Below are 72,089 nucleotides of genomic sequence, written 5' to 3'. Positions count from 1 at the left end.
GGCAGCTACCACCGAGCAGTTCTCCGCATTGGCCAGCAGAGGGCGCGGCTTCTCCTGTGTTCCGGCCAGAGTTGCTCCACCTGCAGAACCCTGACTGCTGAGAACCCGGTAGAGTAAACCCTGCAATGTTTTGAATATAAAACGCAGCAAATATAAAACGTAGTAAATGGGCAGGTTCCATCTGCCTTTGACTGTGAGATGTTTAAGTCAAATTATTGATCCCTAGACTAGGGGGCAATGTGACCATGGCTCTGAGACATTCCTGAGAGGAACTGAAATAACAGCTCCTGTTTATTTACTCAGCGTCGCGGTGCCCTAAGCATCTTACGTGCATCCTGTTGTTTAAACCGCAACCGAAGCCACGCTGCAGGAATACACCGTGGCTGCTCTTGCAAATCGGGAGTCTGGATCCGTGGCCGCGTGCCTTCTGTCCTGCAAGTGACATTTCCTTACAAGAGCTAGGAAGAGTTACCTTAGGGCCAAATTCATCTTCTCAACTAAAAACCAGACAACCACCCCCTTTGTTCAGATACCGATTCTCCTACTATCTTTTTATGTCCTGATAGCCTATAGGAATATATATAACACAAGACAGATTAAATAGTAAATAATAATAGTAACAACAAGTACAACAGTAACAGCTAATGTTTACTCAGTCCTTTTGGGGGTGTCAGGTGCTATTCTGAGAAAAGCTTTTAAATCTGACAACACTGTCACGTAAAGTCTTCCTACTCACTTCACCCTTGTGAGAACTGAAGCCCAGAGAGGTTTAGTCACACTTAAAATGTCACCCAGCTTGCAAGCTGCCTTAATTATAGGGCTGGCAACCTCACATCAGTTACCAGTTAATGGCCTTTCTGTTTAACTGCCTGAGTGAGTGGCCTTTGTTTACCCTTTGGATTCATGAAAGTGTCTTCATTAGCCCACGATTGTGCTTGGGAGCGTATTTTTTCCAAGTTCCATTCTCAGCCTCTGTGGATTTTAAAGTGAGTTTTCCTCTGAGCGTATGTGGATGTTGTTACCAAACTAAAAACACAGTCCTGGATGCCTGGTCCAGACTGGTGTTCGACATCTCAGTATAACCCCGTATTTCCCAATTAGAGTGGGGCTCACAAGATGCCCGTCTCCCGGGAGCTGTTCTACATCTTCTCTGATGTCTGTTTGCTCTGCCGTGCAGGTCAAGGGCCACCCTGCTTCCTTCCGGCCTTGCTTGGCAGTGGGTGCACTCAGCATCCCCAAGCTTTGTTGAGAGCTCTGCTTGCTCTTCCTCACCCTCCCTTGCAGCAGCCTCCTTGGCGTGTAGGATGAATTTTCATTAGAAGGTCTGTCTTCAAGCCTGGGGAAAGCTCCTATCTGGTGAACACAGCTGTCTTTTTACAACCCAACCCACAGTGCCTGAGGCCTGATTCGAAATCCTGTTGCCTTTGCAGATGGCACGGTGGCCAGGGTTACCGTCACCCTCCCAGCCTTTGCCAGTGGGCCACGTCCCAGTTCACACGTCCCGGTTCCTAAACTTCTCACTTCCAAGGCTCAGGGGGACCACTTTCCTCCTACCGTGCGCTGTTCTCACAGGTGCCCTCTGGGTGGGGTGCTGCCCTCAGGGCCCGGTGTTAGGGTGACCAGGAGCAGTAGCTGAAGGCTGGAGACCCTGAGTCAGGAAAGGCAAGAGGCCTGCCTTCTGGTCAGCCGGAACTGTCTCAGGAACACCCCCAAAGCATGTTCTACTGGATGCTATGGGGAGTCACATGCATGCATGCACACAAACAGACACACACATGTACACACACACACACACACACACACACACGTGCACACACACCACTACCATCAAGAATCAGCCTGGCTCTCTGGCCACCCAGGTCCTGGAAGCTCTGGCTAAATTGCTTTCTCCTGGAGCCTTAGTATAAAAGGGTTGCCTTGGACTGTTTCCTACATCTTTAGGCCCAGCAGTATCTTCTGACAGATAATTTTGTGGGCCTGCTGGTCTTGGGAATATGGTTTGAAAAACTCTGGCCTTAGGGTTACAAGTTACTGTCAGGGCAGAGAAGTTTCCACCTTTCTATGAGGTAGAGGACTCGGGCTTGGGAGAGGAACACATTACTGGAGGCCTCTGCGATGGGGTGGAGGATGTGGGGTCAGAGCGGGCAGTGTCCACCACCCCTCACTTGTAACTTCCTGGCACGTGGTCCTGGACTCCACACTCCATGAATCTCCCACAGGTCCATGTGTTTACCCTATTTCATTGCCACTTTCTCTAGTGGCAGCATTTGGAGCCTGCCAATTCCCATTTTGAGCATTTTTCTCTTTTGCTGAACTACCAGCGTCTTCCCATGGTCTCTGTTTGGATCCAGATACAGCTGTTGCAATGAGACCAGTCTCTGGCCACTATGGTCTGTGTAGATTCCCAAGCAGGGAAGCCTGGATGCTGTGAAGATGGGGCATCGATGGTAATGAACTTTCCAAGAGGGTGGGAGACACACTCAAGAGATCACTAGGGCTGCATGTTCTCCACTGGGTCCCTCTGTATCTCCCCTCTTGTACCTCTCTGTCCTTGGGTTACTTTAGCTCTAAGGACTAGAAACTTCTTCCCTTGCTACTGATATCTCATGAGAAAAGCAATCCTTTCTTAGCAAAAGTTTAACGTGACTCTTTTTTTTTTTTTTTTTGTACCAGGAATTGGAACTCATTACCTTGGGTTTGCCAGGCAGGCATTATGCCACTGAGCTATATCCCGAATCCCTAAGCTGACACCTTTTTTAGAAATGACAACATTGAGGATCCAGGGAAGTAGGTCTTCACCATCTTGTTCCAGCATCTCAGGATAACAGGTATATCATGGTTACTTTTCTATCTTTTCTGAGACAAAATACCTGCCACCCAAAATTATAGGAGAAAAGGTTTATTTAGCCCACAGTTTGTGGAGGTTTCAGTCCATAATCAGCTGACTCCAAGGCATGGCAGAGGGGCAACAGTTCATGGGTAGTGGGGCAGCAGAAGAGAGCAAAAGCAGCAGGAACAGAAGGGGAAACAAGCCTCTTTCTGCACCTTTTATCTTATTTAGACTGCAAGGATTAGGGCGGTGTCAATCCAATCAGTGGCGTGATCCAGGGATCACTCACCTTCAGTCCCAGAACCCTTCATCCCACCATTGCACTACAATTCAATAAAAAACAACAAAAAAAAAAAACCTCTAGATATAGTTGCATCTGAACCCCTCCCCATGACTGCATGAGGCGTTGGGGGATATCTAGACACAAACATAATGAGGTGCTGTTATTTTATGATTTGTGCCTTTCTCCATCTAAGCTGACTCAGGAACCTTGCAACTGCCCTGCTGTTCCTGTCATCCCGGCCTGTTGTGAATGCAGCCCCGGCTTGGACATGAAGCCACTCCGAGTCCTCCTGTAGGAGGAGGCCTCCAGCATGAGGGCTGTAGCCAAGAAAGAGCTACGGTGGTGGTCTCTGCCCCATAGACTGGGTGCTGGACACACTATTGCTGCTCAGGTTCAGGACTCAGCTGTAGCACCTTGATTCACAGTATCAGGAAACAAACAGAAACCAGAAGTTCAGAACCAATGTGAAGACAAAATGCTAGTCATTATCGTTGACTGAATTCTTCACAAGAGAAAGACAATGGTCAGAGGCTCAGAGGTAGTTATCAGAACAATTGTTAAAATTAGAGAATGCACAGTACATTAGACAAAAATAGCACATCAAGGTCGAATGTCCTGAATGTGGTAACTGTGCTGGGATCATCCAAGGGAACATCTTTCTACTGAAAAATTATGTGATGAATGATTACGGATTTAAGGGGCAGGAAAAGTGCAACATGGTCTCCGATGGCTCATAAATGCTAATACTCGTTATGAGAAATACATTTTCAAAATTAGTGTATCTGCATAACTACATGAGCCATCTATATTTATTTGTTGCACTTTACTGTAAGTTTGACATTATGTCAGAATACTGTCCAGGAGAGAAGTTACTTGAGACAAGATTTTACCTTCAAGTTGGTAAACAAGTCCACACACGCATACTCTCTGTCTAGTTAAATTCTTGTTGCTGAGACAGAATACCAAAGCTAAAGGGTTAGTCAGCTCAGTTTGTAGAAGCTTCAGCTCAAAGTCAGCTTGCTCCAAGGCAGGGTGGCATAACAGAGGGACATCACAGAGGAGAAACATCTCATGGCAAGGCAGGAAGGCAGACGGCACGAGCAGCAAGCTGTTTCCCTCATTCCTTTACATTTCATCAGGCTGTAAACTATGGATGGCACCACCCATACCCAGGCTGAGGCTTCCAGAACCATATCCGTAATCCACATTCACACACCCTAATCCAGCCACCTTTGAAACTCTCTAACTATGACCACACGAGGCTTTGAGGGGACATCTAGATACAAACTGTAACACTCTCAAATCAAAGTGGGTTGCATGTCACAGGATGTCAGGGTGAGGTTGATGCCACAACCTTCTTTACACAGCCTGTTATCTCCAGTCACCTGGACTCCTAGCCCCCTCCCTGCTCATGCAGGACCTTCTGTATTTATCTTGAAAGCTACATTTCTATCCCATGACAGAGTTTTGTCAAGGTGTGCTTGTGAAAAGATACATATTCAATAAAGACAGACAAAAGGCAGAAGGATAAGGATTCTGTCACCTCTCTGACTGTACTCTCTGAAAATCAATCCATAGTGTCAATTGAGAGACAAACAGAGCTTTCCTTTTCTCCTCTAATGGTTTTCCCCAACTCAGATGCTTCTTAGACTCTAAAGGCAAAAGTGTGCTGTGCATATTGGATGGTGGAAAGGTACACACAACAGAGGAAGGTGCGACCGGTCATCCAGCCAAGTCAGTGCCTGCTCTGTATCTGGCACAGGCTGTGCCGCACACAGTCCTTCCACTTGTTGAGTTCTGGCTCATCTCAATCTTTCAGAAGACACAGGGAATATAAGCTGGCTGCTTGCTCAAGGCCTCATGGTTAGCAAGCAATGGAACCTGAACAACTCTCCAGAGAGCTATGACCTCAGAGTCTTTGACCTTAACACACTTTACAATTTTTCTCCCTTTCCCGAAGCCACAGAACTGATGGAAGAAAGACAGGTATGGTCTTCTTGCATCCAAGCTCTCAGGAAGCTGCTTTGCACCGGGTCACCTGTGCCCACTCATATCTGCTAGGAGAGGTCAGGGAGCCTCCTTGCATTACAGTTACCTGCACCAACAATTGTGTGACCAGTTTTAAAGATGAAGCTTTAAAACTAGTCAACTCTTAAGAGTCTAACAGAAGGCATGAACTACCTTTCCCATTCGCATTGTATGTGCCTATCTAATTATTTATTTTGCAGCAGTGGGGGATCGAACTCAGGGCCTCAGGTGTGTGAGGCAAGCATAGTACAACTGGGCAGCACTGGTCTCTCTCTTTCGTCTTGTATAATTGACTATGAAATCCACTGAAAATTTAGTGAATAGGAGGGGTATTTTTCTTTATTTTGTTGACCCTGCCTCACAAGGGGCAGTTTGCCATTCCCAGATCCTACTGAGACAAAGACAAAAATCAAATGGCCCAGAGGCATGTTGATTGACCAAACAAAGCAGACCTAGGAGTTTACTTCTGTAATAGGAAGTACCAAGTGTGGCTTATTTAAAAATTGGAGATGTGGATTGTATATATGCCCTGCTGAGCGCCTTTCAGGGGAGGCACTTGTTGCTTCTCTGTGTAACGGAGTCCCTAGCTCACCCCTGAACATACAGACAGAATTTATGGCCCCGACAGCTACTCATTCATCCTGGGCTTTGCCTCCACAGTCCACGCTTCTCTTAATTTTCTCTCAATTGTGCTCAGGCATTAACTAATACTGACTAGCTGCAACCCAAAATAATTATTGCTATCTGTTCCCTTTGTAAATATAATTCCAGCACGGAGCTAGAAGAATAATGGCATATTTACAGAAGGCAGCTAATTAAACTGTGTTCCAATTGCTTTCTCTTTGCCAGAAGGAGACATTTTCACCACAAACATTGGGTGGATGCTTGCATGCTTACCAGGAACAACTTGAGGTGATATAATTCAGGGTTCCCAAGACAAAAATTCAGTGCAAGTCAAATTTGCACAAGCAATAAAAAGCTCATTAAGGAAGATATGAAGATCTTTTTACTGCAGCCCAACTGTGTGAAGAGGGGTATCACATTGGTGGGCTTATTTAATGAATAGTTTATCTCTCATCATTGTATAATGGATGGAAGTAATTGGAAAGGACTCTTAGACAATCCCTGAAGAACATTCCCATCTTATTTTTGAATCTTTTCCAGTTTATGAAGCTGTGTTACCATCCTCAGCCTTCCAGTTTGTAAACTTGGTAAAGGATCTGAGAACTACTGAGCCCAATACAAAAACCACAGAGATTTGCATATTCATCCTTATTCCTTCTTCTCCTTCTGCCTCCCATTTACTGCAGGACTTTGGTCTTAAGCACCGCTTGACCTTTCATAGACAAACAGAAAGAAATGCACCCATGGAGTTAACTTTTGGGGCTGGGCTGAGCCCATTAGCAGCTGTCCAATGAACTGGAAATTCTGACAGATTTGGGTTGGAAAGCATGGCTAAAGAGAAGCTTCTCTGGGTTATGGGCTGTCTGTACACCTACCACTCTCCTTCCTGAAATGACCAGAAGGAGCCCCACCGCTCCCATAGTGGAGATGCCAGCCCCCTTGTCTGTAAGGAAGAGTGTTTCCCCTGTGCTAGCTTCACCTGAGGAGCCAGAGACGTCTGCGTTCTTAGATCTTGTACTGCTTTCAGGATCCTGCCCATTGCATCCCTTCCCTGGTCCTGGCCGCCCTGCTGAGCTCTCTTCCTGCCTCTGTGTTACTCCTGTATTTATATCTAGATACAGTGGTTGTTTGGCAGGCTCTGGTCCTTTTCCATGTTTAATTAATTCCTCTAATTTTGTGGTAAATGAGAATAATGGGACTTAATTTTGCTATTTATGTAAAATTGATTGGTAATTATGGGAAGCGTAGGAGATTTGGCTTTACAGACAAAAATTAAGTGAATTCATCCTGGTCCCTTGGCAAGCCACATTCATTCACTGGGAAAGGACACCATAGCAGGTGTTGGGGAGCTGCATGTGGGGTTTCAACTACTGCAGAAGGTGAAGAATGGAAGCATGTGTGGAAGTGTGTGGGGTTTGTGGAAAGACCTATGTGAGAGTCAACAAGAATTAACTAAAAGATTGTACCTGTGGGATTGTACCTGTGGACTGGCTTCTGTCCTTCATATTTGGTATGTTTTATTTTTTCACTTCATTCCCATATATTTCCATCTCCGTACCTTGACCAAACAAGTGGTAGGTAGATAGAGGAGAGAGTTTCTTCCTGGACGGATTGCTTTTAGAGAAAGACCTTATAGGAGTGGTCTCAAAACGGATATGTTTTAGAATTATTCTTTCCCTTATGAAATGTTGAGTATCTCTCCAACTGATCTCCAGTTTTTAGCCAATGATACAGTCTACTTAAATTGTAAGAAATGAGAACTAATGCATTATTGGTTAAGACCTAGACCTAAATGTCTGTATCTGTATGACCACAGCTATCTTTTAAGTATATCTTTCTGTGTCTCCTCACCCTTGCTCTTTCTATTTCTCCATCTTGCTGTTTCTCTTTTACTCTCTTTTGTCCTGAAGAATCTTAGCATTTGACCCTAATAATGAAAACTATCATCTGGTGAAACAATCAAGACTTAGTAATTATCATAATGGTGTTTTTTTTCTAAAGAAATAGGCAAAAAATTTTGTTTTGCATCATCGAAACTCAATTCCTTATTGAACAGTGTCAGGTAAGCAGAATTGGGGACATGCACATGGAAGGTGAGACTTCCCATGAACCTGTCGCCTTGATAGCTCCACAGCATGGGCATACCCAGGTGAAACTGAAGAGATCTAATGACCAAATGTCTGGGTCTGCTGGGAGCCACACAGTGCTCTGCAGAGCTAGCCTCAGTATCTTTAGTCGTCAACACTCACCGCACATTATAAATAGTTGATTCTAGAAGCCTGCAAACAATACCTTATCTCATATGAGAAATTATTTCTTGGAAAGAAGTAAGATGCTTTGTCTTTATCTCAGTACTGCCCTCCATGTACTTCTTTGATGTAGCCTGACAATGAATGACAACACTGTCTTTTTAATTTTATTCCAGTAAACTACTTTGCTTTATGCGTGCTTGCAGGTTAGAGAAATACCTCCTCTTAGAAAAGTTCCTGCCCTTGCTGGAAACATAAGCAGAGGACATGGGACACGGACCCTGCCAACAAGGGGTACTCAGATCTGGTCTTCCATCACCTCAGTTTGTGTCAGACCATGAGTAACCAAACTCAGCATTCTAACTACATTACCCCATTCTGTGCTTTGAGGTTTAAGGTGGAAAGTGCAGTTGAGACAACAAAGAGACCCAGGGAATTCCTTGCAAATGTCACCATGTAATGAAAGGCATTTCTTTAATTTTCTTATGGATTCCACACCTGTGGTCTCCCAAAATAAGTTTTGCTAGTATTAAATTTCAGGAACTGACATCCTGTTCCTGAAATGACAATCTCAAGCACGTAGGCAAGAAACTCAAATTCGCTCTTAGATTTGATTTCTTCCTTTTCAAAACCAACTTTTTGTGCAATCCAATCAAATGATCATTTCTGTTTATTACAGCTGTTAATTCAGATGTAGAGAAAGTGGTGGAAACTATGGCAACAAAATATTTAGATCTAACACCTTATAGTATCTTTCTAATCTTCTCATACAGAGGATACATAGCAGAACTGATGGTTTTGGAACAAAATGAGTGACAAGGGACAAGCCAAAGCTCAAAGTGCAAGTTGTGTCCACACCTGTGTGGCAGCACAGAGAGGAAAATGGTGTGTGTGTGTGTGTGTGTGTGTGTGTGTGTGTGTGCGTGTGACAAACTCAAGAACAAGAGAATCCCCAAAGAATCCCCAGGCCCTGTCCTTAATGCCAGGCAGACACTTTAAACATAGCAGCTAAGCTTGGGGCTTGCACTTTGTCCCTAAGGGGGTGTTTGACAAGTCTCTGGGAGTCTTGTTTGGGTGAACCTCAGGGTCCTTCCAGTCAGGACTCTGCAACCAGGAGACTCACAGGAGTGGAACCCAAGTTCACCAGTCTGGGAACAAAAGACACACGAGCAGAGGGAAATCTAGATGAGACAGAAGAGAAAGAAACAGAGAAAGGGAGTCCCCAAAAGGTGGCTACTGTATTTTTAAGATTATCTTATATTGATTGAAAAGAAAGCTCTGCGAAGTTAAAAGACAAACAGTAAAACAACAAAAATACTTCCCAAAAGCAAGCTTTCTTCTAGAAGTTCAAGGAAATTAATGTCACATACCTATAAGAAAAAGAGAAGTGCCTAGGTCAAATTGTACACAAAGTTACTATAACAACCACCAACAAGAGAGGAAATGGGAGTTGTCCTTATATATGATGAAAACAACTCATAAACTCAAAAGAACATCAGACTTGTGGCATTCTATTTTAATATGGTGCAGAAATGCATTAAAAAGTGATAAAAGACACTGAAAAACAGCAAAATTAAAATATAATTGAATTAGGTGACAGAGCTCAAGGAAGAACTAGAAATTTAAGAAGCCAGTTTAGAAAATGACCAAACTAGAAGGAACACGAATTTTTAATATCCAATCAAATCTATTCCAGTAACATAGTATCAGGAGAAACAATGCTTTGTCCCTTTCAGCCTTGCTCGAGATGGTCAAGCCTCAGCATCCAGCTGACACTTGCGGAGGATACCCAGAGCAGAGGAAGGACCTGGGTGAGACCAGTGGCCAACATCCTGATGGCATGAAATGCCACTCACCAAACGCTCAGAGTCCTCAACAACTATGTACTAAGGGAGGAAATGAAACGGTTACAGCAGGAAAATAATCTCCCCAAAGAGGCCCTCTTCACTCTGTGTGTTAAAAGAGTGGAAGTGGAAGCATTTAGGAAATATCTAAATGTGCAGGGAGAGTGTTTCTTCACCCTATGCTCAAATCCCTTTATATCACGTGCTGGGTTTATGTATCACCTATGTGCACTTTCCCGTGTATGGCAAGTCTTCTACGGATTACTTGTAATATGTGAGACAATGTAAATGCTACATAAATAGCTATTTTGGGAGAATAATGACAGAGAAGAAAGTCCATGTGTGCTCATCAGTACAGACGCATTTTCTTTCAAAAGTTTTTTGATGTATGGTTGGTTGAATCTTTAGGTGCAGGTATATATGCATGGCTGACTTTAAAATTTTTGAAATTACTTAAATAGTTGCTTGCATGAGAACAAAATTTAGGGAAGACTTGAGTATCTAACTAATAAGAGTGATAGAAAAAGCCATTAATTTTAAAAAGCCAATTATATACCTCACCCTGCAATAGAAGCTTTTATGTTATATCTGTTATCTTTATAAAATTGTGGAATAGTTAGTAGTACTCTTACTTTATAGACAAGTTAAGTAAATTACACAAGATGCCTAACTAAGTTGATAACTAAGTCAGTGTTCTAACTCAGGCCCACGGGCTTCATAGCTCAAACTTTTCAACTGCATTCTATAAAAAATTATCTTTAAATTTTCTAGTAGGAAGCCTGTGTTTTAACTTTAATATCATTTTTAAGAACGTTATCATTAAGAGGGTTATTTGTGTTTCTACATTTTTTTTTTTTTTACTGTTTTAGCAGAAAACTAGAAAAATGATATGGGCTTACTATTTTAGTATTAAACAAGTAATAATGACACTGAATTATTAGCATATCAGAGAGAATTTATATTTGAGATTAATTTTTGACTCATTTGGAATGCTATGTTTTAGAACTCTTGTCCCATGCTTTGAGAATTGTCAGCTACTGTTTCTAAACATTTTATCACTCTGAATCTTCTTTTGTGGCTCTCATTGTGTGGAGATTTTGTTCAGCTACTTACTTAAAGTCTTGGTTTCTGACAGAATCAAGATGAGAAAATTCTGATGATGGCCCTGAGGTCCAAGTGAGGAACTGTAAACCAGTTATCAGTATTCCCTAGCTGGCCCCACGTACCGTGGAGTGAAGCCTGTGGAGGGAAATCATTTCTAAGATGCTGACCCAACATAACGGGGTTCTCTGCTTAGCATATCCCAGATCTTTCATGCATGGTAAACAGGGAATCATCTCTGAAAATGGCACTGATTTTGTGAAATTTCTCAGTGTGATTGGGAAGCACATAAATCTACAATCCATTTCACTATCTAATATCTTTGTTCAGATGCCACCACGGGAAGTGGCATGGTCTCAGGGCAGCATAAACCACCCCAGAGATTTCTGGAGAGGATTGCAATAATAATATTTCAATTTTCTGTAAGGCCAAGAATTTCATCTGTGGAACCTCTCTCTTTCTTCCTATTTCTTTTCCTGTCCAATTCATTCTCACTCAGCTTAAAGCCCATCTTGAAATGGTGTTAAATCTAATACCACTCTCAGATTTCATCAATCTTTGAACTTGGCCAGGGGTGCATAGAGTAAAAAGGCCAGCAGAAATGGGCTTCTATAAATTAGAGTTTAGAAAGTAGCTATTAGAGCACCTGGATCCTGACAAAACTTTCCCCCAAATGTAAAAGGCCTGAAATTGAACCTGGCTTTCTCCTCTGAAATGTATCAAATAACTTAAAAATCTCCTTTGTTGTGGTTTGTGATTCCTGTGTATCTACTGCTCTATCTCAGTTCCTTAATATTGGTTTTAAAAAATGGATGACCTGTGATGAATTAAAAATTTATCAAGATTCCATAGTTCCCAATCATTTGCATGTGATTGACTTAGCATCTGCCCTGGAGAATGCAGGGCACTACAGAATTTGATGTAAACGTACTCAGTCTCTTGCCAAAGAATACTGAGCAGCATTCACATTGAAGGTCGGTGGATACGATACAGAGAAAAAAGTTTAGCCATGGGTATATTTCTGATCCAGGAAAGATGAAGCCAGAGAGAACCATCTTGTCTGACTTGGAAGACATTTGTGGAGGAAAAGGTTCTTTCAGAGCTGTTCAAGTGATGGATGTCACACGGTTGATTCACAAAGATTCTGTGTTACTGAATACAGTTCCCTCAAATCACTTAGGTATTACGGGAAGAGGTTCTACAAAAAGACATGGCCAGACCTACATTAGAAGTGGTCCTTTAATTTTGTCCACCCATCTGTTTTTTAGATAATTTAATCCTCTCTTCTGAATGCTGGAGTGTGCACATTCGTGCGCTTACTTTGAAGTATCCAATTGTGGTTGACACAGGCAATAAGTTTAAGGATGACATAAAATGAAATCCATAAGATTATTGAAAATGCAATATATTTGCACACTGGAGTGTCATTGGGATTGATTAGGACTGTTTGGCGGGACTTGGTAAAGGTGAAGTGTCACCTTCTTTCAGACAGAAGGGTTCGGTTACCTCAGTGAAAAATTTTTATGGAACATGATCATTTTCTTTTTCACTATAAACTTTCAGACTATAAATTTTTATGTAGCCATCTCCCCTTAGTATATTTTATTTGCGATTCTTGTATTTCCATTTTAATGTTCAAGAGGAACTTAGCTTGCTGAGATATCAAAATCTTGTGATCTTCAGCAAATGCCCTTAATTTTGATGATTTGTTTATAAGGTAAATGTAAGACAAATGGGAACTTCTGACAGATTTAATGGAAGTTCCAACTCTAGATCTAATATTAATTGAGTGACTTATATAAGCTTTCTAACATTTCTAGGGTCAGCCACCCCTTTTCCCCCAAATTCCACGTGTGAATCTTATTTTCCCAGATTCTAGATAGAAGAATGTGTGAGTACATAGTCTGCTCCATGGATGGATACACGGTGTATGGCAGATGTCTGGATGGGTACATAGATAGATGTGGGGTTGAATCTATAGATATATTTGTGGATTACAGGATGACCAAAGCAAAGATGGATGAACATGCAACACAAACTTTCATAAACAATGTAATAAATTAAACAGAAGAAAAATGCACTGAACATAAGTGAGCTGTGCTGGTTAAGTTTAATTATGTCAACTTGATTGTTTTGGGAGCTGCCTAGGAGATTAATAAGGTATACCTTCAAGCATCTCTGGATGGGTCATGAAGCTGTGACCCGGGGGATCTATATCTGGAACCTACAAATTTGTTGTCTGCATATTCACTGTGTTGTTTCAAAAACATCAAAAGCCAATAATAATTTACAAGTCAGTAAGGAGCACTGCTTCAAGTTCACCTGCAGTTTAGTCCATGTCTCACACTGAGAGCTCCAGGAAAACTGTTTTGTGGATGTAAAGGGAGTCTGAGTATAAGCACTCACCAACATTTTAATAAATGACCACAGCGGACAAGAACTTTAAACAGTGCCACCACTGCCTCTAGAAAACCGTGGCAACAGGGACTATACTGAAGTTAAAGTTCCCAATAAAACACTTTTCACATAATTTGAAAAAAATTATCTGTGCTTGATCAGGTTTTATATGTTTTCATTGCTAAGAGGTCTGCGGATTTTATATGGCTGCTACTTCGCAGTGAGGGATTTCCATCTTTTTCAGGGGACTTTTGCAATCTGCAGAAACAACCTCCTACAGTTTATCTCATGATCTGACCACCGGCTGGGTCAGTAAAGGGAGGGGCCAAATGCTAGTCCGAAGGGTCCCTTAGCTCATTAGAGCCTTGCGGTATTCACAAAGCCAACCAGGAGAGCTATTATTGTGTGGAGAGCTATTGTTTTGTGGATTTGTTTCATTAGATTAATGATTCTTCTGTTAATATTTAACCTTTTGTCAAATGGTGATGCATAGGGCTGCACATGTAGATCAATACAAATGAACAATGGGGCAGGCATATTTTTCATCTTATTTCTTTTTTCCCACTAGTGCCCAACACCCTGTTTTATTGACAGGGTGTTTCCAATAGTCCATAATTAATTAAACTTAGAGAATGATGTACCCTTTTGCCACATGAAAAGGAACACCAATGTCCCGCCTTCATCTGCTGTGAGAACTTGGGTTAGTGAAGAAACCCCTTAGGGGTTGAGTTGAGGGGAAGGTGTGATATGCTTCATTCAGTGTTTGTCATTCAGGTGCTGCATAACATGCTCAGAGAAGAAAATCTGAAAGACTTTCCATGGATACGATGTTATGGACAGTGCTGCTGAATAAGAAAAGAAACTGTATCTGGGACTTTTTTTCTGGTAGCATGGTCTAACATTACTAAGTATATTCTTTGCAGAATAGAGAAATAGAATAAACAACAATTTTCCTCCATTGCTAACAGTGTTATTTTGCCAGTTCCTAATTTTAAAAACTTCCTTGTTTATCCACTCTTTCAATAAAGTTGAGACAAGGTTCTCCCTGCAGGTGACACAGTACTAAGAGTAGCCAGTTTCACCACCACGGGGGTCGACAACACTTCCTTTATATCTGTATTTCTCATCATGCTCCCAGCTTCCTGTTTTGTGTCTGTCTCTGTCTCTGTCTCTGTCTCTCTCTCTCTCTCTCTCTCTCTCTCTCTCTCTCTCTAGCTTTCCATGTTCTCTTCACTCCTGCAAATCTGATGTTTTCTCCTCCAGTGTAGTCCTGTCCTGTCAGACTCTATGCTCTCCAAGCTTGCATGGTGCATGCCAACCACATGCTAAGACTGAGGAGAACACTTCGATTTTGAATTCAGAGAATATTTTTGTTCCAACAGACTGCACGGCCAAACATGGCTGTGGGTAATTCACCGCTGGTAGGCGTGAAGAAGAAGTGACTAGGACAAAGGGTACAAAAGCCACAATGTTATTGTGTCTTTGTCATTATAAAAGCTGAGTGCTGTATATTCATTCCAGATCCTTCTAATATCTCTATGGCTGTTCAAGAGCTCAGAAGACAAGTAAGGGCTGTATCAGATTCTAAAATTCCCTGGACTTACCTTCTCCTCATCCTTTGTATCGAAGGTTATTACTGGCTCTTCCTAGTAAAACAGGTAGGTTACATTCAAAACAGTCTTGCTGATTTTATTGTTTGGCCCATACTTAACTCTTTCTTTGCTCTTGTCTACACCACAACTGTGGCCAGAGTGCATCAGTTAAAATCCAGGCCTCAAGATCAACAAAAAACCAGGCCTACATATTCCCCAAGGGATGAGATAAAGGATAACACCTGGTCTAACAGTCTAGGTAGGTATCAGTCACCTCAGCAGACAACCAAGAGCCCAGGTCATCACCGACCTGAAAAGTTCTTTGGTCTTTCCAGGCCTGCTCACTACAGGACTTACTTCCCATTGGATCATCACTACCTAAACAATGCACAGGACACTTCCGTCAGCTCTGTGTTTCTCTTCTTTCCTTCTCTGCCCCACCCCCAAAGTCCCCATTACCTCGCAGATCTGGACCCGAGGGTGTACAATACCTCCTCCCCTTCCTTGGCTCTCAGACCTCTCACAATCACATTAAAGCCAGACCACACCCTCCTTCCCAGTGCTGACACCCTGTCCCCAGTCAAACTCTGAGAGATTAAAGCCAGTTACTTCTCTCCTGCTCCTACGTGGTCTTCTGGCCCCTACCAACTCTCAGTCTCTCCAATTCTCCCTGTCCTGAAAGTGAACAGCACTCAGAGATTAGTACAAGAGCTCACACTATCAATTAGAGAGTCCTCCTAGGCGCCTGTGGTGCCCAGCCTCTAAACCCAGGTAACATTAGACACATGCCCCTTTATCTTCTATCTCCCCCCTACTACCCACAACTCAGCCTACATTTGAAAGACGCCTTCTTTCCTGCCCCTTACAGCCCTCCACACAACCTCTCTGCACCTCTGCTTCAGTCAGGCCCTCACCCTTGACCGCTGTTCTTCCGCCCGCCCGTCCCCCACCTCATATAATGTACAGGCGATCTCCTCTGCAGCCCCTCTTATGAATCCCCTAGTTGGGCCTCATGGCTATTTTCTGTACCATGGACCATTGGTCTGTATAATCTCCCTTCTCTTATTCGGGCCTTGTCTTTTAAGACTACTGTCCCAGTTCTTTCAAGACTGCATCCAAACAATCACTAGTTGGCAGCCGTTGCTCTTCTCCCCTCGATGTAAAACAGTTCCTTCTCACTAGGTTGCCCACTCAGCCCATGTGCCATGTAGGAAGCAATAATGAGAAATAGCACTCATCTCCCCTTTTTCTTATCCTTCTTTTTCCTTTTTGTTTATGTAGTAAAAAGATGTGAATGCAAGGCTCAGTTTGGACCTGACTCTTCCAATACCCAACATTGGTCTCTGCTTAATATCAGTACTCTCCACAAACACAGGATATCTTTAAAAATGGAAAACAGGCTACAACTAACGATACTCAACGCCTCAAGGAATTTGTTCAATAAGGCACAAAACACCCAGAGAACTTTGACTAGTGATACTTTTGTAGATTCTCCTGCCTAAGGTCCCTTGCCTTCTTTCAAGTCCTATGAAAAAATGTCTGCTTCTCTTTGATCCCACAGATGGGCTTTGCACCCTCTGTCTGTCTGCACCCAGACACAAAAGATTCCATGCCTTGTTGCCTTTATACAAATCTGGTGGTCTCAGCTGGTTTTTGTCTCACGCTATTCCTTACATTTTTCTTCTAAGAAAAAAGATGCTAATGCAGAACTATCCTTTAAAAAAAATCTCAGTATTCAGGTTTAATTGTACTGTTGGCAATTTGGGATAAATAATTAGATTAGGACTTGCAGGCTTGGTCCTCAATATCTAAAATGTTCACTGTCACTGACCTAGCCAGACCCTCTAAGATGTGTCTATTACAACCAGGTACTATATAAAGGTATGCTGAATGGAAAGAAAATCAGAATAGAGTTGAGTGATTTATATTTAATTGTAAATTTTATTTTCTTCTTGAGGGCACCTAAGTTAAAGATACAGAATAATTATAACATCATTTTCATAAATTAAGTAGTATTGGGCTTAACCCAAGTCACGGCTGGGTGCTCAGCACAGCAGGGGTTTAATAAAGGCTTGTTAACTGTCTAGAACTCTGTTGAATTTAATTTAGCTTGATTTAGTATTTCCTATATGCATAGTGCTTGACAACAATTGCGTTTCCTACTATTTGCAGTCTTCCTGGGAACCTAAAAATGGTGTGTCTCTATTTTATAAGTGAGAAGATATTATTGTTCCTGTTTTATGGAGAGATTCATTTATTCATGGAGGGGGGGAGGAATTGTGGTTAAGGATCCCAAGTTAGGTTTAGATGCTGGCTCCCCACTCACTAGCTCTGTGATCTTGGTCCCCTGACATAAGCCCTTGGCACTTCACTTTTTCCTCTCTCAAGTGGATGTTAGAGTCCTATCATGCCAAAATTTTATGAGGATTTCTTGAGAACTTGAAACATAGTAAAAGCTCAATACATTAATCATTCATAATTATATAGTTATGGTTGTGCAAAATTTTACAGGGTGTTAGCAAACAGTGTTTTAAAGAAGAGTCCCCAGAATGCTAAGACACAAGTGGCTTAAGTTCGTGATGCAGTTTGTTGACTTGTAACTTGTAACTGACACCTTGTGCTACAGGCTCCAGGGCATGTGAATTGCCCTTGTCATGGAGTTTGCTCTTTCCCTTGGGTGTTGGGCTACTGGTCTTTAACACATAGCTCAAACTCTGGAATACTGACTTCTGAGGATGGAGAACTGATCACCTGATTGCTCCCACCTGAAGAGTGGCAGAGCTATGGGTCAGTTATGGAGAAACTGTATGCACCGTGAAGGTAGTGTACAGAAGCATGGTGTGAGTCCAGGCCCCAGTTCAAAAACACATTAGACACGTGGCACATTTTGTATTCATTCTACCTGCACAAGCCAGAATAGGGCTTAGGAGCTTACCAGGCAGATAACCCTAGTCATTTCACCATGTTGAGATAGAGGTCATTTTACAAGTGTTACTTTTCTTAATGGTGACCAGGAAGTGTTTACGTATGGTCCTCATGTGTTAATGTGGACTATATGCTGATTGATTTTTTATTACTAATTGGAAGAACAGAAGGTTGTTGTCCTACTATTGTGACTCAGTATACTATCTTCAGAAAACAAGTTAGATAGGCTCACAGTATCAACATTGGTGCATCTCTCCTGGGTAAAATCCTTATCATGCCACCACTATCCATGCATGTAGAGTGATTTTTAAATCATCAGAATGCCAATCAATAATTTTTCTATCATTTATTCCACACCTATCATTAAACAGACCAGGATCACTTCAGGCATACAGTCTGTAGGAATAGGTAGCTGTGTGTACCATGCATGCACATCGTGGATGCCTCATGCAACCTAAACTTGTTTCTCATGGATCTCAGAAGTGCTGAAAAGGCAGTGATCAAGGAAGAATTTCAGGGCGAATGAACGCACCAGCCCCTGAGTACACTGCTGCTCAGCCTGAGGTTGCAGACTGGTCTGAGGGCATGCAGGTGCCCTCTGTGCCCATCCAGCAGTTCCCTACTGAAGACTGGAGTGCTCAGCCAGCCACAGAAGACTGGTCTGCAGCCCTCACCTTGCAGGCCACTGAGTGGGTAGGAACCATCACTGAGTGGTCTTGCACTGTTCTGGAAACATTTCAGCAAAGTAGGAATGAAGTTGATAAAAAATAAAACATCAGTTTCTAAAAAGAGAAAAAAAAAGTACAGTGTGGCAACTACAGGAAAGTGTATTTTATGAGGATTTTATTTTATATATACTTAGGGAGGAAAACTGTTGACTGAGCTACAAAGGGTGACCAGAGAAGGAAGTTCAGCCTGAATTGAACTCATTAGGACTCTCGGTCAGCCTTTAGGCAGGAAGCCTGAAATCACAGGTCGGTGGTAACAGACAGGGTTGATGCAAGTCATCTTGAATAATAAGAACAGATTTCTCCTGTCATTAAGATTGGCAGTGTGAAAAGAAAGGGCAGTGGTATGCCCTCCTGCGGCAGATTATACAGCAACCTCTGGTTATAATCCAAAGTCAGAAGAGAATAGGGTAGTCATGAGGGTCTAGAAGAAGTTGTGTCATGGAAGATGGTGCAACATTGAGACTCTCAAATACAGCAAAGTTGGGATAGCTAAATCCTAGGTGAGACTCCACGGTCAAATGTTTACTTTAGAGTGGAAAGCCATCGTACAAGGGAACTGGCAGCATGAGACAATGCCCTATGACTCCCTGTCCTTGGGGAAGTGGTAATTACAGCAAAGCATCGCTGTCTTCCAATTCTCTTTTCCTCATCCGGTCAATCAATATCCATCAGGTACTTTCCACATAGGCAACTAAAAAGTTCTGAACTGTAGCAGTGTAACACTGAGTTCCTTCCTTAGGAAGAAGAGAAATAGCTGCTAAGAATATAGCACATGAAGTTTGTTCACTGTGTCCCATTTCCTAAGAAAAAATAGAGCACTAGCAAATTGGGTGAGTTCCCAATTGCTTATGCTCAGGATGTTTTTTAATGAGTGAAAGAGGGAGAACAGTCTCTGGGATCCCTTTAACAAGGGCACTAATCCCATTGATGAAGGCTCTCATCTCATGACCCGTCATTGCCCCCAAGGTCCCACCTCTAAATGTTATCATTAAGTTTCAACATAGGACTTTCCCAGAGACAAAACCATTCATCCAGTGTCCCTTACGCTTCTCTTACCCTGACACATTCTGGGAATGAAGACTGTTCTCAGTGCTGACATCTCCCCTTACCTCTCACCTTTTCAGTTTCCAAAGCAAGAGTTTAATCCTAGTCTCTGTGGCTCCCTTTGTTGTTGAAGAAGCACATACCTGGCTGCCCTTTAAAGCCCTTCTAGACTTGTGTCTCATTCGTTTTCCATGGAGTGTAGGTAGAAACATACGAGCACACAGATAGCTCTCTCCAAAAGCCCCATCAGTGTGTCCTTTAAGCATCCTGTTGGACCACAAAATTTTGAAACCATTGCCACACATTTACTTTGAAAGTCTGGCATATAGAACATCTTTCAGAGTTTATACATCTTGTATCATGATTCTTTACACAAAATCTCCCATATAATTTTCTTCTAGGTACACTTGTATGAGTTATGATTGAGGTACTTATTCCTACAGTGTTTACATTAAAACTATCACAGCAGCACCTCGTTTCACAAACTTAATCCTTTCTGAAATTCTGGTTACAAACTGAACTGGATGAAAACCAAATCAAATTGAATGGTTAGGTTCAAGGTTGACCTTATGGGAAAATTTGATTTGGTTCCTGTCCAATTTGGTTTGTGACCAGAATCACTGAAAGAATTAGGTTTTTTAGCCAAAGCACCACTGTGTTATGGTAAAAGACATTGCCTTTAACCCCCTCCCACATATTTCCCCTCATTTTAGATACATTCATTTTGTCATTCGTGCCACTCTCTGAAGTAGTTTTGGAAGGTTTTTCTTGTGTGTGTCTCTAGTTACACTGTCATAGCTACTTGGATCATCTGAACAGGTTAAAGATGTTTATTTCTCATGGCCAACTTGACTATGGGGTGGAACCGGAAGCTGCATGTCAACCATTTGACAAATAAGGTGAATGAGGGGACACTGTCATATTTTTATGAGCCTGCTTTTCCTCTCAGCAGCAGCATTCACTACAATTTGATGGCACCTTGTAAAAACATGGAACAAGCCTTCCAGAGCTTCTTCACCAAGTGGAAAGAGTGAGGGGATATATTCAAAGCAAGAAAGAGCATTTGTGTGGGAATTAAAGGCAGTGGGTCTCTTACTATAATAAAGCTTTTACTAATTGAATCAATGATTGTGTTTTTTGGTGATCCCTTGCATTCTTACTGTGTGTGTTGGAAAGAAACAGACAGAAAAAAAAAGAGGTGGAACCTTCTTCTCTGGTGCTCCTTGGATATCGGTGGAGAGATATGGCAAAGAAGAGCATTTCAGGCTGAAGTTGGAAGAGGCTGACAGAGGAAGAGAAACAAAACAGAGAAAGGAGAAATTATAACAAATATGGTCTTTCAGTGGCTCATCTGAGGAGCGTTTGTTGAGAAGACAAGGCGCTTCTCTGGTTTGAGGTCATAACAGATGGAAGGAATGGGCCTCGCTGCAGTCCTCAGCCCCAGTCCAGAGCTGCTGTTTTGTTTACAGGAAAGCAGCCCCATGAGTCCTGAGAACACACAGTTTATGCAGAGCCTTCAGGTCTGTGTGAATTTAAAGAATGATGGGTTTCTAAGCGATGAGACAGACTATTAGCTCCTCCATCCCCAAATGGATTGCAGTATACACCAAGTCAGACCAGAGCAGAAGGCTTACCTCAGATAATAATCAACTCTGCAACAGGAAAGCAGTGCAACTTTTCTTCTGGGTTTTGATTTTTTTTTTTTTTACATGCATGAAGTTCTAGGGCTTCTGTTCAGGAGGCATGCAGGCCATTTGGAATCTGAAATGAGATGTCTGTTGTTGCCATGTGGTTCAAAACAGGCTGGAAAGCCCCTGTTCCTGTCCAGCTCAGGGAGACCTGACCCAGACAGCATGGCATATGCCCACGCCAGAGCTTTCTAAAGTTTAGGTGGCTGCATAAGCTTTGTTTATAAGGATCAAGATCTCAGCCATAAAAAGTTTTGTATTCAAGTACCCCTTCTCCATCCTATCTGAAACAGTGGCTTGTGTGGATGAAAAATGGAAGGCTGAGGTTAATCCACTCCCACAGAGCTCACATTGACTGTCACATTCTAGTTATTTCTTACCCAGTGCCTATTCCTGGCCAACCACTGTAGCTCCTGTCATGTTTTTTTTTTTTTTTATCTTTGTAGTAAGAATGTGTTAGGGTACCTTTCCAATCACAGGTCCCCTTTAACTGACCTCACTAGCAAACTCAATAGTTTCCCTTCCCCAGTAGCCGTTTTGCACTATGGGAATCTATGATTGAATCTTACAAGACTAGACCAGGCTTGGACCAGTCAGAACCCCGTCTTTCTGTAATTGGATTTGATCTCAACAGAGAATCGGGGAGATTACCTTTATGTGGCTGGGCATTGAATGGTGACTCTTAGGAGCTCTAGTAAAGCTGTCCTGTGCTGTTAAGGCTGGACCTAATGGAAGCAGTCTCCAGAGAGAGGAGGAATGATGTGGATTTACAGGGAAACAGAGATGAGACAGGGAGACCCCTGCGAGGGTCCCTGGGATAACCAGTGTAGAGTTCAGCTTTTCCTACGGCTGCATTCATGAACTTGGTGTCTGTGAAGGGCAACAGAAAATCTAGTTTATCTCATTTGTTTACAATGGTGTTCTTCCACTCTGGCTTACATGATTACATGATATCTTATTTTATGGGACATCAATTTCATTCTTGCCAAAGAATCCTCATTCTTTTTTTTTCTCAAGTTTATTACCCTCACTTGTACTAGGACAAGTATGTGCTACAGCCTTCACAAATAGCTAAGTTAGCAAGTTACCTCCATTGCCCAGTGGGGGAAAACTGAGGCTCTGGGAAGCTGAGATTTGAACCGGATCTAAATACTTCTGTAGCAGACGCACTTCCCATTAAGTTGCAGTGTTTCTCAAGGACACACTCTTCAGTTGTTTTTGTAGTCAACAGCAATTTGGTCTGTCTGAAAGCCTCTAAAGACAGATTGGGTGTCCAAAAAATGAATCCCAATCTTTTGTGATTAAATATCTGCTTTCCAATTGCTCTTTGAAATATGAGAGAGAAAATGGCAATGCTGATGAAGATGAAATGAACTCTGGTGGAAGCCTGAGCTGAATTTGGGGAGGATGATTAGTGAAGGGAATGTTAGTGAGAAACAAGAGTTTGTTTGCCTTTTTCCTGTTAGCAGTGTGTTATCACAAAGGTAGACTAATTCCCGCCTGAGAGCAGTGTAATTAAAAGGTCTTTCGGATAAGAATCTGAACCCAACAGAGGGACAATGAATTAAACTATGTGTGTTCTTTGTACCGTTCTGGTTTCATTAGCCACTGGACCACATCTTTTTCTATTGTACATCAGGGATTGTTAAATAGAGCAGCAGTGAATTCAGCCACGGGCTGAGACTGGAACACTAATTCTTACATTTTTTTTTCCTTCTCAATCATGTAAAGTTATGCTATTCAGAAACAAGCATCTCTTTATGTTTATTAACCTTAACTGGATGCCAGCTTCTTCTGTACAAGTCAGCTCTGACATTATGAATGGTGGCTAGATAAGGGATGATCTAGTGTGGTGAACATTCCAGAGAGTTTTGAACTAGGTTTTCCTAGCACAAGCAAAGATGGAGCCCAGACCCCACCCCAGTCCCCACAGAATCAAGCCACTTTTCCTGGTGCATTTATTTATTATGGGCACAAATCAGGGATCACGGAAGCTACACACTCCCAAAGCTGCAGGCATGCTTTTCCAAGTGAAGTGCTTATTCTTCTCCTTTCATCTCTGTCTGTCCTCTTAATGGCAAAGGACGTGGCACTAATTTTACTGTTCAGCAATCGGAAGCGATCAATAGAAAGCAGAGGGGCCAACTCATAGGAGAGGTGTTATTTCTAAATAGCACGCCAAACTCCAGAATTAAATTGAGCCTTTAAGGGCATAGAATGGACAAACCAGCTCTAATAACTCTTTATTCTTTCCGGTTTCCCATATTTTATCATTGTCTTGTTTGCTGAATGTAATTTTTTCCTTGCTGCTTCCAGAGGGGAGTGAGAGAAGAAGGGGAGGGGGAGGAGATGGAGGAGGAGAGAAGAAGAGTTGAAAAGCTCCATAAATAACCAGGACCCAGAGGATGACATAATACCAACTAGTAACTTTAAATTGTCTGGCAATGTCTGCATTGCTGACTCTGTTATTGGCTGGCCCCACTGAGAAAGATTATTCTAAGCATATTTGTCATTTCATTACAATTCTCCAGCTAATATAAATCAAATTCCAACATTTACTCAACATGGCGCCCAAAGCCACACATGGAGAATGATGCCATTCTATGCCTGGGCTGATTTTTCCTCTGTGAAGCCCTTTTCCTGGGACCTAGTTGTCCAGTTTTACTGTTTTGCCAATCAGGCATTAAGAAAGTCACCCTCATTCCATTGAGTGTTCTCTGCATTCATGAGCCATGACCTGAACATGGGATAAACAGTGGTGGTAAGAGTTGTTTATGAAAGAGGACAGAGAGAATAAACCAGATGATTGCCAATCTCCTACTTAATAGACCTCAGTTCATCATCTACATAATGGGAAATACACTAATACATGTGGGTCCACTAGGAGGGGCATTTTTAAAAATTTAAGATTAAAAAGAAAAGAAAAATGAAAAAGCAATACAGACAAACAAACTAAATATATGTCTTTTTCTTTTCTCTTCTTTCCTTTGTTTCTTTTTAAGATCACTTCATCACATTTTATTTTGGAGGAAAATATATCCCATTTGTGTATTAACTATCAGATTCTCCTGAAGAGCCAGACTATTTCCTAAGTAACTAATAAGGTGGAGGGACAAACTGTGCTGCTTCAGTTGAGGAAGGAGCAAAGAAAAGAGCAGGATGGCACAGCAACATCGTTTCCAAGAGCTTTTTCCCCTTTAGCCTGAGCTATTTCTACGAGGTGAGAGTCACACGTTCACATATATAGATTTACACCAAATTACTGTACCAACATTTAGATCATTCCCAAGAAACAGCGTGAAAACAGCAGCCTCAGAAGTATTTATAGCTGACACACAGGATTGGTGGCCTAAAAATTATTTTATAAAATACTACACCTATTATTTTCGACTGCTGACTTAAGGTGGATGATCTGGGTAAAAATATAAATTATGTGTGTGCGGGAAATGGTGATTAAATATGGGTTTTGTGTGTTAGGCATTAATCTTTTCATTTAAATGCAAATTCCTCATTTAGACCACTACCTGAGGACACTCACATTCAATCAGGTACGAGTTTGATCTTCTGATTTATTATTTCAGGCAAGACCTTTCAAATTTGCATTTCTTCTCATGAGGAAGGTAGGTTCTGTTTACATTTTTTTTTAAATGCACTCTAAAAAAACAAGCCAACCAAATATACAAATACCACTTGCAAACCAAATGTGAAGTTCCTTAGTTGGCCGAAAGACATATCTAGCAGTGTGGGCACGTGCATTTGAGAAACAGGTGTGGTGGTCGATAGACAGTCCCCTTCAGAGATCTGCAAAGCAAAGACTTCTGTGGGCCTTGGATTTATCTCTCAGGTTTCCATAGCTTGTACCCACCAAACATTATCTTAATGATTCAAAATTAAACATGCCTTTTCTCTATATTTTGATATAATTATTAGTATTATATGGCAGGGAACCCCATATTAAACTCTTAACTACACTCATTCATCGGATCCTCACAGATACATGGGCAGCATTTTTATCCCCAATTTAGTGATAAAAACGCGAGACCTGTGACCCCTTCCCTTGACACCCCACCTTCCCAGGTTATATTTTACTTAAAGGCATTTCTGATTAAATGATTTTCAGAATCTATGTTTAAAAACTGTAGTCATCAATCACAAGAAGGCTGAGAGCCCACGTTCTAATTGCATCAGGACCTACAGTGAACCAAGTGGACCATTGTCAGCTGGGTGGTTTCTGGAACTGGGAGATTAAGGGAATTTGGCAGGCGGGGAATTGAGGGTGAACAGCTGCTTCATTAACCGCACTACCTGCTGCCCAGGGGAAGTGGCAGGCTTAAAGCCAAGTTCTGGGACACCCCAGAGAGAGATGAAGGGAAGGCTCATAACTACTATGGGACTGTCCTCCTGTTGTGTGTAGATGGTCAGAGCAAGATGATCCAAAGGAGAAAACTTCAGGATGCAACACAGACCATGGAGGAGAATCTAACTGCTGAGGGGTTTCGTCTGCTCCACGCGCACATGGGGAAATTGCCTCTTCCTTTAGGCTGCCACTTTGAAAGCAGTATTAATATCATCAGTTTACATGGCTCAATGATACATATACTTAATACATGCATAAAATGGACAAGCTTTAGTTATCCAAGAAATGGTCGCAGGATGGAATAGAAGACAGCACACCTGTGCAGGATTCATTTGGGCTCTAGTGGGACCTGGGCGTTATGAAGCAGGTCACAGGTGGTAGGAGATCAGGCTCAAAGCTGTTTGCTGTTGCTGTTCAGAGGTGTGGCATCTGCTCTCTGAACCTGTGTGGCCTCTTTATTGGAACCTCCTTGGTGCAGAGCCCTTTGTAAAGGCAGGAAAAGAGGATGATCCAACCTGACATGGTGGCACAGGTGTGTAATTCCAGCACTCTGGGAGGCTGAAGAATTCAAGCTCAGCTCAGGTAATTTAGTGACTTAGCAAAACCTTGTCTCAAAACTAAAAATAAAAAGGACCAGAAATAGAACTCAGTGCGAAGGCCACTGGGTTCACTAGTTCAATCCCTGCCACTGCTAAGTAAACACACAGACAAATAAACAAATAAAGGAGGGAAATCCGTCTCAACAATGCTTAAGGCTCAGTAATGAGCTCCTTCTTGGGGATCCTTTTCTTTGCCATCCATTGTGTGGCTGGAGTTTAAAATTGGCCACGATGGGCATATTCGTACCTTGGAAACTGGGGCACTTTACAAACCAGGACTGCTGCTTCCCCTACCTGCTACTGGCCAGTTGCTGAGCATTTACAAGCACACCCTCTGACCCCTCTGTGTCACCACTTGGGGGACTTTTAGCAAAGAAGTTTCCTGTGTAGTACTTAAGATTTTTGTCTATAACATAGTAATAATTGTGCTTTTGGAGAAGATTAAGCAGTATACGTAAAAGTATTTGGCGTTTAGTAAATACTTGGGAACTTAGTAGTGCTGGCCATTGTCATCCTCATTGCCTTTCATTAACCAGTTTTACAGGTGAGTTTTCTAGGGAGGATTTTTGTTATTTCCCTATTAAATCCTTCAGTCTCTCCCTACCCCATGGCTTTCAGCAAGAAATCAAGACTCCTTAGTGGACCCACTGAAACAACCAACTCACTGGGGAGTCAACCCAGTGGTCTTAACCTGCCTTTTTCAAGGGACCATGTTCCCTCTGCTTGGATCTGCCACAGCATCTGGTGCTATTTCAGGGTTCCCTCCTTGTTATTACTGGGAAGTGGCAAGGAAGAAAAGCACCAACCCTGTTGGCTCATTAGCACAGCATTGAGCCTTGTAGTAAGTTTTTTTCTAGAAAGGGTTCAGAAAGGACCAGAGGCTTATTGTTGGAGACTTGCACCCTCAGGTGGCGAGTGAATTAGCCCAAAGCATCCTATGGAAGCCAAGCCGAGGAGTGAGAAGGTCTTCACTTTAGAATCTAGTGCCACAAACTAGTAGCAGTGGCAGTGAATGATATTTTAACCTTTTTAAGAGTCCATTCTTCTTCTATAAAGTGAGTAGATTAATACCAGTTTCATACGCTTGTTTGGAAGGATGAGATAGACAATCTCCAGAAAGTCCTTTAGTATGCCCTTTTGCTTGAAAATAAGACCTAGGCTGAAAACCATCAGCCTTGAAGACTAGAGATCAGAAATGCCAGCCCCAGTCAGCCCATCCTCCCCTTACCTGCCATCAGGATTCTCTTGCTTGGTGGCTGCTCTATAAGGCAGATTAGGTGAGGACAAGCTGATTGCGGCTGGCATCTTTGGACTCTAGTTTTATAGGCTGCTTATTTTCCAGCTAGGTCTTATTTGGTGGGGGGAGAATACATAGAACCTGGCAGTTTCTCCTATCACTAGTACTGTGCCCTGCTCCCCACCCCATGGACAAACTGGTGAATACAATGACGGGAAATTCAGTTTTGATTTTCTTTTCAAGTTCTGATGAGACATCTGTTAGGTCTTTCTAAGATTCTAGGACAATTTTCTTTAGTCATGAGGTGACGAATACCATAATACCTCCAGAAGCAGTCATTAAAACAAAAGGTTCCTGGTCCAGTGCCTGACTGGAGATGACTCTGTCTCTGACCTCTTCAGATGTTCCCAGGTTTGTTTCCCACTTTGTCCATCCCCTGCTGGCTTTGAGCATCGATAGCCTGGATGCAATGGTTAGGGAAAAGGATCAGCCTCCAAAAACAGGTAATCATAAAGGTTAAAGCAGCTCACAGCATTATAATTAGCTGCAGAATTAGACATTTTACAAATGACACCACCACAGAGAGAAAATGTTTATCACAATTGAAAGCACTTTAGAATTAATCCATTCTCTTGGTAGAAATTGCAATAAAGGTATGAAATCAGGCCCAGGCTAGAGACCCAGCCCATAGTCCTGTTAGGTTAGACTCTAATCTCTGTATTTCCTGCTGCTAGTTAGAACTTCACCGCTGAGAACTTTCTCAGGGTGTTATTAAGAAACTTCCTGTTGCCGTGGAAAGGTCAGTTTATCAGGCCTTCTTGGATTCAGGATTCCCCATCCGAATCTGGAATCCTATAAGCTCTGAGGTGCCTTAAAAAATCTGGAATAATATGCGGACTCATCAGTCTAGAACCCTGATTTGATTTCTCTGACCCCTGAAAGAGTACTGGGATTGTCTGTCTCCGCACCCCGGGCCAGGCCTATGACTAGCAGGGAGAAGGTGATGGCTGATTACATTCCAAAGGGACTCATGCTTGGTCTTCAGTGGCTTCCTGCTCCAGAAACATAGCTGCACTACCCCGAGCACAGCCCCTGACACAGATCCAACCAGCAGCTTTGCTGAGAGTCACTTAACTGTCCCCACATCTCATTTTCCTCACTGAAAAATGACCTTATAGGATTCCTTTAAAATACAGAAGTGACAGAAGCAAGATGTCTCCTACACAGCATGTGTCCCAAAGACGCAAGCCATCAGGAGTCCCCTTGCTGAGATGGTAAATAAGCAGCCTAGGGTACCAAGGGATGCCCAGAGGTATCTGCTGGTATTATTACAACTATTTCTCTAACAACTCCATTTCTGGACTCAGACAAATTCGTTTGCTAATTTCAAAGCCCCTTAGCTTTAATTAATTAATTAAATCAAAAAGAGAAACCCCTGGAGACTTATTATCATGTCATACTCTAGTGATTGCTTTAATGATAGGATGGTAACTACCTCATGAGGAGCCCGTATGGAAAGCCTATAAATTCCACAAACAATAGATTTGTTCCTGCCACTGCCCAGCTGAAGGGCAATTCTAAAAACCTGTGCATTGTGGAGCTCCCCATGCAAACGCTTTAAGGTCTCCTAATGGGAAACAACCGGGCCTCCAGTGCAATTAGGTCTGGAGAGTAGCCAGGCAATCTATTTGTACAGCATGTCTGTCCCTCTCTGCAGAAGGTGTTTATTTTTAGCTCCCTACATGGTTTCTAGCACCATCCATCCTTTGGAGGCCGACAGCTTATTCAAGGGACCTTAAACAAGCTGTTAAAAGCAAGAAACCACTGAACAGGAGAGGCAGCGGAGCAGCTAAGAAGGTGATTAGAGCCAGGTTCACCTTTGGTGTCAGAGGCAAGAGCATGGCTGCTGTGGAGTGTCAGGCAAGTTGGCCAACAAACTTTTTTTAAAGAATGTCACAGTGACACTCATCCAGAGCTGCAGAGAAACAACGCTTGGGAGGACCCACGAGCAGGAAGGCGGCTGGTACAGAAGCTGGGGCTGGACATGTGATTCTCATAAATAGCAGGAAGCCAGATTCCTGCACTCAGGCTGAAAATACCAAGGGCAGAAGCAGCAAAAGAAATCCAGGGCTGGTGACATTCCCACAGGGCCAACTGGTTGGTGCCTGTTCAAGCTAATTCAGGGTGGCAGGAGGTCTGTGCTTGAAGTCACATCCATAATCGTGATGGTTAGCATGAGAAGCCTGACACCACTCAGACAGTCCCTGGACACCTACAGGGACAGAGCTCCAAGGTTACACAAGTCAGCAATGACAGAAACTCAGCAAGTTAACTCCCATGGGGTCAATGAAAGGGGTGGCAATGAAAGAAGGAGGGGTTGGGGAGACCGGCTTTCCAAGTGCCACCGAGCATTCTGAGTGTCCTTGGTAAATATTAGATAGCTGTGATGACATATCACATCAAGTGTGTCTCTGTGATGTAGTAAGCCTGAGTGAACCAGCTCAGTGTGATAATCATCAAGACAATGCCTAAAGATCCTTAGTAAGGACAGTACAAACAGGAAGCCAGAGAGTAAATAACAGAGCTGGCAGGAACAGCTGTGGTGTTAGACCTACCAGGCTCCTGTATGAGTTCAGGCTCACAGGAACCAGTCAACTGTGTCTCTGCCTAGGGCTTTTATTTGTAGCTGAAACAAAGATGTCAGCTTCCTAGAGCACCCAGGGGCAGCAAAGGGGTGAAGCTGCTCAAAAAGTTTTGAATATGTATCTCTGATTGGAAGGGGTACAAACCTTTTGCGGCAGCTGGGTATAGGACTGGGCTGCTGGCTGCACCAGAGAGTAAACAGCATGTGGAGAGAGTTTCTCTTTGGCTACAGGCAGAGCTGTGTGGCTCTGAAGACCGAGAACACTGACTTCTAAAAATGGTGGTGCATTTTCCCCCACCAGTGCCCTGTCTTCTCCTTTCCACATCCATCTTGCCCAGGGCGAGGTGTACACTGAGCGGTCTAATGAGATGCCTGGGTGTTGTAGACAATCTGACTGAGGACCTGAAGTCTCTTGTCTGTGGAGAGGGATTCTGGATCTCTGAGCAGAGGACATCAAGTCACCTGGAAGCTGGGAGGTGTGGCCTTCAGGTTGAGAGTGAACCGGGACTCAGATCCTGCCTCAGCTAGTTGCTGGCTTTGTGGTCTCGGTGAGGTTGCTCAGCCTCTTGGTGAAGTGGAAATTGATGACAACTTTGTAAAACTTAGAGAAAATGTTCTTCAAGTCTTAGTGTAATAGCTGCCATTTAATTGGCTGAATTTATCAAATGATGTGAATGACAATGGAAACAAGAAATTAGGAGTACAGCAGCTTTCTTTAGGGTCAGAAGCTACTCATGAGTTGTACCAGGGTAACAACATATAGTTACAGATTATGTCATCTAGTACTTAAATTCTGCCACAGTGATTTCGATATGCACTGTGGACAATTCTTTAGAGTTATGTGTTGGAAGTTAATGGTACCATCTCCCAAATATTTATAAGTTAGTAAGTTACATAAAAGGCATGGAAAACTTAAGAAATCCTGGGCCACCATAAAGAGCTATGTGTGAGTAGTGTTTTGTAGTAGAACTGGGAATGTAGACAGGAAAATATAAATCAAGAGGCCAAGAGGAACAGTCGGTTACTTCCAGCTATGAGAAGTGGGAATTGAAAAGGAAGGAGGATTCCAGCTCCTGTCCTGGGGTGAACAAAGTATAAAGAAAGACAAAGACCACTTCAGGGGGCCCTGACCATCAGCAGCTACCATAGGTAGAGGCAGAACCTTTGTCTCTGGAGATCTCGGCACTCTACTGAGTGCTTCAGGATACAGTGCCCTGGGGAGTGGGAGTCACCAGCAGTAACTGACCAAGGCAGCGACCCAGCAACATCAGCCCGTTCAAACTAGAAGCAAAAGACGTGGAGAACGCACAGCTTGTTCAACATGAATAACCCACATCGTGGTAAACATACTACATGCCTGCATAGGGACAAGGTACGGTATTTTACACCATCACTAAAAATCTAAACACTTTATTCCTATCAACTTTCCCAATGTTTTGAATTAAAATGAATCATTTATTTAGATTAACATTCTTGAGATTGATAGCAGTCATTTCTGTCAGCAATTAGCCTGATCCTTTCTCTCGGGGGAAATACTTGCCACCCATTATCAAACACTGGGCAAACCTTTGATGTGTTTACTTTTAAGTGATTCTGGAGGATGCACGGCTCTGGGTAAATGTTGATGAGATAGTTTATGTTTTCTGGTGCAAAATCTGAGAAAAATATTAAGAAATAGCTTTCTGAGTTTTCTTCAAATAAATAAAAGATATGATTTTTAATGAGGGCCTTGAAGTAATGTGTTTCTATGTAAAAGAATGTGAATTGATACACAAACTGTGCTCGCTTTCCATGCAATAGAATAGTGTCCTGTGACAAATACACACACACACACACACACACACACACACACACACACAGTACTGATACATAGAGTAATGTGAGTAAACTCAAAAGTGTGCTAAGTGAAAGAAGCCAGACACAAAAGAACATGTATAGTATGATTCCTTCTATGTGGAATGTACCAAGCTGGCAAATCTGTGGAAATAAAAGGGTAGTCCCAGGAGAAAAATAACTGCTAATGGCATTGCATCTTCTCTCTGGAGAGACAGAAATGTTTCTAAATCAGATTGTGGCCACAGTTGTACAACCCTTTGAACATAACCAGAAAGGACTGAATTGTGCACTCAAATGAATTTGATAGTACATACATTACATTACAATAAAGCTGTCAGAGTGAGAAAAGGAGCATGGCTTCTGCTAGATGCTACTGAGAGAGTTCTGTAGAGTAGAGACAGACAGTTTGAAGCCTTTAAGAAGGAAGATTAAGACGGAGGCCCAGGGCCCAGCGAGCTGAATCTTAGACTCAGTTCCTCAAGGTTATAGCAGCACCCTCCCACTCCTGACAAAAATGAGACCACGGTTCCCCCAAGGTCAGGGGTTGGTATCCAGACATGCCTCTGTGTGTGCTGTGACACATGCCCCAGGGCAAGGGAAAGTGAAAAAACTAAAACTGGATCAGACCTGTCCTGTGGGGTACAGAAGGGAGGTATTCACAACCCCAGGCAAAAAAGGAAAACTGGACCTCAGGTGGCAAATCCCAAGGCAAGAGGGTCTCAGCAAGATGCCAAGGCCCAAACTGAGTGCCACCAGGGACAGCTGTATTACAAGCAGCAGCTGAGTGTGGGAGCAGCAGAGAGTGGAGGTGGTAGGGGCTCATTGTACAGCACAATGGGACACGCCACACACTGCTTCCTCCTGTCAGTGTGACATCCTGCCAGGAGCCGCAATCCAGCTTATTATTCATAAATGTGATTGGGAACTTTGCTCGGGGATCTTTTTCCCCATCTGTCTAATTAAATGGTAAGTCCCAAAAGGCAGAGACCAGCATGAGCTCCAGCATGTGTCCTCCACGTAGTTTTTGGTGCTGGATAAATATTAAACAATAGTCTAGCAATAAAAGATTAGCATTTCCACCAGGCTTTTGTCATTGAAGTGAAAAGGAACCCTTTGAATACAGTGGCAGGACTTTCTCTTGGTTTTCATATAGTTCAGCAGGAGCTCATGTCTCATTGTAAATTACATTTTGCATCCCAAGTAAGCCAAGCTGACAGAGGACTGGAAATAAAACAGTTTCATATTGGAGGACAGCCATGTAAGACCTCAGGTGAGAGCTGGTTCTCATTAGAACAATTAAGGAGCCATCATACTGGTTCCTCTAGAAGGAGTTGGCTCAGCTCAACTCACGGCCTACAGCAGAGGTGTCTAAAAGAACCGTTGGTGATGGTCACTATGTCCTTTGATGCAGAAGGAACTGTAGCCAGCAGCTACTGGACAATGTAGTGCCAGGGCTCTTCAGAGGGCCTCCTCAGTGGGGACAATTGCAGGTTTTGATAACCTTCATCAAATATTCATGTACAGACCACTGTGAAAATTTTCCAGTACAAATTGTCATGATGATCTGTCTCATCTGTCTATTTAACACATGTCTATTGTTGGCTTTTGAGTGTCTGGCTCTGCATTAGACTCTGGAGATATCTTCGTGAAAAAACCCTGACAAGGTTCCTGGTTTCAATGTGCAGAAACAAATGAGTAAGGAGGAAATGAACGAACAGTTCCAAATAATAGCCAGTGTTTTTAAGGAAGCATACAAATTGTGGGACAGAGACAGCTTCTTCAGAGAAAGCAGTCAGAAGTCTTGCTGAGAAATGGGATGTAGGTAGGCATCAGAAAGAAACATGGCTCTAGACTGAGAAAACTCCCTGCAAAGAAATCTCTGAGCTGTGAGAGAATTGGCTATGTCTGAGAAACTAAATGAATGCCAGTGTGGTGGGAACCCAGTGAATTAAAAGGAGTAAGGACAAAATTAGGTTGATGACACAGGACAGAAATCAGATCCCAAAAGGTGGCTGCAAGTTTACTCTGAGCCTGGCAAAGTGACGGAGAGGTAAGTGGTGGTGATGGAGTGTAGGGTAGGAACTTGAATCAGGAGGGAAGCATTTTTTAGAGGTACTTTAGGGGCATTGATAACTGACTGATGGTTTGGACTTGAACACAAGAAGAAAATGAAAAGACAAAAGATCATTTCTAGAATTCTGGGCTAAAAGTACTGATAGAGGCTGGCTTCACGGAATTCTGGGAACAGAACACTCTGTCTGCTCTGGTTTTGTACGCTCACCAATTTTTCCTGATCGTAGAAAGTTGATGATAAAAGAGATTAAAATGAGCCATCTCATTTAGCATTTAGGCATTTCTATTTTTGGATCTATTTCTTTAAAATTGCCATTTATATAAAGGTCGCATTTAACATTAAAAGTTTTAGGACTAGAAAGAAATCTCTTTGCCCTATTGGTTCCCAACCTTTTAAAATGTAAGAACTCTGTCCAACAATAAATCATGAGTCTCTGTGTATGTAATAATACTATCTGTCTGCTTCCTTTAAATGAGATAAGGGTTAAAAGAAAGATGCCAAGTCCACAACTTCTCTAGAATTACATTAAAATTTTATTTTAGCCATCTAAGAATATGGAACATAACTAAAAATGGAGTGACCTACAGGGCAGAGAAGTTAGAACCCTGGTAGAATTAGGGAAATAATGAGCTTTTGCAATGTCATTACTCTAGGTCTTGCAATGATTTCAAACTGTGTCCCCAAACTATCTGAACATGAACATTTAAGAGAGTGGTCTCTTATCTAAGCGTAAAATCAGAGTTTGTGCCAAGTCCAGTATCACCTTCCATCTCCTCTGAATACCTGGGAAGCCTCTCCGCTCCTTTCACACGTTATAGATCACTTACCTCTGATTGGATACACGCTGGACCAATTATTTCTTCCCTATAGTATCTCATTTGATTGTTTCAAAAATCTCTTTGAGATGGCTCTTTTTTATGCTATTATCAGATGAGTATGTTGAGATTGAAGTGATAAAACAAATTATTGTTTGTATCTGTTGATCAAGAAATCTATAGTGGTAAAAATGCTATATGTCTAACAATAATCTTACATAAATTTGTATTTCATTGATCACAGTAGAAATTTTAATTTCTTTTATTTTAAAGAGAATAAAACAAAACAGAACAAGGGAGATCATGACAGAACAATGCAAATGACACAGGACTTCAAAACAAGACAACAGGAAATCAACAGTGACTACCATAATGTGTCTTGTTTTCATTTTCTACTTCAGAAAATGAGTTACCCTGTCATTCATTTAATATTTACACTATTTCAATTGCTATGAATTCAACACTCTCTTGGACTTACTGTGGGTCTTTGGGTCATGATTGACATCTGGTCAAGCTACATGTTCTAGGTTAGGAAACTGAAGTTCAAAGAGGGCAAGTGATTTGGCCAAAGGCAGAGTAGAAGCAAATATCTGCACATTTGCAACTTCCATTCAAGATCTTTTCCACTATTGCTTGATTCTCTAATGTGAACATCACAGAAGAGGAAAGTGATTAAGTCAAAACTGGCAGGAGAATTATAAACCTTGCTGGGAGGAGTTGCCTGGAGAGCTCTCTAGAAGAGGATCAGAGGCCCAATCTGTACTCAATGGAGAACAATGAAGTGGTTGATTAATAATGTCTGCAGTGAGGACAACACTGAGAGTAAAGCCATGTGTGCCAGGGTTTGGGATATGAACTGTTCAGGTATGGTGGCTTTTAGGTGATCTTAGGCTGGTTGCTCTCATGGTGTAGAACTGAGTTCTTTATTTCTGTCTGTCCCCATGTGTGAAAAGATATAACAAAAGAGTAACAGGAAATACACTAGCTTTGAGCACTAAAGAAACATTTCCAATTCATTTCTCACCAGTCTATGATTTTTCTACTATCAGCTGATACCAGCAGTGAAATAGCCTTCTGAACATTATGTACAAGTACTTCACTTGACAAGGAGACAGAAGTCATGGTGAACTGAAAAAAAAAAAAAAAAAAAAACAAAACTGGGTCATGATAATTGAGGATAACTCTTGAAATTTATTCTGAAATTTAAGTTAAAAAACTAAAGATTAGTGAGTTTTTTCCTATTTCCATTTGCCTCCAAGACAGTGATTTATTGTCCTTATTTCTGAGTATGTAGCTGAGTCTGGAGGTAACAAGAGAAACGCAGAGTTTTCCATAAAAAGCTTATGGCCATAGATTGGGTATTGACCAGAAATGTAAGGGCAAACTAATTCAATTATTTTTACCAAGTTTAAACTATAATCTTCACTCAAGCATATTGGTACCTCACATAAATAGAAAGAGGTTTTAAGAATTGATTGTGTTACCCCCAAAAAGAGCAAGCCAGAAGCTGACCTTGAATGTATGAGGTGTCTTGTCTTTCCTTTCCTTTCCTTTCTTTTCCTTTTCATCTTTCTCCTCCTCCCAATCCTTTTCCTCCTCCCCTCCTCTTACTTTTCCTCCTTTTCCTCCTCCTCCTCTTCTCCTTCTTCATCTTTTTTGAAAGCCAGAAATCTGTTTCTGTCAACACAGAGGCGACCATCATAGAATAATGTGCAAGTTAAATAATTTTTTTCAGATGACCTGGTGGGAATTGTTTTTTTTAATTAATTTTTTATTTTAAAAAGAAAAAAGAAGTCAGAAAAGAAAAACAAAAAGAGACAAACAACAAGACATCCCAAAACAATAACAATATAGGCTTTCAAAATAGAATGAAAGAAATTTAACAATGGTTGTTATATTATATAGTTATCTATTTTTAAAAGAAAGACAAGAAAATTTAAAAAAACAAAATAGAAAAACACAAAATTCAAAAAAAGTAACATCATAAAATCACTAGTTAATACATTATACATTGTCATCTTGAAAGTAGTTGTCAAAGTCACAAAATCAGAGCACAAAAAGTGGCTAGACACGCAAACGTTCACCGTGTAAACCCTTTTGTTCAATGATCCAACAGAAATTCAGTAATAAAATCATGTATTGTACACATTATATACTATTATATCCTTTAGAGCACTTTCCTTCCCTTTCATTTTATATCTATTATACTTTTTGGATCCCATTGTTCTGTCAGTTTTTATTATTTTTTACACTAGAGAGACAATGTGATATTTACTAATGTGAATCTTATTTATTTAACTAATGAAGATATTCTCAAATTGCCTCCACTTACCTAAAATGGCCTCAAGATCATCTTTTTTTATATCTGAGTAGTATTCTGTTGTACAAAAATACCACTTTTTTCATCCACTCTGCGGCTGATGGGCATTTTGATTGTTTCCAAGATTTAGCTGTCACAAATTGTGCTGCTATCAACATGGGTGCACATATATCAAGGTGACATGACCTTTTCAATTTTTCTGAGAAAATACCCAGGAGAGGAATAGCTGGATTGAATAGAATTTCCAATGCTAGTTTTTTTAGGAATCTCCATACTGATTTCCACAGTGGTTGCACAAGTCTACACTCTCACCAACAATGGAGAACTGTTCCTTTTTCCCCACAGCCTCGTCAATATTTGTTATCAGTTGTTTTCTTGATGGCGGCCATTCTTTCTGGGGTGAGATGAAATTTCAATGCTGTTTTTTGTAGTTGTTACTTTGTTTTGTTTTGTTTTGGTACCAGGGATTGAACTCATGACCTTACGCTCATCAGGCAGGTGCTGTCATGGTTTATGTCTGTGTCCCCCAGGCCTCATGAGTTTTCTTTGTGTATTTGTGATTGGTTCATTGCCTAGCGCTTGGATTGATGGTGTCAATGCTCTGCCCACATAGGGGTGGAGCCAGGATGTGATGTAATGGCAGAAGAAGGTGTCTTGCTCTTTGCCGGTTCTGGCTTGCTGTTTGCAGCCGCCATGAAAGGCGTACTAGCCATGCCCGCCTGCCTGGGAGCCAACTGAGTGTGGACTGAAACCTCCAAAAACTGTAAGAAATAAACCTTTCCTTTCCCAACTTGGGCATCAGGTATTTTGTCGCAGCAACAAGCATAAAGTAACTAAGACAGGTGCTTACACCACTGAGTCAAACCCCCGATCTCAATGCTGTTTTAACTTGCATTTCTCAAATGACCAGTGATGGTGAGCATATATTTATTTGCCATTTGTATATCTTCATCTGAGAAATGTGTGTTCATTTCTGATGCCCATTTTTGGAGAGGGTCTTTGAATTTGGGGGGTTTGATGATTTTTAATTATTTATATGTTCTGGATATAAGTCCTTTGTCTGAGGAATTGTTGGCTACCATTCCTTCCCATTCTGTTGGTTTTCTTTTCACTTTGTGGGTGATTTCTTTTGAAGTGCAGAAACATTTTAGTAATATGAGATCCCAGTTGTTGATTCTTTGAAGTATTTCCCATGAGGTTCGTGTTTTGTTCATGAATTCTCTTCCTACCCCATGCCTCCAAGATTTCTACCTACTTTGTTCTCCAGTAGATTTAGTGTTTCTGTTTTAATACTTAGATCTTGAATCCATTTTGACTTTAGTTTAGTGGGTGGTGATAGGCCTGGGTTTATTTTCAATCTTCAGCTTATGGAAAGCCAATTTTTCCAAAACCATTTATTAAAGAGGCTATCTTTCTTCCTGTGAACATGTTTGGCTCCTTTGTCAAATATCAGGTGGCTGAGTGTCTTTGTAGTAGTGTTTGCATCTTCTAATCTGTTCCATTGACCATCAGGTTTATTTCTTTACCAGGACCATGCTGATTTTATCACTGTGGCTTTGTAGTATACTTTCAAGTCAGGAATTGAGATGCCTCCTGCCTTGCTTTTGTTGCCCAGAATCACCTTTGCTATTCTAGGTTTCTTGTTTCCAAATGAATTTTAGGAATATTTTCTCTAGATCTGTAAGGCATGTTAATGGTATTTTGATTGGGATTGCATTGAATCTGTGTAACAGTTTTGGGAGTATGGCCATTTTCACCATGTTGAATCTTCCTAACCAACAGCAAGGAATATCCTTCCATATTCTAATATCCTCTTCAATCTCATTTTTTAGAGTAGTATAATTTTCTGCATATAGTTCTTTTACATTCTTGGTTAGGTTGATTCCTAAGTATATAATTTTTTTAGATGCTATTGTGAAAGGTGATATTTCTATAATTTCTCTCTCAGTGAGTTTTTGCTTGTGTACAGGAATGCTATTGATTTTTGAGTGTTATCTTTATATTTGGCTACACTGCTGAATTTGTTTATTATCTCTAGTAGTCTTTTAATGGAGTTTTTGGGGTCTTCTATGTAAAGTATCATGTCATCTGCAAATAACAATAATTTAACTTCTTTTCATATTTTTATTCCTTCTATTTCTCTCTCTTGTCTAATTGCTCTGGCTAATATTTCTAGAACTATATTGAATAGGAGTGTTGATAGTGGAAATCCTTGTCTTGTTCATGATTTTAGAGTGAAGGCTTTCAGTTTTTGTCCCTTTAGTATAATGTTAGCTGTTTTACCACTGGAGGAAAAATAATAAGAGCCCTCCCTACTGTAGGAGACAATTCTAGTGATTCCCTTTGAATCCAGAACAAATACCATGACTTTGTTTATTTGCAGACTCATTTCCTTATACTGATATGTAAAAGACTGGCTAGGATATATCCTTTTCTCTTCAATTGGCTCTAAGCATTGCAAATAAGGCTAGCAGAGGTGCTAATATGCAAAATCTATAGCCAACGGACAGTCCTCTTTCCTGGCATAGTGTTTCCACAATTGAGCAGGTAAGATGTCAGAGCAAATAGCTCAGGGAATGACAACTGGGTATGAGCCTCAAAATAAGAGGCTATGTCTCCCTAGGGCACAAACATTTGCATATCAGAAACCTAAGCGATAGTCCCCCAAAACAATTCACTGCTACCTTAACTGGATTATATAAATTGATCCTTCTGCTTATGTTTATCTCTGCAATTTACAGAGATGCCAATCTTGTACCTGGCCAGCCAGCTCAAGTTACTCAGGTAATTCCTGCCATCCTCAGTGTCACTCATCCTTGAGCCACCCCCCTTCTTGACAAGATAATAAATAGTAGGAGAGGCCTAGGATTGAGGTCTTTGTCTGCATGTCCTCAGGAGGATTGGATTTAGGACCCATTGGCTGCCCTTAACTTGGAATATGTCTTGGTGGTTTTACTCTCACCATGGATTGCATTGGTGATGGTAGATTAAATCAACCTGCTGGGATTCCAATAACATCTCAATAGGATTATAAATATAAATTCTTGGGTTGTGAGGAAGACTAGAGAGAGGATTACAATACTTGGATGACTGAATTCATTATTTGGGTTTATAATACCCAGTTCCCACTTTCGTTTTTCCAAATGTGTGTGAGAGAAAATAATATGGAACATATATTTTTTCTTGGTCAGTAATCCGATCTCTTTTATCTGAATGTTTTGCCAATGTTTTTATCAGTTCCCTCACAGATGTCTGTGATTCTACTTTTACTTTGAAAAAAAAATAAATTGAGTTTCTTCACAGTGAAAAATAGAAGGCTTGCTAAAAGCACTGACTTCAAAATAGTGCTTATTGTAGATTTGGAGAAAGCGTACTGAAAAAATAGTGCCTGGTACTGTGTGTATTGGGAAGCTTGTGTTGGCTTACATTAAGCTATTGGAATCTTCTGGAAAGAACCTATAAGATGTGCTCAGCTTCAGCCAATGTTGGCATTTTCCATTGACTTCATTTCTGATTCATTCATTCATGCCTCCATTAGCAATTTATTTTTAATTCCACATTTTATGGAAAAAGCATATTGCTGGAAAACAGGCATGTCTTATATACATATGCCTGACATTTTAAAAAATGAATGTAATATGCTCCATGTTCAAAATAAATAGGTTGTCTTTCCCTTTTGCCACCAAATGATATTTATGAATGTCCAAGATGAGACTGCTAATGTGTTTGCCACCTCCAGTATTCCAGTCCTGGCCATGTGACTTTTTTTTTCTGCTCTTTGAAAGCACTCTGTGCATGGCTCCTAGTGCGCACTTTACCATCCAGGTACAAGACTCAGTGGTCATCAGCAAGGTCACCCTTTACGGGGAAGCCCTGCTTGATTCAGTGTCTCAAAGGTAGCCCAAGACAGTTCCAAAGTCACGTGTCTCCAGTGTACCACGTTGCTGACTTTGGTAACATTAATCTACATCCCTTTTTATTCTGCACATGGAATGCAATGATAGCTAAATTGCCACGCTGATCTGATTTGAGTCTGCCTTTCATGATTCTCTGAGACACTGTACAAAATGCTTCACTTTACCTAGTCTCTGTTTGCTCATCTATCTCTAAAATATGTATTTAAATACAGATGCAAACACACACCCCTATCTATCTTAAAGATGACTGTAAACATTAAACAGGAAAAGGCTTAGGAACCATTTAGCGCTAGGCATTTAATAATTATTATTCCTAACCAATTGTGAGTTAATGTGATTGATACTTACAAACACCTTTGCATTCCACAAAGCTGCTGTTTGAAATAGCACCTGAAAAGCAATTTGATGTTGACATTAATACTGGCTCACTTTGCTAGGTACAGTGATGTGTAACTGTAATATCAGCTACTAGGGATGCAGCGGTGGGAGAATTAGAAATTTGAGGCCAATCTGGACAACTAAGCAAGTTTAACCCCTATTACCACCAGGGCAGTATTGTCTGACCTGGATATGTTGGCCTATATCAATACTTTGGTTGTGGCTGACCCTTACCTCTCCAGGACACTGACCTACTGGAGTGTTATGAGTTCTGAAGACGGCCACTGCCATAAAATCTAGACTTAGCTTCAGTATTTAGCTCATTTCACTGCAAAAAGGATTTTCTTCTAATTAAATAAAAAAACTCAGCAAAAGTTTTATTTATCCTGATTGGATTAACTTGAAGTACACCCTCATCCTGAATGCTTAGGTCTCTTCAGTGCTGGGATATGCTTAGCTTCAGCTCTCTGGAAATTGCTTTCTCCTGGGTTTTTCTGAATGTCTGTGAAGGTAGGTTTGGACTGCCTCACCTGGTCTGTTGTCTCCTAACTGCTCTTACGTTGTTTTTTATCCCTACTGTATTCTGAGTGGTTTCTCAAATTCATTTAGCTGATCCTTTTCTCAAATGTCTGTGATTTGTTCTTCAGCCTATGAGTAAGCTCTTAAATTTCATGACTTTTAAATGTTCCATCAACACTAGTCCTTTGTTTCTTTTTTTTTTTATTTTTCACTTTTTTTATTTTTTGGTACCAGGGAGTGAACTCAAGACCTCACTCTTGCCAAGCAGGCGCTTGTGCCTGTGAGCTAAACCCATGTCCCTGGTTTCTCTTTTAAATCTTCATGATCTTTTAATAACAATGTCCTATTCCTTCACTAGGATACCTGTAGCTTTCTTATTGGTTCTGAATACATTTTTTACGCTTTCAATTTAGATTATTTTTTCTATCTCTTAAAGATGCTAGTTGTCATATTTGTTATATCAGTGAGTTCTCTTTAGTTCCTTGTTCTTTGGTACAAATTATCTCATTGGAAAGAAGTGGACCTGTCCTTGGGGATAGTGGTTTGTTTTGTTTTGTTTTGCAAGTCTTTTATATCCTGGATTATAAAAAATAACCCTAAGGAAAGGTTAAACATTTGATTGTCAGTACTTTTCTGTACTCATTTTTAGGTTCATTTCTCAGTTTGAGTTCCCATACCATGTCTTAATCTGGGCTAGATTCCTGGTCACTGTGGCTGTGAGTTGCAATGTCATTGTGGTGTGCATCATCTATAGCTCCAGATAGACTATACTGTTACAGGGTGCAACTCTGGGGTGACAGATAACGTTCTTTCTAATCTTCCTGTCATCCAAAGCATATTTAGAGATGCCGGGAATTTTGAAGAGGGCTAAGTTCTAGTTCCAGCTTTTCACTGCCCAAAACGTCACTGTAACATCAGGCCCCTTTACACTCTGCTGCCTGTTTTCTTTCTAGGCAGCTAGAGATCACCTCTTACAAACTACATGCATGCATTTATTTGTCCCTTTATTTTTAAGTTTGTTCTTTTTGTTTTTGTGTTTTTAACAGACTCTCCTGGGTCCGTTCAGAGCACTGGGTTGCCCCAAGCACCTTTATTAGCGCGTACTCTCTATTACTGTGCACCGGTGAGCCTCACCTGGCCGTAACTCGGGAAAATGGCCTGCTCAAAGCACTGAGCCCAGGACTAATTTAATGCTTTGATTACTGCTCTGGACATTTTGGTCAAGAAACAAATTTATGCTGCCCATTTTATTTAATTAGTTGTTTTGAATTCCTGGTTGTGTGTGTGTGTGTGTGTGTGTGTGTGTGTGTGTGTGTGTGAGTGTGTGTGTAAATGCCCTATGTGTTGGATCATCTCAAAATGCAAAAAGCAGTTTCTCACAAGGATGTGATTTTTACTGCAGGATAAACTAGAATATAGTTATTTCTACAAACAAACTCCAGATCGTCTAAAAAATGCAGAAGATCAAATGAGGACAGCTACTTTTTCATCTAATTTGATCAGTACTCCAAGCCAGTGACTGTGTTTTCTGCAGTATGTAAGATCAAATCGCTTCTAGCTTTTTCAGAGCATATAAATGGGGCATAAGCTATGAAATTTCTTATGAAAACTTAGGCTAAAAAGAGATTTGGTTCTTTCTTATTGACATAAATTGTCCAAGCAGCTAAATAGTCTCCAATCTGTGGAAACATAATTTGGGTTTTAGAAATGTTCTATTTTAATAACAATAATGAAACAGTTCACAGGCTTTCCTCCCTAAAAGAAAAATTTTCCTCCATGGCCTGCAATAGCCATATATCCCTGAGAGCCACATGAAGATCAGTGTTAATATCTAGAGATGTAAAAGGCTAAGGGAGCCAGGAGGTAAATGAAGAGTCTGATTTGTGCCTCTCTGTCAAGATGATAGAGCTACAGGGCCAGGTACCAGGGCAAAGAAAATGAGCTATTTCCGTTGGGCACAAAATTTAAGGGGATTCCGAGGAACTCACTGATTAAGATAGATGAGATTTTAAATTAATATTAAGAATATCTTAATAAGCTTGATTTAGTTATTCCACATTATATTCATATAGAAAATCATACTTATTCCATAAATCTAATATAATTGTGATTCATGAATTAGAAATATTAATTTAAAATAAATAAATCAAATTTTTGAGATAATATTTAAAAAATTAAAGTGGCTTTGTCACCTACTTTAATAAATAAAATTTTAAAGGAACCACAACCAGCCCTGGGGTGAAATGAATGAGAGTAAGTGAAAAGTATGGGCCAGATACTGTCTTGTTAAAAATTTCTTATTTTTTTCATTGTTAGATTTTTGTATTGATTTTGATGTGTTAAGCCACTGCCATAAAATATCACTGATTTTGTTTACCTCCTTAATTTTTGTAGCTAAGGAGAGGTCCTCAAATGTGTCATCTTTATTCCGGCCCTAGATGGAAAAGGTTTCAGAAAAATATTGGATTCTGAGTTGTTGCATTTGCATGGTTAGTCATGCAAGCATCCAATCAATATTTTGGGATGTGTGATCCTCAACACAGAATTGAACCTTAAGATTTTTCTTATCAGTAGAACGGAGATGATAAGAATATTTCCTTTCCAAGATCACATGAAGACTAATGACAACTCCTCAATGCAGGCATACTGGGATGACTAGAGTCTTAGTTTTTTCTAGTTGCTGTAGTTAACACAGAATATGTCGCTGAAAAGAGATTTAGTGTCTTACAGTTCTAGAGTCTGGGGCATGAAAAATCAAAGCACCAACAGATTTAGTGTATGATGAAGACCTACTTCCTGATTCATAAGTGGCATCTTGGTGATGTGTCCTTACGTGGCACCAAGTCCAGGCAGATCCCAAGCCCTGTTTGACAAGGGCACTGTATTAGTTTTTCCTGTCACTCAGACACAATACCCAACACTCACAATTTATAATATAGAAGAGTTTGATTTTGTTCATGGTTTCTGGGGTTTCAGTCCCTGGGAAGCTGACCCACAAGGCGGAAGCATCATGGGAGAAGCATGTGGTAGAGCAACGTTCATGGCAGCCAGGAAGCAGAATGTGGAAGAGGAATGGGCAAGAGACCAGACATACACCCAAGGTCACACTGTCATGATGCACACACACCTAAAAGTGTGTCTTGCTAATACTTTCAGTGGCTCCCAAGAGAATCAAGTGGACACAATCCAGCTTAGCCACACAGGGCACTGCTAATTGCATCCATGAGGGTTCTACTCGCATAACCAAAGCTCAGCCTCCTAAACCCATCACAATGGGGATTAAGTTTAAACTAGAAATTTGGAGGTGGAAGTGCAAATAATCGGTCTGGGGCAATGAGAATAATTTAGTAACAGCAATTGTAGCAATGAAAGATAAGTTTAATACATTCTAAAAGGCAGGATGTTTAGGCACTTAATTGTCCAAGGAAATTTTTAAAATTGTAGTTATAAAATTGTAGTATATATATATATATATATATATATATATATATATATATGCATAACCTAAATTTTATTGCTTTAATTATTTTTAACTGTGTAATAAATCCTATGGCATTAGGTGCATTTCCATTGCTCTGCAGACTATCACCAACATCCCTTTCCAAAACACCATGAAGGCTTTGTCTTCGAAGGTTTTGCAGTAGGATACTGGGTTAAGGAGCAGGTGGGAAAAATAAATCTGGGATGAAAATGTAGAGTGACAATGGAGAAAGAAGCATTGACAAAAACAATTTGTAGGGTCCGGTGGTGACCAAGTAGAGAGAGCCACACAGTGTTGACCAGAAAGATGTCAAGTAAGACCAAAAAGAGCCAGGGGTGGGGAACAGACAAAGGTGGGGAAAGAAGCGCAGGCGGGATCCCTTGCACCAGGAGACATGCTGAAAGAGGAAGCAACTGATCAAAAGGTTCCCTTGGCACAGGAGCAACGGAGCTCTAGGACAAAGGCAGAGTGCTACAACCAGCTTCTCTGGTACAACCAGTTCCTAAATTTTCAAGAATGTAATAAGCCTATTGTTAAATGCATCTTTACTTAAAAATTAAACTTCCAGTTAAATTACATTATGAACAAAAGCCAAAGAGACTCAACACCTGTTACCTCCTAAGTATTCTTGGAAATTTCTTGAAGGTATTTATCTGTGTAGTAAAATCCTAGGTAATGAGGCACCCCTGCTAATATCTTCTCAACTCCACAATTCCCTGGCATGTTTCAGCATTCCCAAACTGGCTGTGGTAGGAGTATTGAGATCAGGAAATTGACAAAGGCTGTAGATTGTAATTTGATTCATTGCAAAACAGTTAATAAAGGGGGTTCCAGGTAAATAGGTGTTGTTTTGTAGCTGTTCAGCTAGAAGTAGGTACTAAGTCCAGCTGAATGGCTACAAACACGAGTTCAAAAGCATCCCATGACAAGGAAAGGATGTCGTACATGTTATTAGTAGTACATTACAAGCTGTGTATCACTTATATCAGTAAAGTTTATTAAACATTTTTATTTTTTTCTATAGATAAACATTTTTAGAGGGCTGCTTACTGAATATCTATCAGCACACTCTGATTGTACTCATCAGATGGATTTATGTGCCTTTCCATCTTACCAACCTTAAACCCATCTTTCTGAAAGAAAATGGCTTATTTTCTCATCAAGGTTTAAAAATGGATTCATCTTCTACCTAGCAACCTATGTTTTATTTCAGTCAAGCAAGAGCTATTCCTGTATCTTGTCTTTGCCTTGATATCACCAAGACTGGTTAGCAATTTTTTACCAGTACCTTGTACCAGGTACAATACAAATTGCTTCATTCACATTTCAATGATCGCTCACCTCTGTGCAGTAGATCCTAGTGTTTGAACCAGTTTTAGAGGTGGAAAGACTGAGGTCATGGAATTAGTCAGTAGTTAAGAGGGAGTTTGTGGTGACATTTCTGATTCTTTCTGACTTCTTCACCCTGACACCATCTGTACTATATGGGCTCCAGTGATTTACGTGGAGATAAAGCATCCTACTTCAAAAAAGACAAGACATGCTAGACAGTATTTATTGGATTCCTACTATGGCTACTGTGCTGTACTGGGTACCCTGAAATCCACATTAAAAGTCCACAAAGCAGCCTCTGGAATTCACTCTGGTTTCAAGATCTTAGGTGATCAGGTGTCCAGGTGCAATCACCAGCAAGGGCAGTTCCAGCGTCGGAGCACTGCCTCTGACCAGATGCACTTTGGACACAGCTGATCCAGGGTGGCTTCACTTGCTCTGAGGCTGAGATATTCATTTCTAAGTTATTTTCTCACACTTGAATCCTAAATCTGCCTTGAAGAATTCACTGGTTTCTCCTTTCACTTAGTGCATTTTAAAGAAGTTTGGTCATGATGCAGAATGCAAGCAGCAGGTATCTCCAGCCCAGAGACCCTCTGGGTGATACAATTCCATTTAGTCTTCTCTAAATGAGTCTCCAATCAGCTTTGGTGGCTGTGCGTGCTCTCAGCTATTAGACCTGACGTAGGTCCAGAGTGGGCTTCTGAGAGTTTGTTCAATTCTGTTGTTTGTTCAGTGATAATCAAAGACTTTTGTCAGTGAGGTCTTGGAATCTGAGATACACCCGAAACTTTTGAGTACTTTAAAGTCCTGAACGCTCTCCTTTCCCCAAACCCCTAAGCTGGCCCACATTCACAAGCACCTCAGGCGTAACTGGCAGAAACTCGTAGTTTTAAGAATTCTGCTTCTCTGTGGGTTCCCATTTCCTCCCTCTCTTCACTTGGCAAGTTCATTTCCTTGCTTTCTGATTTAAATCTGGGTGCTAATTAAGGGAAAAGCAGCAGCAATGTTGGTACGCATCTGTGATGGAAAGAGAAGCTGAGATGAAGCAAGACGAAATTGAGGTCTGCTGATGATAGGGAAGAGATCCTTCCGTTCCCCAGTAACAGAAAATAAAGAAAAATAAAAACAAATCAAAAGAAAATATATATACTATATAATGTATCACTAAGCACGCACTGTTACAATAGCTTTCTCTCTCTCTTTTTTTTTTTTTTTTTTTTTTTTTTTTTTCCTGCAGAGTGGGAAGGACACTGTGAAAAAGATAAGCCATCACCTAAATGTCCACATGGCTGTGTCTTTTGTTTGGGATGCTGTCCTTCAATGGGCTACAGCTCTGAAGGGGAGGGGAAGTTCTGCTTGGTGCAGGAACCTGGTAGTATCCCCAGGCTGTTCTGCTCACCTGTTCTCTCAGTGCTGGGCACAGGGTAGGTGTCCTGAGTGTGTGACAGCAACCCCACCTCCAAGGAGACCCAAGGTGTAGAAAGAGCTGAGGCCACTTGCCCAGTGGTATAGTGATGGCACAAGGCCAGGCTAGGGCTAATTCTCAAGTCTCATTCTGGACCTTTGGTATTTAACCCTTTGGTGCCCAGGATAGGGAAAGTCCTAGAGACCATACTGTGTTCTCCATTCCCTACCTGTGCACTTCTGCCTTGGTGGAGATAGGTGGCGGCCATGGTGATGGTAAGCGGTGGTGGTGGTAGTGGTCTTGGTGATTTCTTTTCCTTCCTGAGACTCATTTTCCCCCACTTCAAATAGAACCAACCTTGTAGGGTCTTGTGACAATGGAAAAGAACACCAGTAGAGCTCTTCAGCCAGACCTGGCTAATAGTGAGTAATTACTAACTGTGATTTGTACATCAATTCTTTTGTAAAACAGTGTCTGGTCTTCAGTAAGCAAATTGTAGACATGAAGAAGAGAGAATTATTGTGAAAATTCCATTCATCTGACATTCATCCATTTATTTATTCCTTTGTTCATCTATTCAGTGACCACTTGCTAAGCATCTACTATGGTGAGAGACATTTTCTTTGGCGCATTGTGTGCTGCTTTTTAAAAAAAATGAACAAAGACAGCCTAAAATCCCCATTTCACAGTCAGCATGATGCTTGTGCTATGTTTTTGGCCTTTGGGACCTCAACTTTTCCTGCTGCCGTCTATATATTTCAGATAGTGGATTAGACTCAAGTATTGGTTAAAAGCACTCCTCTTCATGCCAGGGACAATGGGGTGAACTGAATGTTCAAGGGAAGAAGAAGGATTTAGTGCATGAAAAATTTCATCCCATAGATAACTTTTGAGGGTGCTGGGAGAGGAGGGAAGGAAAGGCACAACCAGAAAGCAATGAGAAATCAGCAAGGTTGAAGTACTATGTGCAAGGCAGTTTGAAGACTGAGTGTCCATTTACCCTTTAGAATACAGTTTTCCTGTTGGCATAGCAACCACTGCAAAATAAATTCAAGGTGATACTTCAAACGATGCCGCAGAGACTGTCCAGGAGTCATTTAAATTGCTGGTTTGTTTTGTATAAGAATTGGCCTAACCTCCCACCTGCAATTGCAGCTTGGTGATCTCTTGTATATCACGTTGATATGTTTCTTGGGTCATTATCTTCCTTAAACTGTTTTTTCGTTTTATTTTGCCCATCTAAAAAACACACCATGAAATGTGTTGATTTTCTCAGGCTCCCGTGAGATCCCCCAGGCCTCTGCTTCTCCTTTGGATGAAAATCCTTTCCTGGTGGGGTTGCAGTTCCTCTCTCACCCCTGGCTCCCCACAATGAGTGGTGGGGAGAGGAGGGCACAGCATGCTCAGTCTGCCTTGCTCCCTGCTGCTCATGGATTTGAGAAATGCAGCCTCTTCCTGGAGCACAGAGGACCAACTTCACTGCTCCTTCCAGGTGGAGGGATGAGAATGTTGATGTTGACACCATGAAAATCTTCTAGACGTAAGAGCATTCTATAGACCAATGCCGTATGTCTGCTTTCTTCAACTGACACTCAATAGAATGAAAAAGAATTGTTAAAAACAAATAAATGATTTAGGGGGCTGGGGGTTTAGCTCAGTGGCATAAGTGCCTGCCTTGCAAGCAGGCAGTGGTGAGTTTGATTGCTGGTACCGATTTTAAAAAAATAAATAAATAAATAAATAAATGATTCAAGGTGCTTTTTCCCATTTAGGGTGATGAAACCAACAAATACAAGTCTTGGTATTATAGAGCAGTGGTGGATTCTCAAAGCAAAATAAATTCCTTTTTCATTTCTTCTTGCTGCTGCCCCTAAGCATGCAGGCACACGTGCACGTACACACACACACATATACGTGTGTGTGTGTGTCTGTAAAAGTGAAAGATAGCATGGCACAGGGACAGGGACAGACTGTCAGCCTGTGCTGGGGTTGTTGACCGGGTCACCTTTCTAGGGAAGGTGAATACAGCCTGTTAGACCCTTACGTAGGAAAAGACCCTCTCACATAGGGGGTCCTTAGGGATTCTGCTCACACTGTTTCCTGTTTTGTTTTTCACTATCTTTCTGAACTCAAGAGCAAACAATTTCCTAAGCCAATGACTCCTCTGATTCTTAGAAAATAGAGACACAGAGCTTAGGTGCTTGTATGCTGAGATTTGAACATTTATAAGCTAGCCCCACAAGGTTTGCAGTTTGAGAGGTAAGTCTTCACCAGGTTTGGCGACAATGATGCTACAACAGATATTTCCCTGCCATTTATTGTGGGGACGCTGTTGTAGGAGCTCTACTTACATTATTCTAGGCAATGTAGGCAGTAACTGACCTTTCAAAGGAGTTTCTATGTCAGCTCATCTTTTTGAAGATGAAGAACTGCTGCCTGTAAAGTAAGTAATGTTGACCCAGCCCTTTAAACTAGAAAACCAGAAGGCTAGAATTTGAATCCCTGCAGTTCAACTGTAGACCAAGTCTTCTCAATCAGGGGGAATTTCGCACCCCCACCCCCACCAGGGACATTTGTTCATTTTTGAGATACTGTCAATTATTATGAGTTGTTGGGAGGATGCTGCAATTGGCATGTAGTGTGTAGAAATGAGAGACTATCAAAAAGAATTATCCACCCAAATCATTGTGAGTGCCAAAGCCGAGAAACCCTGAATGTATTGTTTCTTACAATCCTGGTGCCCAGCAGGCAGTATCCTTATGGTGCTGAGTGGGGGAGTCAGAGAGACCGCCACTTAGCTAGGGTAATGGAAGTGAGTAGAGGTCGGATTCAGTCCTGTGTGTGCATGAACAGGTCACAGGGCACCACCACTCTGTTTGTGTATTGCTTAGGGGCCAAAGAGCAGATCATCAGATGTAAAACTTGAGAATGCAAGTTTAATCTGTGAACGGTGTGATCCCCAGTTGGCCAGCTCAGCTATCCCCGTTCTGTGTTTGCTGGTGTGAAGAAATCTTCTCCCAAAAGACCTTTCCTTTGGCTTCTGGCTAAAATGGTCAGGAAGCTGTCAGAATTTTGACTGAACCATTGCCACACTAGGTTTGGAATCTTTTAAGACCACGTGGTAAGGAATGAGAAGAAACCATTTTTGGCAAAGTTATTTTCACCTCCACCCCCTGCCCTGTGAAACTTTCCTTACAAGAACTTTTCTTAAGTGTTGTTGTTAAGAAATATTGTCTATTTTACAGAAAACATCTACAGGAGAATAGTAAACTTTGAAAAAATTTTGATGATTCATTTAAAGTGTGTTTGAAGAAGAGAATTTTTTTAAGAGTTATGAATATAACTTAATTTTAGTATTCCTGGAATAAGGTCTCTCTCCTCAAGGACTTGCTCAGCCTGACCAAGTTAGCTTTAATATTACCTCCAAGTTTACTGAATTCGACCTGAATCTCCACTGCCCTTTTATCCACATGTAGCCCTCTGACCAGCAGCCTGTGCATTACCAAAGATCACTAAAATTGTACCATCTCAAGTCCTACCTAGGTCTACTGAATCTAAATTTGTATTGCACAAGGTCCTCAAATTACTAATATATATCCACCTGCAGAATTTTTCTTTTTATTCTGAAAATTGTTCTTAAGTACTGTGGTCCAAATGGATGGTAGAATTCCTTTCTGAACCTCAGATTTCCAATGAGAAGATATGGCAGACAGAGCAATTTCTCAGCTCCAAAATGCTATGATAGTTCAGATTCATGTATCCAGATAGTCACATTTTACTTAACATTATGGGTGTATTCTGAGAAATGATCCTCCCAATGACTGGAATTTTTGAGCTGCATTATATTGTTTGAGACTAGTGTTGTATGTGTGGCCTATTGTTGACTGAAATATTGCTATACAGTACCTGAATGTAGATCCCAAAAAATCCTACCAGTACAACTAGACAGAAGTGTTGGAAATCCTCCACCAGCTATATTTCATACCCTTTTTGTTGACTGCTGGGTTCTTCCTGTGACTCTCCCGCCCACCAAGAAGGAATATGTCTTGTTAACAGCCTTTCATTTTTGGCTGACAGGTTGTCACTTATTTGATCTGACTTCTTCCATCACTCAGCAATTTCTCAGACCAATTGCACTGTCTCCTGAGGGCTGTGAGTTAATCTACTCTCCAGTCCTCAAACACCTTCTGTGAGCCTGACATCTCAATGCCATCTTTAAAGTGATCCCAGTTTTTCAGGTGGGAACCCAGTCTCAAATACCATATTTCAGGATTCCCAAACCCCGTAGCCATCCATCTGAACATATATGCAGTAACTTTAGGTTTGTCTTCTTTCTGAAATTTATCTGGAAGTTACAGGTTGTGTCAGTTTCAGCCACACAGATGGCATTGTTACACAGATCTCACCCCAGTCAGCTGCTGCCATGGTGGAACCATGGCTGTAAAAGAGGTGCTGATTTGTAGCAAAGACAGGGTTCACAGTGGCAGGCCCATGGGCCATATGTGGAGGGGATGTGCCCACTATGCCAGGCCTGACAGGCAGTAGGGAGCAGAGAGCTGAGCATAGGCGTGTGGCGGAGACAGTGCAGCTGGTTGTTCTGAGGCAGAAGGCAGGTGCAGGGCTTTTCTGTGATTGGATCTGTGTCAAGAGAAGTATAAAGCTGGCTTAACACATCTTCCCATTTTATAACTCTTATTATAATTGAATTTCCTTTTATTTTTCCAAAAACAGTGAGCAGACAGAAGAAAGTGCACCTGCATCAGCTCCTGAGTGTGGCCCCCTGGCAGAAACCGATTCACTGATGCATCTCTGATGAGCCTCCTTCGCAGGCCTGGCACCTCATGACCCTCAGTCCTCAGTTTTAGGATCTTCACAGCGGGAATGCACAGAATCGCCAAATGCCCCCCTCTTGGTCTCTGTGTAGCATAGCTGTGTTAGTTGATTTCCTGTTGCTGATCACACACACACACACACACACACACACACACGCATGCACACACACAGTATTAGTGACTGGGAGTGTTACAAATTAAAAACAAAAGTTATGATTCTAGAGGTCTATGGCAAAGGACTGCACTTAGTGAAGATCTTCGTGGCAGCATCTCAGCACTGCAAAGGCAACCTAAGGCAAGAAAGGGGGCTTGTGTGTAAGTGTTCGGAATTCTCTCCTTTGGTTTTGAAGTCACCCATATTCTATTACAAAGATTCCCCATCCTAAATCCTTATCTCATCCTGATAATCTCTCACAGGCCCTATCTTTAAATAATAAAGGTAGATTAAACTTCCAGACTCTTAACACCTCACTACAGAGACGAGCTTTTGGAAAGGATAAAGCATACTAAAACTGCTATAATAGCCAGATCCCAAATCTTATCTCAGGAATCTGTCTTTCAGCGTAATTCCCTGAGGATTTTGAGGATGCAGAAGCATAATCTTAAATTAGGTCATATGCAAGATAAATAGAGATGAGGAAGCAAGACCCTATCTCAAGGCCATAGAATCTCTTAGAGAAAATAAGATTATTACATATGAAATAGTTCATCTAAAAGCCAGCATGTTGGTATTGTATGTGAGATAAGTCTTCGGGCAGGGCCTCGCTTAGATTAGTAACCTTAAACCCTAGCCGATGGCCAAGACCCTGGAATTCAGAAGGAAGCTAATTCCTTCTCGTGGTGACCAGCATTTGGAAATCAGTCTTACAGAAATTGAACTTCTAAGTACAGATATAGTTAGAGGTTGAAACTCTAGTACCTCAGCGACCATGCTGGTGTGTGGGTGAAATAAACTAGTGTTAGAGGCGGGGGTGAGGTGGGGTGGCGGGTGAAGTGGGCGGTGGTAAGCCAGAACCTCCTGGCCCTGCTAGCAGGTTAATTGATTCTCTGGAAAAGAAAACATGTGTGTGTGGGGGCGGGGGGGGGGGGTGATAGAGGCCCAGACTTGGCATGTTAAACAAAACACAGGTGTAGATTGCTAGCTTGCCATTACAAGTTTAGGATTCCTTATCTGAAATGCTTGGGGCCAGAAGTAGTTTAGATTTATGAGGTTTTAGAATTTAAGAACATTAGCACAAACACAACCAGTTGAGCAATCCTAGTCCAAAAATCCAAAACCTGAAGTGCCCCAAATTCTTTGGATTTTTTCCATATATCAGAAGGATCTCTTAGCAGACACGAACTGGGTGTCTTATGCTTTAGCTCAATTCTGACATTATCTGCCAAAGAGAGTGTCAGCTCTCACAGGTTAAGATCTCAGTCTCCTAAGACTGCCCCACAACTCAGAAACCAGCACTGAACCCTAGATTCTCACTCAGTTATCTGATTCACCAGCTATGAATCAAGAGTTCCCATGGTCCCTTGTTTCATCCCTATCTGAAAGGGTTTTAGTACCTCTGTCTTGGGAACTGATGACAGTGACAGAATATGTACTCCTTATTATATTCATTATCACAGCATCTTAAAAGCTGTGCAGCCTTCATATCAGAGTCCTTCCTTTCTGGGGTCTGGCTTCTAAATTGCTGTTAGCCCTGGGTGTTGCTCCAGAATACAATGCGCAGTGAGGATCCACACACCTAATACTTCTCTCCCTGCATGGATGTTTCTCACTGAAGCTGTTCAAGATAGATTTATGCAACCTGCTTAGCCATTCCACTTTGTCTGTATGTGACTATCACATGGTCTAAAGTGTAGTAGACTGCAAATAAGACAAAGTTACTGCTCTTGGCAAGTTTACATTCCAGTGAAGGAGACTGAAAAGGTGTAAGTTAGTGTGTAAGAATGTGCATGACTGCAGGGGGCTAGGTTTATGAGGTCAGGAAGGGACGTTAAGCAAGGGTAAGTAATGGAAGTTGTTTATATCAAGTGATCAGCTGAGTGCCCCCTGTGGAGATGGAAGACAGGGCCACTGGAGGGAAGAAGTGTCCAAGGAGGTGGGAATAGCACATAAGGCCTGAGAGGCATCCATGTAAAGTCTGTGATGTACTAGCCTCCTTCTGGAATTGGGGGCTTGGCACCATTCATTTAACCCACAAATATTTTGCACATCTGTGCTGCACCAGATGCTGAGACACAACTATGCTAACCTCTAAGGGAGTGAAGCAAAGAAGAAAAGAGGTGATCATACTGCACAGTGCTAGGGCCTGGGCTACTGGGAGCCACTGTAGGGAGGGGTCCCTGGGAGGAACACTAAAGAGGCATGAGACCCTGGATGGATAAATGAGTGTCAGAGCTTCGGGAGGCCCAAAAAGCTACTCATTGGGTTGGGGACTATAGATAGAAATAACACAAATTCTAGAATTTGCATATTTAATCTTTGCTCTGATGATTACTAGCCTCATAAACTTGGGCAGATTTGTTTACCTCCTAGTTCTTCAGTTTTCTCATTGATGAAATAGAAATAATAATAAAGCATCCTTATTCACAAGACTGGCCTGAGAAATCAAAACGTTAATGCATGTGAGTGCCAAACAAGTGTCTCAGACACAGTTAAATGCTTGACAAATCAAAACTCTTATTTGGTACACAACTGGCTGTCTACTTGGCTGGAGCAATCAATGGCTTGAGTGCTTAAGTTTCCAAAATATGCAAAATCTTAGACACTTCCCTATTCCTTATTGTGAAATTTCTGCTTTGCATATTAAAATCTTCAAATGTATTAACGTATTCTGTATTGTAAAGCTTGAAATGTAGGATGCACATAAATTTGGAAAAAATAATCATGTCAGCTATGTGATACACCAGCAACTAAGTTCACTGCTACTTGCTGCAGGCATATCAAGTCATGAATGTGATGAATGAAGAAGCTTTCTGCAGGAAAGCAGCTGCAGTGTGAAGGATTGCGGAGGCTCTGGCTCCCTCCACACTTTGCTTTGGAAATAGATGAAAATTACCCTGGAACCACAGAGAAGAAAGAACCCCCAGGTAGGCAGAAATGCTTGGCCATCCCCCTGAGGAATGGGAACACTTTGCCAGCGAGCTCACTGTGCATATTTGCTGCTCTGTAGATGTGTCCCAGTTGAGCCAACTTCTGTTCTTGGCTGTTGGAATATATCCTGGCAGCTCAGAGGTGTAATTTCTCCAAATGCCGCCTTTCTGCTGAGCCCGCGGGATGAATTGTGCAATTTCAGGTAAGCATGTCTTTTGCACTCTGCTCACAGGGCTTGAGGTTTCCTTCCTCTTGCTTTCCCTGCAGAGCCCCCAAACCTAGAAGACTGAAGGTCTGTGAGGATACCGTGGCTGGGGGTGCAGAGGTGGACTGCTGGTGTGAAGAGAGAGTAGGGCAGGAAGAGAGGGTGGTGAGACACTACTGGATGCACAGGCCCGAGGTCAGACTGCTACTTCAAGAATTGGGATAAGCTTTAATTTTCCAAGGTTTCATTCATTCACACATTCACTTATTGTAAAAAAAAAATAACTAGTATTTTTTTCCATTTGTGAAGTATATCCAGTTCATAGGTCATAGGCTGGTAGGAAAGCAAGTCTGCTTTATTCCAAGCATCTGTAACGGGGCAGGGTTGCTCCAGTCCAGGAGGTCAGGGACATTTTCTTGGGAGCCCTTGAGATTAACAGCAGTGAGAAAGCAAGAAAGGGTTAATTTAATGATGGGGAGGAGAAAGGACAGAGTTGGAAGGAGAGGGGCTGACCCATGTGATGTTTCCGGGACAGACAGGAAGGTGCCTGAGTATATGCAGGACTGAGTAGCTGGCTTCCTCTTGCTTACTGACTGCTCACGCTGAGCCTGGCCTGGGCTTGGAGCTCTGTGAATCCACAATGATGCTTGTTAGGATCCTAGATTTTTATACGAAGGAACAAGTTCTGTTTTGTTTTTTGCATTATAAAATTTTATTTTTTAAAAAATTGCATTTTAAAGAATTATGTATTGTAGTTATGTATTGTCTGTCTTCAAAGTAATTACTCAGAGATAAGATCCAAGTGTGAAGAATAGTATAAGCAAAATTAGCAGGAACCTTTCTTTTCAATGAAGTAAGAGAAACTAGTAGTATAACTATCTTAACTATCTTGTATATGGACAGAGTTAAAGAGATTAAGTAATTCATTCATGGCCACACAACTTGTGAATGGCATAGAGAAGTCATATTCATGTTTTTGTAATCCCAGAGTAGGATTTCTAAACGAGAGAATCCCACATTCCAGGCATGCTTCTGTCCCAGTTTTAGCATAAAGCATAATGTGAGTAGACCGGTTACTTATGGAATAAATAGGAAGTGAAGAGAACAGAAATAGCAATGGTAATAATTCACAATAGGCAAAACTGAAAAGCAACTAAAGCATCCATCCACGGATGAACAGATAACAGATGAATGTGGTAAATGCATATAGTGGAATATTGTTCAGCCTTGAAGGAAGGACATTCTGACACGGTCTGACGTCCATGAACCTTGAGAACATCATGGAAAATGAAAAAAGTCAGAAAACAGCAAATCCTGTATGTTTCCAGCTTCATGGGGAACCTAGAGAAGTCAGATCACAGGTCATGTGGATGCCAATGCCTTTGCATTGGTGTAAGCCATGTCTCTGTAAGATTGTGCGTGCTTCGTGCTGGTTAACGCATCTTAGCCTCGGTACTGTGAGTTTCAGACAGACAAAGAAATCCCCCAAAGCCACGGACACTGGCTTGAATCCAGGGTCTCTCTAATTGCACAGCTCATGCTGTAAAGCACTGGCCTCTCCAGTCTTCTCTCTCACTCTCAACAGAAGGTCAGAGAAGATCCTAAAGCTGGCCTTGCATTTTCGAAGAATGAAGATAGACCACGGAACAGAGTCCATGACCAAATCTAGAGTCAGCCAGAGTCAACCTTCATTCTTTTACCACCAATAACGTCTCTTCCCTGAAGTCACCACATGCATAGACCACACTGTCAGTGCCCCCTACACCCCTCAACCTTGGTCACTTCAGTGTCCTATGTCTCCAAGTTCCCCTGTGTCCTGCCTCTTCAAAGCAGGTGTTGAGTCCAGGCACTGGAAGTGATTTAGGGAACCGGTCACTGCTGCTCACTGTGAACTCCAGGCCTCACAGCCTCCAACCCTGCTTTAAACTTGAGCTCTGATTCTGATGGATCTCTGTCTGTCTGTCCAGCCCTATATTTTATGAGGCAAATGTACATGTAAGTTTAAAAGCTTTTATTTAATTTAATCCTTAATTCAGCCATTTAAAAAATACTGTTCAGTACTGTACATGTTTTGTGCTTGGCTTTGTTCTTGATATTAGGAGAGGAATTGTTAAAAACAGGAAAAATCTTTGCTCTCAGGTGGTCTTATTCCAGTGGAGGGAGAGGGAGGGATCTAACTCACACATTGACATATAAATAAATGAGAACAGTAAGCGTTAAACAGAAAGTGATACCCAGTGACAGGTCTTGCGTGATAGGGTTCAGTGGCAGCCCCAAAGCAACACAAGCAGTGAGGGAGCCCTTGGCTAGTTTCACACCCCGTGGTTTCAATATCTTCTGTTGCACTGTACTGTAAAGTTCCATTTTATTATTAGTTACTATTGATCTCTCACTGTTCCAATTTATAAATGCAACTTTACTGTAGGCCTGTTTGGATAGTAAGAAACATAGTCTATGTAGATTTGCTGCTAGCTGTGGTTGTAGGAATCCATTAAGAAGTATATGTATATGTATATATATTTTTTTCTTTTGTACTAGGGATTGAACTTACAATCTCATGCTTATCAGGCAGGCACTTATGCTGCTGAGCTAAATCCCCAGCCATTAGGAGATATGTAATATTCAATTTCCTAATCCACGGAAACTGAATATTTCCCTACACAGTAAAATATGGGATTAAGATGAAGAGGAGGTGTATGCCCTGAACAATCCATGTGTGCTCTGAGATCATACATATTCTTTGAAGAGAGGACAATTCTTTTAAAAGATGACAGGTAGTTTTGGACAGTGGAGGAGACAGCAGTGTGAGGACAGGGCTGGAGAGTGGAGCGAAGCAGCCTTCAGCATAGGAATAGCAGGAGCCCCAGGAGCTCCCTGGAGTGCTCCCTGGAGCACTCACTGGAAGTGTGCCCTGCTGACACCTAATTCTGATCTCTGGTCCCCAGAATCGAAGGCAGTAAGTTTCTGTTCCTTGAAGCCACCCTCTTAGTAGTGATTTGTCACAGCCAGATGATAGGAAACCTTTCTCAGCCAAGGCAGCACTGAGGCTGAGGTGAGCGATGAGCAGGAGTCCCCGTGAAGATGCGGGAGAGAGCAATACAGGCAGAGGGGGCAGGCGGTGCAAAGACCCTCAGATGAAATAAAGGCTGACTTCTCCATGGCGTGGTAGGAGGCTCTGTGTGGTACAAATACAGGGTGTTCACTTTGTGTTTCATGAAGCACACTCTGTGGCTGTGTGGATCCTGGACTGAGAGGGGCGAGAGCTCTAATGAGGAAACCAGGGAAGCTGCTGCAATAGAATCCACACAAAGTGCTCCTGATAGGAGCTAATGCAGAAGCTGAAGAGATGGGAGATCCTAGATGAGTTTGAAATAGATCCTAGAGTAAAGCACCATGGAAACTGTTTCTAGATTAAATATGGTGGTTGAGGGGAAGTGGAAGATTTATCTTGCACAGCTGGAAAGATGATGGTGCTGTTTGCTGAAATGGGTGAGGAGGAGTGAGTTGGGGAGGAGAACTTAGAGGTCATCCCTTCAAAATATGAGATGGGCATTGCTTATTAAAGTACTTGTGACTAGAAGTGTTTTGGACTAGGGAATATTTTTATGTGTGTAATAAGATATCTTAGGGATGGGAGTCATTATCTAAACGCAAAATCCTTATATTTCACATGTACCTGATGCATAGAACCTAAAGTAATTTTATATACTATTTTAAAATAATTATGTGCGTTAAGCAGTGTTTCATAGTATGAGTCATATTAAAACTCCAACACTTTTGGGGTTTGGAGTTATTTGGGTTTCAGATTACTAGATTAGAGATGCTCAACCTATATTAAATTTTCAATGCTTATGGACTTTCAAAGCTTGGATTAAGAGATAAATTTGGACTCAGAGGTAGAAGCTTGAGAGCCATTAATGTACAGCCACTTAAAATGTGGGACTCGGGGATATCACTACAGAAAGAGGCGTGGAAAAACAGGAAAGCCCAGGACGGCATCCTGAGGCACTGTAGAAGGTGTAACAGCAATAGTAACAAAAAGTATACAGTTCAATTGTCCCGTGCTCCCAGTTGCAAGAGGGATGTCATATTGACACCACCACCATGTTGATGCCACCCAGCTGTTGGTTCATTGGTACACAGATCAAGAAGGAAAAGTAGATTCCTCTACACCAGCAAATTGATCCATCTCCTTGGAGAAAAACAATCTAGGCAGTCAGAGGAAGAGGCTCAAGAGAAGAGGAAGTGTGAGACGCTGTCAGTATGGGCTGAACTGTTTGAAGGAAGGAGAAAAAGTTGAACAGAGCCTCCACGTAGAAAGGTCCTTTGAGAGTAAGGGAGAGTCTATGAAGTTATTAAGGAGGTGCTTGCCGAGCTGTGTGGTTTAAATACTCCTTGCCATCTCTCAAAAGAGCACTTATAAAATGTATGCTGTTCACAACTTTTCGCAGTCTGTGTCGGGTGTGTGTGTGTGAAATCTTTGTTCCAAGAGGGACCCCAAAGTGGTGTAGGGTTTCACTGGTAACAAAATACCTTCAAATTCATCTCATTTGACCTTAATAGTACACATCTATGATTAAAAACTTGGCAGGTTTTACTTTCAAAAATTGCTTCCCATCAAAAAGTAAAATAAAAATAAAAAATGAGTGGATGATCAACAATTGGCAGGACGGTAAATAAAATACCCTGTTCTCCCCTACCTGGGTGGTGTGTTTTCTTTCCTCTCCCCACACTCTTTCCTTCTCTCCTTCCCCTTCTTTCTCTTCTGCCTTTCTGCCTTACAGTGTATTGACATTAGACTGAGCCGCAAGCACATTTCCTACCCTGCCTCCACATTTTCAGCTGGAAAAGTTCTTAGCCTCCGGGAGCCTAGGGCATTGCCCCCTGGGCCCTTAGAAGGCGTGAGGGTGGTGTTTGAGCACTCAGGCTCCTCAGAGGCACCATGTTCAGTGGGAAGGTCCGCAAGAACAACCCGAACAGCGGTGCTGGCTGCACCGAGTTGGTGGAGCAGCTCAGCTCCTTGCCTCCTGCAGAGGAGGGATGTGGGACACATGGGGATTTGATAACGCGCCTGGGCCTAGCAAGGTTTAATAACTCTGAGCCGGAGGCTGGCTGACAGGTGCCGGAGCTGCAGCCTCACGTTGGATCACACACCCAGGTCGAGGGAACGGCCGGCTGCAGGCCCCTAGGGATGGCTTGTTTCTTCCCCGGACTGCTGAAAGAGCCTGTATCTGCAGAGTTTGACTAAGAAAAACATCCCATTGCTTCGCAAGTAGATGCTTTGTTGTTTCTGTTACACAAACATCTGAAAAATCAGTATTTCCTACCCTGCATTGAGCCAGAATTGACTGCTGTCTCTATATAATAAAGCAGCATGTTTTGCTCCTCCTCTAATTGGAAGACAGAACATCTCAACAGACTGAAAGAACGTGTTTATTGATCCATTTCCTTCCTAGAAACTGGACTGCACCACAGGGAACAAGTGGAGAGAAAAAGGGCTGATTTTAAACACTTTGCAAATGCTCCTTAGCAGTATTAATGAGCAGTAGATTGTGAGGGGCATTAAGACCTCATGTGACGGAGTAAATGAAAGCAGAGTGTACTGTTTTATAACGACTTGAAAATCCAGGGAAGCTCCTCATTTGCTGAGTTTCTCATCTTCTCTTGCTGATCTGGAAACACATTCACTCCCCAAATTCAGAGATAATAAAGTTCGTACAGATGCAGAAATGAGCCATGTATGCTTGTACTAGAAAACAGAAATTCTTCCCCTCAGTCTCACAGGAAGCCACAGAAAGCAGAAATCTGGGCAATAGCTGAGCAGAATCTGAGAGGCTCAACGCTGGGCCTTGGCATGAGTCTAAGTCACCTCTGCCCTTCTGTACCCTGTCTTGCTCTGCGCTCCTTAGCCTACTTGCTTGCAGTAGCAAAGCTGGGCCTGTGATAGGCTGGGCCTGGTTTCAGGGCCTCTGTGGGCCTCCTGATCATTTGCCACAGTACAGTGAGCTTACAGAAATGTAGGAATGAGTTACTTGAAAACACCCAGAGTGGGGGTCCAGCATTTGGCAGAGCTGACTGCTGTCCTGTATGGCAGCCTGGAAACTCAGAGGGCGCTGGATCTTGCCTTCGAGGCCAGCTAGCTCTCCTTGCTGTTTACAGCTGCCTTTCTATTTGTAGATCCTAGCACCATCAAATTGACAGCCCCCTGGTGGTCCCTCTTCCAGTGGCAGAGGGGTTCCAACAAGATCTGATCCCTGTCTCTTCCTGGAACGCGTACAGTACACCAACTTCAGAGCCACCATCAAGAGGATCTGAAGCTGTGAAGCCATCCTGGTTCCTAACAAAGAGGAGAAATGCCTGGGGGCAGGGGGACTAGGAGGGCTTTGAAGCCGGCAGGTGGAGGCTGCAGGCCCAGGTAGTTCTGCTCTTTGCTACTAGCACCTAGAGCGAGTTCATCTAACCCTACCTAGTCTCCTGTCTTCAGGTCCAGGTGGGGATGACAATGATTCCTGTGATGGAAGGGAAGATTAATGGTTGCAGCCATAAATGGTCTTGAAGGAGAGAGACTGACATAGACCACATGGAGAACTTGCTCCCTTCTCTGATCCCACACCACAGTTTACGGTCATGGAACACATACTGGACATTCTGTAAATGCTGGAGGAACTGAAAGACAGATACATTGCATGAGCCTGTGAATCTGATTGACACTGAGACGTGAGGCTCAGTGTTGTCATGGATTAACCTCTGGACTGAAAGTTAAAAGATTCGGTCTTAAGTTCTGACCATGATATTTAATTGAAGGAACTTCAGGAAAATTTTGATTTTTAGAAATCTTTATGTAGTTTTAATTTTTTCTTATATTTTCTCTACATTTTTATTGTGTAAAACATTAAAATTTACCATTTTAATCACTGTTAAATGAGAGTAGAAACTCTCACAACATGTACAAGCATCTCTGCTATTTCAAAAACCCCTCCTCTCTGCCGACAGAATCTCCCTTAAGAAATAACCCTTCTTGTCACCCTCTTTGCATCCCCTGGTGACCTCTCTCTTACCTTCTGTCTCCATGAACTTACCTAATCCAGATATTTGATGTAAGTAGAATCTTACACCATTTGACCTTTTGTCTCTGGCTTTCTTCGCTCAGCACATTTTGAAGTCATCTGTGGTACAGCATTTTTCAAAACATTATTTTAGTCTATTGCTGAATAATATTCCATTGTGTGCTACCTGCCATACTTTGTTTAACATTCATCTGTTGCTTAACATTTGGGTTGTTAACAGTTTTGGCCAGTGCGAGCAATGCTGTCATGAACACTGACATATGGGTATCAGTGTTTTATGCTTTGCTTTCAATTATTTTAGGTATAAGCCTAGCAGTGGAATTGCTGGTCATGTGTAGTTTTATGTTTCACTTTGGAGGACTCAGCAAACTGTTTCCTCGGTGGCTGTACCATTTTACATTCCCGCCAGCAATGCAGGGTAGTTCCAATTACTGTAGATCCCAGCCAACAATTTCTAGTTGCCCATGTGGTTTTCTTAAGCCATCATAGTGGGTTATCAAGTGGTATCCCATTGCAGTTTTGATTTTCATTTTCCTATATATAATTATTAAATTATATTTAGCATCAGTTCATCTGTTTGTTGGTCATTTGTATATTTTCTTAGGTAAAATATCTATTCAAGTCTTTTGACCTTTTATTTTCCTATTTCTTAATTGGGTCATTTCATTTGGTTGGCAGAGTTGCTTAGATGTTCTGGATATCACACTCCTATAAATATAAGACTTGCAAGTATTTTCTTCCATTCCATTTTGTTGTAATTGTTTAATTAAAAATTAAAAACACAAATTTAAAATTATGAATGTGATTCTGTGGTTTAAGGGCCAAAATCATACAAACTTCCTGGGGTTTCTGAAGCATGTGTTTGAATAAATTTTAAGCTCTGTGCAAACCTAGGTTACTGTAGCAATCTGTGTAACTTCCAATGTAACACCTGTCCCTTAGCGTTCAGGGGCAGAACTTCCTCAGCACATAAAGTGTGTGACTTGGTGAAATCACAATTCTGCCATCAGCCAGCTTCCAGAAAGCCAGAAGTATTTGAATTAGGGTGTCACACTAAGGATCAACCTGGACTCCTGATTAGGCCCAGCCTCAAACAGACCATTGACCCATGAAATGACCTCCTGCGTCTGGCCTATTGCCTTTGTTCAGTGGAGAAAGGACAGGGGGAAGCGACCTAACCAACATGGCTAGAGCCACATAGCGCAGAGCAGGGGCATGGAGTTGTAGCTGGACCCAAACAATAGCCTGTGTTTAGACAGAGATTGAGGTTTATAGAACACGTTTCATAAACCTCAGGAATCATATATGATTTTTGTGACCTATAAGTGTTGCCTATCAAACAGGAATTCACCCTTCTTTGCTCCAGATCCAGGTAATGTACTCAGCTTTATCCAGGACATTCCTGCAGGAGACAGCGAACCTTGCAGGCTGGAAGGGGAAGGGACAGGACATGAAGCACTGTGGTCGCTGCCGGCGCTCTTCCTTTCCTGTGTCCAGAGAGGAAATTGTCAGATCTGGGAAGAGGAGAAAAACAAGTAGAGAATAAAAGCTATTTAAACTCTATCTGCTTTCAGACAGAGCTGTCTTGTTGCTAAAGAGTAACACATTGACACACCTGGGGATGGTAGTTCAGCGAGCAGAAAAAGTGTGACTTTGAGTCACTGGGGTCCCTGAGGACAGTCCTGATCAGCTTCTGCTCCAGCACACAATGAAGTGCTGTGCCTCGTTAGCCCAGGCAGGAGCCTCTGACTGCAGAAACAAACCCTTTATAGCCCGGTGCTTCCTACCACCTGGCTAAGGGCAGCCTGGTGATTCCAGGTCCAACAGGCACAAGATGCTTAAAGGAGGCTCAGCTTAGCACAGACCCCTGGACTCATGCTTTGAGGTCTGTCGCTGAAAGAATCCTCCTGATAGAAAGGGCCAGAAGCCACTTGGAGTCAGAAGTTTTACGTGGAAGCTGCAGCAACCGAAGAAGTGATTTCAGTGCTGTCTTGCCAGTGTACTAGTATCTTTCCTGCCCTGAAAAAAATATATGTGTAGAAAGAAGGGTGAAAAACTAACAGAAAATGAGACACTGGCTCTGGCCAGCAGGATGCCAGTCTCTTGGCCTAGATGTGATGCCAGGGACTCCTATGTGACAGGCTCTGAGTGCCAGGTGACAGCAGAGGCAATGTGATATATTTTCTGTTTGTTTTAGTCCCTCTACCTTGCCAGCTGCCTGGGAAGGGAGTTGTCTTTTGCCCAGAAGCATCCGAGATTCATACCCTGATTCAGCCAAATGTGGCTGGCACAAATCCCTGTCCTCCTGAACCCTGGGCACTAAGGAGGGACCCAGGTCCTATATTACACAGAGAAAATTTTCCTGCATAGAGAAAAATGGAAAGAAAAAAACATTTTGTGGGGGTGGAAATCCAAAATGGGCCATGGGCTTTTATTGTCTCTGGGGGAATCTCTCTGTTTCATGAGTTTCTGGTTGGAAGACATTTATGATGCTGCTCTCTGCCAAATAAACAGAGATAATAAACTGCCCTGTGCTCAAGAAGGTGGAGGCCTAGGGGGAAAATTCACTCTGCACTTTGCCCACCTAATACCCCTGGCACCAGCATCCAGGTGGGAAGTAGGGAATGCATGAGACCTCTGGGTGGTTATTATGACAACAGCGTGTTCTCCAGGCCTGGTGAGTGTGCCCAGCCTTCCTCACCCTTGGGGAGAGCAGAGGTCCCTGTAGCTGGCACCTGTCACTAGCCATTTGATGCCCGAGGACTAAGGTGAATGGTCCACGCTTAGCGACAGACTATTTTGGGTTAACTGGCTTCATTCCTCTCTTAAAGTGTAACCTTGAGCAAGTCATTTAAGTCCTTTGTGGTTTCATTTCCTTGTGTCTTGGTAGTGTAGTCCAGGAGTTTGTCATGGCTTACCGCCAGAGTGTCTAGACCTGAATTTCCTGTTTATTGCCTATGTGATCACTGGCAAAATGAATCTCTTCAGTCTATGAAATGCGTTCTCCTCTGGACAAAGGCATCCCCATAGGACAGGTACGAGCCTCAGATGAACTCACCGAAGAACACCAACTGTGGTCTGCTGCAGAGACAATGCCAAGGCTGGCTGCCCGCCTCTCCCTCAATCTCCCCTGGCCCTCTCTGTCCCTCTCTCCCTGCAGTCTGGCTCCTTCCACCTTCCTGAAGTTCTTACAGCAGCCCAGGGTTTCTGCTATCCAAGGGCCTTTTCTCTAGCTGTTTCCTTTCCCCACGCAATAGTCAGCTCCCTCTCAGCCATCAGCTCCCCATCACTGTTACTCTCAGTAAGGCATCTGTGAACTCCCAGAATGGGAACAGAATGCCCTGTACCGTGCATTTCCTTTGCTACCATTTGTCACTGTTTTGATATTTTATCAGGAGTTAACACATATTAGACGTTAGAATGTCAATTTGCTCCTTCACATTTTCAGCTTTTAGTAAGTTGCACATCTCAGGCATCTGTTGACAGAGAGTAAATGAATACATGAATGGAAACATGCAAGTCCCTGAAGTGGCTGTCACTTTACAGCCTTCTACCCTGTTGCCTAAGGATGAGAACTACACCATCACAGTCTAAGTTTGAATTCACAGTGGCTTCTTTTGCAGAGATGAGCATGAACATTGGTGGTATCTCTGCATTAGGAATAGGCACTGGTGACCTCTGAGGCACAACAGGACACACAGGTATTTACAAACCTACCTGCAGGTGACAGCAGGTATTCTAGGACCTGAGGAGGCAGTCGAGTAGAGGAGCTGAGAATGAGGGCTCCTCTGCCCAATTCCGTGGGTTGGAACTAGCCGCACCCACCCTCCCTGTGCAGTCATGGGTAAAGTGTGCAACTGGACTGTGTCCCTTCAGGTGAGACCCTCGTGAAGATAAAATATCATACATCCAAAGTTTCTGACATAGAGCCCTCTATAGATTCTCACACTTATTTTTAAGTTTAGATTTAGTGTTTTAGATACAGTAGCCAAATTCTAGGGACAGAACGGATCTTGTTTTTCTGAATCCTGGTTTTATTTAATGTATCAAGATCTTACGCTTAAGTAGAAATGTTATCAGCAGAGCCATTTAAATATATATATATATGTGTACAAGAAATCTTTGCTGATGCTCATCAAAGTGTTTATAATCTCTTAAGCCACTGGGGGGAAAACTGTAAAGTACACTCAGTGCATTTGAAAGGGCCAGATTTTAAAGTCTACAACCACATGGAGCATGCACATAAAACTTAAGTCTGAGTGGGCACTGTGCCTCCAGTGACTGTTGAAATGCACATCCATGTCTTCCTGCAGCACATTTCCCTCCAGGTTGCACAATAAACTGTAGTCTTCCTAAACATTTGACTAAAGACAGCATGTTGCAAATTATGGAGTGTGAGGAACAGGCACTGTGGTTTTCTCTGCCAGTGTCAACAGTTCTTCCGCACATTATCCGTGGCATTACACTCGGGCTTCACTCATCCAGGGTTCTAATGATCTGCATGAAGCCAGAGGAGGCAGAACTCCCACCCCTTGCCCTCCCAGGGACCTTGCCAAGGCTGGTTTTGTTGTTTTGTGGTTGTTGCCACTGAGTGGAGTCTGAAGGTTGGCCAGTGGTATCCTTGCCAACTAAACGCACCCCAGAATCACTGGAGCCAAAAGAGTATGTGGATGGTGCCCTAGGAAGATGGATGCTCATTTGAGTTGTGAGCTTTCTGTACTGGCCTGCCATTGGGTGTGCATGATAAGAAAAGTTTTTGATTAATTGCTCCATAGGCCACATTCATGAATGCATTAAGTGCCGAGGCTCGGCATTTTGATAGAGAAATTACTCGGTTTTTTCAAAGTCATTTCTTTTAAAATTAAGTACTGAATAGCAAGTATGTCCCAGTATGTTCTAGGCTCTAATCATATCAGTGACGGCCAACATGGGCCACATCTCTGCTCCCAAGGGACTTACACCATAAAAAGGTATGGAAAAAATCAATGAGTGGAACACATAACCCAGAAGATAACTTCGGGTGTGATGCATGCTAAATATTCAAAGAAACAAGATGGCACAATAGAGGACTGCTAAGGAGGCTAACCACAAGGGAAGGTGAGACCCACTGGGTTAGAAGAAACCAGTCATAGGAGGATGTGGGGGAAAAGCTTCCCAAGTGGAAAAAGTGCTAATTTAAAGGTTCTAAATACAAGGCCCTAGAGACAGAAATACATTTGGCCCTGGGAGAGAGCCCAGGAGACTACAGTCTTGGCTGCTGTGTATGCAAAAGCAAGAGTGGGGTGGTCCAAGGCCAGTTCGTGCCAGTCCTTAGGGGCCTCGTTCCAGCATCTAATCTTTTTTTTTAAATTTTATTTTGAAAGTATACAACAGAATAAGTCAGAATAAAGCCAACTAAGATTGTACAGTGAAACTGGTACAGAACTTCACAGCAGGTTACCGGGATAACAGTAATAGGTATCACAGTATATTTTGTTATCTTTATAATAGTACTTCTTTCAATCATGTATATCAAAATGAGATGAAATATGGAACACTATAGAACTTATCAAAACAGAATATTGAATAGAGCAGTACCATTAATCAGAAAAGAGCAAAACAGTAATAAAAATATTTGCCTTCAAAGAAATGGTAGAAGGAAGTCCCCCTTATTTGCTATGGTCAACCTCCCAGGAGATGCTCAGATTTCTGGTTCCCATTTGCTAATGGGCGGGGGGCGGGGGATAGGGGAAGTGGGATATCTGACTGTAGGCCATGTAGCAGTAGGTTCACTATTGCTTAGCAGGGAGGCAGGATGGTCATTTGTTTTCACAGCGTCCTCAGTTCCAACATGGCATGGATCTCAGGAACTGCTGCTGGTTCTCCCCCTGGAAGGGTTGCAGTCTGCCACACGGCCACCGCTTACCAGGGAGGGGAGATGCTTGCTTGGCTTCCCAAAGTCCTAAGTTCCAACATGGCATGGATCTCAGGAGACACTGCTGGTTCTCCCCCTGGAAGGGCTGCAGTTGACCAGACCACCACCGCTTACCAGGGAGGGAGGTGCTTGCTTGGCGTCCCAGAGTCCTAAGTTCCCCCAGCATCTAATCTTGATCTTGCATGCAACAGAGACATGGTAAGCTGTGAACAGGAGTGTACATGGCTGCTTGGAATTTTTAATAGCTCAATCTGGTGGCTGTGATGCCTGACAATGGGAAATCACACAAACTCATTCCTATATCACTAATCCTCCTCCAAAGGGTGATGAGCTCCACCCCTGTGAAGCTCCGTCAGGCTCCACAGGGCATCTGCCCAACATGGCGATGGCCCCAGGCACAACAGTGTGTCCCTCCAATGTTGACATCCGTGTTCTTCTTTCCAGGAAAATTCAACTTCCCACTTTTCGAGCACACCAACATCACCCAATCAGCTGTCAATACATCATTCTGCCCGCCCCTTCAATCTCCACTTCCTGTCAAGCCTAATAAGAGGCAAAGGCTTGGTTTGCCTCAGAGGGATATTACACTCTTCTGCAGCACTCCCATCCCCACAATAAAGGCATTTTTTTTCTTTTGCCCCCCCCTTTCTGCTTTATTCCATTTTTCTTGCTTTTTGACAGCACTAAGGAAAAACCTCACAAAGGGTATCACAAAATCCACTTTTTCTCCTACTTGGAGGTAATTATGGCCTTCAGCTTTTAGAGCTGCTTGGCTTTCCAGGACCAGCCTAAGAAATGTACTTGATTTTATCATTTTAAAGATTCCCCTGGAAGCAGAAGGAGCCTTTTCATTCCAATGGGAATTTGAGTTTTATGTGAAGAATCAAGTCCAGAAAACTGCTGCAGCAGAGAGGAAGGTCTAGCTAGAAATGATGGTGCCTGCAGTGCTGTTTCATAGCTTGTTTTTCCAAGTGGTTCTCATTAGAGAGGAACCTATGTACAGTCATAATAAGACAAGCCATAATTTTGTAGGAGACCATTAGCCAGAAAGGAAGGGGTTTTAATTCCCCTAACCACAGCAATTTCTTGTTAAAGCATTTTTGTAGACAGCTTCTTGACAATGCATTCAGATGTTTAGTCACCAGAAGGCTAGAAGATCTCAGCTCGAGAGATGTTCTTGTCTGGTCCATCAGCATGACTGGAACTTGGCAAGTTAAGTAGACCAGAACTAGGAAGGGTAAGTAGATTCCTAAAGAAGACTTACTTGTGATGGATATTACAGTAAACTTGGAACACCCAGGTAAAATTAATCAGTGTGGTTCTGGGAGTGGACCTGAGTATTGTCACCAACAGCATAAAAGGAGAACTGGAGGAGGAGATGGCATGCTATTGATTCTTCTTGAAAAGCATGCTGTGCCTGTTTTCCTGATATGGACTCAGCTGTTCTCATTGTCAGAGAAGCTTGGGTCCTCACTGTCACTGAGGATGGCTATGGTTCTTTTCAGAGCTCTGGTCCTTACCTTGAACATTGCTTCCTGGCTCCAGTGCAGATCCCTTAGGCTGCTAGCATAGAACCTTCACCCAACTGGTGCAGAGCTTCTAGCTTCCATTATTGACCTTTGGGTTTTCCCAGGGCAGATCCATAATACAGACTTGCATGAGGCATTGTCATGAGCTCTAAGTCTCCAGTTGGATGCATGGAAGACATTGCCATGGACTCTAGGTCTCCATCTGGACTCATGCAGAACATTGCCATGGGGATCCAGGCCCTCCGCTGGGTTCTTTGGGTCTCTAGTGCATGGGAAGATCTCCTACACTCTTCTGCATTTGACTTTTGGGTGGATATTATGAAATAATTCTATTAATTACGTGTCCCCTATTAAATCCATTTCCTTGCAAACCCTGACCATAACAGTAGTTTAACAGGAAATGGCAGGCAGTCCATTCACTTTGGTACAGTTCAAAAGGCAGAATTTGAACTCCACCTGCTTGCAAAGCCAGAGGTCTCTGGGATGTTCCTGAAGAGTTTTGTAGGCTACAGTCAAAGCGAAATAAAAGGGTCCACAGTCAGAGCCCAAGACAGACATTCAGGTGTGTGGCCATGTTTTGAAAGATCATAGGGTTTGGGATGCAACCTGCCAGTAGCTGAGCAGTGAAAACTGAAAAGAGGGACCCAATGGAGATGGAGCGTTGGAACCCAAGAGAACAGGGGTTTTGATAAGCTGTTACCTGGCGGCAATAGATGCCCAAGTCTGTGATGGATGAGAAGGAATGAAAAGAAAGTAAGGAAAAAACAGGTGGACATGGAAAGGGAGGCTACTGCCTAAGTCTCAGGTAGATGCATTTGTAAGTCTCTCTGCCTCCTAGACTATGAGCTCCTTGGGGACTAGAATAGTGTCACACCCACCATCTTATTCTTCATGCTTGGTGCATGACTCTTGGTAGGTGTTGCTGCAATGAACAAAGCACCCTTTCCTGAGATTCCACCTGGACATTTCTTCACAGCCCACATCTTCCTGGCCAATTCCAGCAGTGTTCTTGTCTCTCTGTTTTTTTGTTTTTTTTTTTGTTTTTTTTTTGTCTGTCCTACAAAGTACGGGACCTTGGTAACAGGGATACTATCCTGTCTATATCATCTCTATGGTTGTTGTTTTAAGCTCAGTAACAGATGATTAGTAGATAATAAGTATCTTTTGCTAAACATAAAATGAAAGATTTGTCTTGAAGACA

Source organism: Cavia porcellus, unplaced genomic scaffold, assembly GCF_034190915.1.
Source record: "Cavia porcellus strain 051 isolate PalLab524CR breed Dunkin Hartley unplaced genomic scaffold, mCavPor4.1 scaffold_10, whole genome shotgun sequence".
Lineage (NCBI taxonomy): Eukaryota > Metazoa > Chordata > Mammalia > Rodentia > Caviidae > Cavia > Cavia porcellus.
This window is presented reverse-complemented; position numbering follows the sequence as displayed.